This window comes from Mobula birostris, chromosome 13 (assembly GCF_030028105.1).
Source record: "Mobula birostris isolate sMobBir1 chromosome 13, sMobBir1.hap1, whole genome shotgun sequence".
NCBI lineage: Eukaryota > Metazoa > Chordata > Chondrichthyes > Myliobatiformes > Myliobatidae > Mobula > Mobula birostris.
The window spans coordinates 17,665,795-17,737,883 of record NC_092382.1 but is presented as its reverse complement, the minus strand read 5'-3'; the positions used below and the strand labels follow the sequence as shown (position 1 = coordinate 17,737,883).

The following is a 72,089-nucleotide window of genomic DNA, read 5'->3' as shown; positions in this document are numbered from 1 at the left end:
TGCAGCTCTAACTGTCTAATGTTTCAGTGTACTGATTTTGGGATGATACCTGTCGTATATATTACAACTGGGAGGATTGTTCATGTATCGCAGACTTCCATTTTCCTGTTTCAAGTCGGCATATTTCAGGTGTTTTTCACTGACTGATTCCTGTGTGTTGTAAATGTCGGAATGGCTGCACCAATCAGGTAAATTGTCTTTGCATGTTTATCCTGTGATATTATATCCGGGCGGGTATCATGTATCGCCCTATCTCTAATAATGGATCGGTCGTGATATAATTGTCAGACGTCGACTGAAAAACTGGATTAGGCGTATATTTATAGTAACCTGTCATGAGTTTACATCTTCAAGCGAGATCCTGGTGAATGATGCTTGCCACTAGATGGCGCCTGTGTAAGCGAACAGATTGAAGCAAATTGTTGCTGCATCCTGCAATGTGTTGGATAGTTTCAAACAGCATATTCTGCTTTACAGCCCGAGAGAGGCACAACACGGGAAAATACACTTCATCTTTAATTTGTTAGTTTTTTTTTAGTGTGCTTTTCTGTTATTTTTGTGTCAGCCACCTGGTCCTATATTGCCACAAGGAACCACTCAGTTTCTGGGAAGAGATCTCCACCTTTTATCCTGGCGTCGGACGCTTCAGTGCTCCGGGTTGAGACCCGTTGCGTTTGTCAGCTGGAATCTGTCGCCCTCCGAGAGAAACTATCCTACGCACGTTTAAATTTCTGGCGTTGAAAAGGGCGGTGGTGGATAAGCTGAGTGACTACCTCTACGGGGCCAAGTCTGAGGTGAGGACGGACAACAGCCTCTAACTTATATCCTGACCTCGGCGAAATTAGATGCCACAGTTCGTTGGCGGCGTTGTCTGCCTATGATTTCAGCCTGAAGTACCGGCCGGGAAGCAGGGACATTGATGCTGATGCTTTGTCCCGACGGGCGTATGGGGGACTGGTCGGGGACAAGGAGTGGGAGAGTGTTCCTGCCCCGGGGGTGGCAGTTACATATGTTCACATGAAATGTTTCGATTGGTGTCGTTCAGCACAGACAAGGTGGGACAAAAGGCATTTTCCTGTCTGTACTCTTCTATGTTCAGTGGTACTGACGAATTAAGTTAATACATATCTTCATCGTTGTTTATAATGAAGTTTTAAATATTCGAGCAGAAAAAATGAATTATGTTACATTCATGGAAATATATTAAAGTTCGCACATGGTGCGAAGTATTATCTCGTCAGGTGTGGGAATACAATCTCTTTGGAGTCGCGGTAGCGGAGACGCACCCGCAAAATTGGGTGAGACTAAGACCAGAGAATGCAGGCTCGGGATAGAGGAGCGTCCTTTTAGAAAGGAGATGAGGAGTGAATTCTTTAGGTAGAGAGTCTTTTAGTATATTTAAGGTTGAGGCTGATCGATTCCCGATTGATCCGGGCATGAACGGATACAGGGAGAAGGCAGAAGAATTGGGCTGAGAGGAAAACTTCGTCATCCACGATGAAATGGCGAAGCAACCCGATGCGCCAAGGAGCCTAATTCTGAAGCAGGCGGATGTAGGTGAAACATAAACAGCAGGTTAATAAACACGATATGTTACAATAAATGCTATAGTTGTAGTAAGACAAATTCTAATTCCTTGACCGGGAATCGAACCCGGGTGCCAGCAGAGAGAACGCCGAATCTTAACCACTAAACCACCAGGAAAACTGCTGAAACACTGCACACAAAGAATGACTAACGAATGAGCAAATATAAAATAACATATATACATAATAATAATAATAATCAATAAACAAGTGATAAAAATTAGTGGCAGAGAACGACAGCAGTGCAGAGACAATCAACCAACACGAGACATTCAGTCAGATAATATGAGACTGTTGGTTTAAATTTCTACTTGATTGTCGCCGGTAAAATGTTGAAGGACGGTTCCGTTTGTAGCCACCCGTCTCTGGTGCAATGCGAGAGTGCGGGGTTCATGTTGTGGACATCAGTCCCTGGTTCAGATTGAGTGTGTGGGCTTCTGTGTGTGTCACTCTCTGGTTCGGTGTGAGTGTGTGTGTTTCATTCTGTATCTGTCAGTCTCTGTTACAGTGTGAGAGTGCGGATTTCATTCTGTATCTGTCAGTCTCTGTTACAGTGTGAGAGTGTGGGTTTCATTCTGTATCTGTCAGTCTCTGTTACAGTGTGAGAGTGTGGGTTTCATTCTGTATCTGTCAGTCTCTGTTACAGTGTGAGAGTGCGGGTTTCATTCTGTATCTGTCAGTCTCTGTTACAGTGTGAGACTGTGGGTTTCATTCTGTATCTGTCAGTCTCTGTTACAGTGTGAGAGTGTGGGTTTCATTCTGTATCTGTCAGTCTCTATTACAGTGTGAGAGTGTGGGTTTCATTCTGTATCTGTCAGTCTCTGTTACAGTGTGAGAGTGTGGGTTTCATTCTGTATCTGTCAGTCTCTGCTACAGTGTGAGAGTGTGTGTTTCATTCTGTATCTGTCAGTCTCTGCTACAGTGTGAGAGTGTGTGTTTCATTCTGTATCTGTCAGTCTCTGTTACAGTGTGAGAGTGCGGATTTCATTCTGTATCTGTCAGTCTCTGTTACACTGTGAGAATGTGGGTTTCTGTCTGTATCTGTCAGTCTCTGTTACACTGTGAGATTTTTGGGGTCATTCCTTATCTGTCAGTCTCTGCTCGAGCATTACGTGTGTCGTCTCGGTCCTGTACCCTTGAGCCTCTGATTCAGTGTGAGTGGGTCTATATTCCTCCTCCTTTCTCTCTGTTGCTCTAATTCAGTAAATACTCCGAAAATAGATTCTGCATTCCCTGAGATACTTTTAGAACAAGAGTCTCCTGCAGTTGGTTTATGTTAAAATTGTGAGAGAGACAGTGCACCGATGAATGATGACGGTTGTATGGAGCAGTACATCCTGTGTAATAGAGTCATATGCCAAACAGACCATTCGGCCCGTCATCATTCTGCATGCGATTCGTTCCTAAGCCAAATAGAGCCAATCGAACAGCACCTGATCCGTAAATTTCTACGCTTTGGCAAAACAGTCTCTGAAATGTTGAATGAAAATAAGGAAAATAAATATTTCAGTTAATTTAATTAAGTAAGAGCATAATTAAATTGATGAATTTATCAAAATAAAACGCACAGAGGCAGCGAGTTTCATGTTCGAGCCCCATTTCTCTCAACAGTTCTGAATTGTGTCCTTCACCGTGTATTCCGCACTCTTTGCTGATTCTGTCACCTATTCCTCAATGTGCACAAGCTCAGGAATTAACTGCAGTTATTTCCCACTCATAAATAATATAACATTTATTTCGATTTTCTTATGACAGCTTGGGACTGCTCTGCAATATGCCATGCATTTTTCATTGATAAAATTGTGACAGCCTTCTCCTGTGCAGCACAGAAAGAGTTTGTGAGCGGGAATGCGAGGGAAGCTCAAGTTTCACATTTGGGATCATCCAGAGCTACACACCGCAGCACGCGCTTGACCGAAGAATCCTGAGAGTGTGACGTCACTGATTACGTCACTGCACAGCTGGGAGTGTTCCCCTCGTCAGGGACAGGGTGTGCGGAAGTGTTACTCCTGTGCTACAGGATGCAGGGTGCTATATTACACCCATCAGTGCAGAAGAACGAGATCAATGGGGGTGAATGGACAGAAGATGATGAATGGACTCATATTACAATGTGAATACAATACCTGGACATGTTGGGATCGTGGAGATAGTGGAGTACAGGAACAAGTCCTTTGACTCATTACTTCTGCGCTCAACAAGATACCCAATGAGACTAAACTCTGTTGACTGTACATGATCCATCTCCATCCATTCACTGCATGCTCATGGGCTAAGCCAACAACTTTATAAACAGCAATGTATTACCGACTGCCACACTTGACAGATTTTCCAGGCACCCTCCATCATCTGTGAAAAAAAAAACTTGTCCCGCGCATCTCCTCTAAGCTACTCTCCTTTCACGTTATATACCGACCATCACGCACTTGATATTTCTATCTTGGCCACAACAATTCACCTTCTAGGCCTCTGATAACTCTATCACCTTCTGCCAGATCTCCCCTCAGCCTCTGTGCTCAGGAACGGGAGGTCGAGGGACCATCCAACAGTCCCCTCGTTGACCGACCAGAAGTGGAAAGAGTGAGCAGTTTCAATTTCATTGGTGTTAACCTCTTTCAAGATCTATCCCGGGCCCAAATATATTGATGCAATCTCAAAGAGAGCACGACTGCGGCCATAGTTCATTCAGAGTTTGAGGGGAACTGATATGTCACCGAAGGCTCTATCACAATGGGCGGCCATTGGGAGCAAGGGTGGACCCAAATGCAAGACACATCTTGTGAGGTTACTTAGATTTAGTTTATTGTTCGATATCAGGACAGCTAGGCAGGAGTAGGAGTAGCGAACTGGACAAGGACTGAGGACAATGACTAGGCCGGGACCAAGGGTCTGGGCTAGGACTCGGAATCGGCTCCCAGAACTAGATGAGACATGAAGAGGCTAGGGTATAGACTCCGGTCCCGAGAGTGGTCAAGGACCCAGTACCTGGGTCTTGCCTCGGGCTCGGACCCCAGAACCAGGCATGGGCATGATATGGGCTAGGGAGAGGAGGAACATAGGAACACAGAGCCTCGGTCTCGGGAGAGCAGGTACATAGAACCATGGACACATACACAGAATACAGAGTCGGGACCTCTCCTTGGGTACAGGACATAGGGCCAGGACTCGCACACAGAACAGAGCGCCGGGACCCCTCCTTGGGTACAGGACATAGGGCCGGGACTCATGACCCTCCGCGGGACAATGGCAAGACGGCTTGACTTACCCCACGGAGGCGAGGACAAGACAAGACAAGACCAACACGAATGGACACCAGACAGTACCTATCTATCTCCGGTGATGGAACTAGATCGAAGTGCAGGCGGGGGCTGCAGACGAGGGCTAGAGGCCAGAGAGGCAGAGAAGGGATTCAGACAGAGGGGTAGGACAAGAATCGCGGACCGCCGGGGCCAGGACGTGGACGTGGTGCTGGGACGCCGCCGGGGCCAGGACGTGGACGTGGTGCTGGGACGCCGCCGGGGCCAGGACGTGGACGTGGTGCTGGGACGCCGCCGGGGCCAGGACGTGGACGTGGTGCTGGGACGCCGCCGGGGCCAGGACGTGGACGTGGTGCTGGGACGCCGCCGGGGCCAGGACGTGGACGTGGTGCTGGGACGCCGCCGGGGCCAGGACGTGGACGTGGTGCTGGGACGCCGCCGGGGCCAGGACGTGGACGTGGTGCTGGGACGCCGCCGGGGCCAGGACGTGGACGTGGTGCTGGGACGCCGCCGGGGCCAGGACGTGGACGTGGTGCTGGGACGCCGCCGGGGCCAGGACGTGGACGTGGTGCTGGGACGCCGCCGGGGCCAGGACGTGGACGTGGTGCTGGGACGCCGCCGGGGCCAGGACGTGGACGTGGTGCTGGGACGCCGCCGGGGCCAGGACGTGGACGTGGTGCTGGGACGCCGCCGGGGCCAGGACGTGGACGTGGTGCTGGGACGCCGCCGGGGCCAGGACCTGGTGCTTGGAACCTCCGGGTAGTGCCGAGCTCTCGACTCGGCCCGGGAACAGTAGACAGCGGCTCGTGATTCTCCCCGGCGGGATAACTGACGGACCCACCTTGATGAGGAAACTTTGCAGGCTCGCTTCGGCGAGGTAACTGGACAGGATTGCTCCTGTGAGGAAAGGCGAATTACTGACACTCGCTTTGGGCCGAGACAAGCCTTGCTCCAGCCAGATGACATTGGCACGCCGTGACTTTACAGGCGCTCCCGCACCGAACGGCTGAAACCTGGAGCCTATTAACTACCGGTTCAGCTGAGCGTTAATTGTCTCTAATCACCAAAGTCGAGGGACACGGGAAAACAGGGAATTAACGGTCCGGATCATAACATAAACAAGTTAAATTAAAAGGAACCCCGATCCGGACCATGACAAACTTTCGCACATTTCGATCCGCGGAGAGCATTCTAACTGAAAACATCACCGCCCGCTATGGAGGGGCCACTGCACAGGATGAGAATAGTCTGCGGAAAGACGTGGACTCGGAAGGCTGTATCAGAGACACCAGACCCCCGAACCCGCAAGACACCTTCAAAAGACGATGCCTCAAAAAGCCGTATCCGTCAGTAAAGAGCTCACCCCACTCCCCCCACCCCTCTCCCTCGCCTGGAGTGCACAGGGTCCCGACGACACACCATCCCCTCCCTTGCCAGGAGAGCACAGGGGCGCGACGACATCCCCACCCCCTCCCTCACCTAGAGGGTACAGGGGCGCGACGACAAATCACCCCCTCCCTCGCCTAGCGAGTACAGGGGCCCGACGGCAACCCCATCCCCTCCCTTGCCAGGAGAGCACAGGGGCCCGGCGGCACATCACCCCCTCCCTCGCCTAGCGGGTACAGGGGCCCGACGGCACATCACCCCCTCCCTCGCCTAGCGGGTACAGGGGCCCGACGGCACATTCTCAGCGTTTCAGGAGCAGCTTCTTCCCATCGCAATCAGATTTTTGAATGGAGATCGATCAGTTGTTAAAATCTTCCTCTGTATTTTTCTCTTTCATCCTGCACTATAAACTTAAATTATTTCTGTACATACTGTAGTTTTTGCATCGGACAGCTTAACTCCTCCGTTAACTCCTCCTGCGAGTGAGGAGTGAGGGACATCGGACACTCAAAGCCCAGATGTCGAAGCAGGAAGATATTGGAGCAGAGCCAGGCACAGCTGGACTGTGGCTCCCAATTCTTTTCTTATCAAGTTAGGATGGACGTGGACGTCTCCGTCATGTAGCCGAGAATATTCCTGGGAATATTTCCACCGGTAAGAAACCTCAGACCCAGGTTTGACTGGAAAAGCTGTTATGACTCGTCCTGCAGCAGAGAAGCCGAAGAAGTGTACAAAGGTTGTTTTAAATCTCGTCAAGAAGAAAAGAACTTACAAAAGTTTCAAAAAACTTGGGTAATGACAGAGAGCTAGAAGATTATAAGGCTAGCAGAAAGGAGCTCAAGAAAGAAATTAGGAGAGCCAGAAGGGACCGTGAGAAGGCCCAGGGGGACAGGATTAAGGAAAACCCCAAGACATTCTAGAAGTATGTTAAGAGCAAGAGGTTAAGGAGTGAGAGAATAGGACCAATCAAGTGTGACAGTGGAAAAGAGTGCATGGAACCGGAGGAAATAGCAGAGGCACTTAATGGATATTTTGCTTCAGTATACACTGCAGAAAAATGATCTTGGCGATTATAGTGATAACTTACAGTGGACTGAATAGACTGAGCAGTAGGTATTAAGGAAGGGGATGTGCTGGAGCTTTTGGAAAGCATCAATTTGGATAAGTCACCAGTTCTTGTAGAAAGCCCACAGCAGCAATGTTCCCCAAATCACCCAACGCTAAATCGACGATTGCATTGTTGCTGCTTCCCGCACTCCTGCTGACCTCGTCGATTTATTCAACTTTGGCTCCAACTCCCACCCTGCCCTCAAATTCACTTTCGACACCTCTCTTCTCTTTCTTCATCTCTGACTCCATCTCCGGAGACAGTCTATCCACTGGTATATTTAACAAACCTACAGACTCACAGCAGTCCGGACGGTACCTCTTTCCACCCTGTCATTTGTACAGAATACCACCCCTTCTTTCAGCTCCTCCGTCCCCGCTGTATCTGCTCTCAGGTTGAGGCTTTTCATTCCAGAGCAACTGAGGTGTCCTCCTTCTTCAAAGAAGGGGGCTTCCTCTCCTCCAACATTAACGCTGCCTCACCCACATCTCTCCCATTTCACGCACATCTGCCCTTACACCACTCTCCCACCGCCCCATCACGGATAGAGTTCCTCTTGTCCTCACTTACCACACCACAAGCCGCATTCAGCACTTAATTGCACGTAACTTCTACCACTGCCGATGTGATCCCACTATCAAGAACATCTACCCATTCTCATATAGACCCCGACCGTTTCTGCTTTCTACAGGGATGACTCCCTATGTGACTCCCTTGACCCTCCCCACTGATCTTTCTCCTGGCGCTTATCATTGCACCTGGAACAAGCGCAGCATCTGCCCTTACACCTCCTCCCTCAGGGCCCCAAACAGTCCTTCTAGGTGTGGTGACACTTCACCTGCGAGTTTGTTGGGGTCATCTACTGTATCCGGCCGTTGAGAGCTCCTACATATCAGTGATACCCAGCGTGGATCGGAAGGCCTCTCCCCCTCGTCGAACACCTGCCACGAAAAGCGGTGGGCTCCCATTTCAATTCCACTTCCCATTCCCATTCTGACACGCAAGTCCGTGGCCTCCTCTACTGCCAAGGCGGCGACACACAGGTTCGAGCACTGACACCTTGTATTCCGTCAGGGTAGCCTCCAATATTATGGCATGAACATCGATTTCTCTAACATCTGGTCATTGCCCACCCCCACCCCGACAAACTCTGAATTCCGCATTCATGTCTCCGTTTCACAACTTCTCTTCTTACCTGATCATCCCCACCCTCTGGTGCTCTCCCCTACCCACCCCACGTCCCTTTTTTCCATGGACTTCTCTCTGCTCGATTCAGATTGTTCCTTCTCCAGACATTTATTTCTTTCACCAATCAACTTCCCAGCTCTTTATTTCACCCCTCCCTCTCTCCCGGTTACATCTATCAGCTGCCACCTTAACTATTTCCTCCCCTCCCACAGCTTTTTAATCTGACTTCTCCCCACCCTTTCCTGTACCGATGAAGGGTCTCAGCCCGAAATAAATGACTGTTTATACTTTTCCATAGATGCTGCCTGGCCTGCTTAGCTTCTCCAGCATTTTGTGTGCGTTGCTTTGGATGTCCAGCATCTGCAGACTCTCTGGTGTTTGGTATATCCGTTTGAATTTATTGAGCAGCGCCTCCACGGAGCGGACGAAAAGGCCGGCATAGCTCGGACCCATGCGAGTGCTCATGGCCACACATTTTGTTTGCAGGAAGTGGGAGGATCTAAAGGAGAAATTATTGAGAGTGAGGACACGCTCCGCCAGACGGAGGAAAGTGATGGTGGAATGGAAGTCGTTGGGTTTGGTGTCCAGATAGAAATGGGGGAGCTTTGGGAGCATCCTGGTGAGGGATAATGTGTATAGGGACTGGATCTGGGCCAGGGCACCTGAAAACATTGAACAGATCCAAAGCTTGTGAGCTGTCATGGATGCGTATAGGAAGGGAATGAACCATGGGGGATGAAACTGAGCCAAGTTATACAGATATGAATTCAGAGGGGCGGAACAAGCTGTAACAGGCATGTTTGAGGCTATTGGGTACGAGGTAGAAGCGGGAGACGCCAAGGGCGGGAACTGTGAGGGTGTTACAGTGGAAGTTGATCCCCAGAGCTAATAAGGTCAGTAATGGTATGGAGACAATGGCCTGGTGCTCCGTGTTGGGGTCCCGTTGGAGGAGTAAGTAAGAGACAGTGTCTGAGAGATGTCGCTGGGCTTCCGTAAGGTAGATCTGTCTGAAAGCAAATTAATCTGTCTGAATTTTAAAGCAATAATCAAGCACTGATTGCACCTGAAATTAGAAGTGAATTCCGGATTTTGCTACACGTCAAGTTATAAATATTCTCGTAGCGATAACTAAACGGAAATGACTGCTAACCTAATCTTTCTGCAACCTTGTTGTTGGAGAGAGCAACGTGAAGCAAAGTGGCAGAACATATTGAGGAAATTCGAGAGAATTTTGGTATTCAAGTAATTGGGAACGACTGGTTACTAATTCAATGTTTTTAAAGAGAGATGGCAATTCTGGATTGCACAGTATGTTTCCAGAAATTCCGAATTAGATGAACGGGCAATTTAAACGTTGGGACTCGATCATAATATGTTGCTCTAGTGATTGGGACGTTTGTGTGAAGTGATTTGGAATGGAATTGAATTGTCCGTTTAAGTGGGCATAGTTCCCTGTCAGCACGTCACATTTGTTTTGAGTTAATATTGCGTAGATAGACTTAAGGAAAAATAACTGAATTGAATTGGCTATATTTCTGACATCCTTCTTATAAAGAGGAGCAAAATTCTTCACGGTTTTATTTTTCCGTCTAAATGTGCAATGTGTAATTATGGTAATTTATAATAATTCGTGTGTAGTACTACTTATTAGACAATCTGTACTGCTCTTGCTTATTTTAATATAACGGCAGTCAATGTTTTACGAGAACAAGGACAGACGTCCGGATTTCCAGACGCGTCACGCTCTTTTCACGATAGCCTGATAACACATGCAGCGTGACAGAGAGTGACCAGAGTGATTGTGATCGAGTGAGAGAGAGGCATCGAGCTTTTGGAAATACTGTACAATGTGAACTTCGCGTCGCACACGAGCATACAGAAATATTTGAATAACTTGTCAAGGAAAATACAGTTCAGAAAAAAAGATTGGGGAATGACGTTTTTGATCCGAGATTTACAGTTTAAAATCAAAGAACAGGTTTTGAATACTTGAGAAACTGACGGGATGTGACGTGGAATCAAAACAAGTTCCAGTAGATCATGAAACTACAGCAGCAGAATTAGCCGTTCAGTGAATCGATTCAATTATATTGTGCGCTTCGACGTTTGCTGAAACTGGAAAGGTTCAGCTAGACAGAGAAAAGAGCAATAAATCTCCCGGTTACATGCTGGTATAGTAGGCAAACTGGAACATTAAATAAAGGGAAAACTCTGAACAAGATGGAAAGAGAACGGATGTCGAGATGGCAAACGCGACTGGGTCACTCCAAAGGTTTGGATAATGCACATTTCCAGACTAGATCTCTTTTTTTTTCAATACCGGATATTACAGCGATATAATGCGCAAGGTAAAACACATTTTTCAGAAAGGAAATATCCAAGCAATCTAATCTATATTAAAAAGTATTTTTTTTTCTGAAATGACGGAAAGGCGGAACTGCTGGGAACAGCAATGTTTTCCGGAAGTTCAACTTATATTTGTTGAAATGGGAAAATTATTTCACCCTTTCAACTGAGCGGTACAGACTTCTAAAATGTTTCCAAACTAAAATAGCAGGGTAGAGTAGAACAATTTTCAACTGCTCTCTGAATTTTGTCTGGGTCACTCCGTAAATAAATGTATTCGTGCAGCTGCTGAAATTCTGAATCACAGAACCCCAAAACTGTGCCTGAAAAAGCCGAATAGACATTTCCAGGTCCGTGTAGAGGCATCGCATGAGAATGAAGACCAGAGTGGTTGTCGCCCAGCAGAGAAGGAAACTCGCCGACAGGCTGAAGAGCAGAATGATGGATTGTCTCCGACTCTCCATCTCCGGATCTCGCTGTTTCCCGAAATTTCCCCGTCCCTTGAGCCGCCGCCGGACTCTGCTCGCCGCCAGTATCTGTCTGACGGTCAGAGCATTGAGGGTCAAAATGAGGAAGAAAGGAAGTAGCGGATTCAACAGACGGTCCACCCAATAAAATCCCTCAAACCCTTCGGTGAGAGGAAGTGCGGGTCTACCGAAACAGACCCAGTTACCGTTCAAAAAACCTGTTGTTTCCATATATAGGAAGTAAAATGGGATTTTTTTAAAAACAGAAACCAATAGATACTGCGCCAATCACCAAATCCGCAATTTTGGGGGTGCAGTATTTTGTTTTAAGTTTAGCAGAACAAATAGCCACACAGCGATCGAAAGTGAAGGCGACAGTGAACCAGACGGAGCAATCCACGGCCACGTGACACATGACGTAGTAGACAAGGCAGAACGGAGCGTTGTCCAGGACTCGGTAAAGTCTGTACGCTTCACCCATCCGGTAGAACAGGACTTCGATCATCACCACCATTAGATCCGCCGCAGCCATCGCCACCAGCTAGCGCGTAACACATTTGGAGAGACCGCATTTTCCTCGGCGGAGAATGATGATTGCAACAAGGTTAACTACAGTGAAACAAAAAAAAAACAGAAATAAGAATAAAGAAAATCAAGCGCATTTTGCATAGAAATACAGCCATGATTTGTTCACTTGAAATAACATCCATCGTTTATCCTTGCTGGACATTATCAGCGGAAGTAAAGAACACCTGTGTTTATGCGGTTTGTTTGAAAACCTGACCGCAGCATAAAGCGCTTTACAGTAAGTAGCACATGCTGCATTATCTCCTCACGATCACAGATGCAGCAGCGATGAGTAGAGTCCAGGAATGATAGAGCACAGAAACGCGCCCTTCGGCCCAATATCTCCATGCCGACCGACATGGCCATCTGAGCCGGTCCCGTTTGTTCGCTTTTGGATCACCTCTCTCTAAGGCTTTCACATTTGTCAGACTGTCCAGGAGTATTTTAAATATTATTAATGACCCTGTAAACACCGATTAAAATCACATCAGCAGTAGCTGAGAGCAGCGTGAGGTCTCTGCTTCTGCATAAGTAACCGGAAGGTACTTACCCGGGATACCGACAATTTTAATCACTGTGTAACAAATAGTCCTCTCATCAAGCATTGTTAATCCAGCCTGTTAGTATTTACAGTTCTGTTCGGAATGTTCCCGATTTCTAAATGTTATAAAAGTTGTAAATAGCCAGTAAACAAACTCAAACAGTTATATCAAAGCCCAAATAGCAGATTTCTTTTGCGCCTACTGGGTAAAACTCTTCACCGATCACACGTTGCTGAGAGTCCACCGCGTCTGAATGTTTCCGTCCTAAATGTAGCTGAAGCACAGAATGACATTCTTTTATAAAATAATCGGTTACAAAATGATGAAAACAACTCGTACATGGACTGGTGCTAATTACTGCTAATTAGCAATTATTTCTCTACTGCCAATGGGGAAATAACACGCCTTATTTCATTGAACTGGACGCAACACCAGTCTTAAAGCCTCAAGAGACGGTCGATGCTGGGATTGCAACACCAAGTACGATGTTGTCAAACTAGTCCGGCAATGACAGGACATTATCTGAGCATCGCTGGTGGCGACAGTAGTCTGTAATCCTGTTGTTGAATCCACCTCATCAGCGCTGATTCCACTCCAACATTGCGAGTGGAGTCTCTGTCTTGTTATTTCTCTGTGATGGCGCACCTTTAATATCATTCACTTACTCTGCTCCGGTGATTTATTTCTGGAGATTATACATTAACATTATTTTTTTTTCTGGCGCAAACCCTCAGTGTTTGCACGGTTACCGAGTCAGTAGCAAACACAGATGTTGGGAAGTATGCAGAGCGAAATCCAAACCAATGACCCCAGCATTACAGACGTTATCGGCTGCTGTATCAAAGACAGAGAAAAATAGAAAGCATTGTATCAACACCAGTTTAAATGCAAATAAGTAACAGTAACGACATTACAGTCACCAGAGGATTTTCGAAGTTGGAATTCAGAAAGAAATTGATTCAGGGGAAAATTGCGTATTAAGCTGTTAAAGTTACGTATGTCAGTGTGTACCTCTTATATATCCATAAGACCATAAGACCATAAGACAAAGGAGCAGAAGTCGGCCATTCGGCCCATCGAGTCTGCTCCGCTATTTTATCATGAGCTGATCCATTCTCCCATGTAGTCCCACTCCCCTGCCTTCTCACCATAACCTTTGATGCCCTGGCTACTCAGTTACCTATCAATCTCTGCCTTAAATACACCCAATGACTTGGCCTCCACTGCTGCCCGTGACAATAAATTCCATAGATTCACCACCCTCTGGCTAAAAAGAAAAATCTTCGCATTTCTGTTCTGAATGGGTGCCCTTCAATCCTTAAGTCATGCCCTTTCGTACTAGACTCCCCCATCATAGGAAACAACTTTGCCACATCCACTCTGTCCATGCCTTTCAATATTCCAAATGTTTCTATGAGGTCTCCCCTCATTCTTCTAAACTCCAAGGAATACAGTCCAAGAGCGGACAAACGTTCCTCATATGTTAACCCTCTCATTCCCGGAATCATTCTAGTGAATCTTCTCTGTACCCTCTCCGACGTCAGCACATGCATTCTTAAATAAGGAGACCAAAACTGCCCACAGTACTCCAAGTGAGGTCTCACCAGCACCTTATAGAGCCTCAACATCTCATCCCTGCTCCTGTACTCTATTCTTCTAGAAATGAATGCCAACATTGCATTCGACTTCTTCACTACTGACTCAACCTGGAGGTTAACCTTAAGGGTATCCTGTACGAGGACTCCCAAGTCCCATTGCATCTCAGAACTTTGAATTCTTTCTCCATTTAAATAATAGTCTGCCGGTTTATTCCTTCTGTCAAAGTGCATAACCATACACTTTCCAACATTGTACTTCATTTGCCACTTCTTTGTCCATTCTTCCAATCTATCCAAGTCTCTCTACAGACTCTCCGTTTCCTCAGCACTATCGGCCCCTCCACCTATTTTCGTATCGTCAGCAAACTTAGCCACAAAGCCATTTATTCCATAATCCAAATCGTTGATGTACAACGTAAAAAGAAGCGGCCCCAACACGGACCCCTGTGGAACACCACTGGTAACCATCGGCCAACCAGAATAGGATCCCTTTATTCCCACTCTCTGTTTCCTGCCAATCTGCCAACGCTCTATCCACGTATGTAACTTTCCCGTAATTCCATGGGCTCTTATCTTGTTAAGTAGCCTCATGTGTGGCACCTTGTCAAAGGCCTTCTGAAAATATCTTATAACGAATACGTATAACATTTCCTACTCGTGCTGTGGAGTTTGAAACGGTAAAGTGACGGACAAAGCCGATGTTGAATCCACCTGAGGGACATTTAGATACTGAAACACTGTTTTGTTCAATTAGCTGTAGGAATACAATAGGCTGCTAAGGCTACCATTCACTGTCCTGTGGGTCAAGAGCACAACCATCAACACGTTTCTCCCTGGTGAGAATACCGGCATAATTTAACAAAATACTTTCTGCCATCTATAGATTCCATTCCGATTCTTCTCATGGTTGAACCTAAAAATGCCCGTATCCTGGGCATTCCCTTCGCAGTGCCCTGCAGAAATAAATGCAGGGCCGACAAATAGGGCCACACCATCCCATAAAGACAGAGTAGGTAGGCTTTGGTTCCTGAGGCTTCAGCGAGCAGAGACTGACGAAGAGCTTCACTCCAAGTGAGGTAAGACCGGGTAAGTTCCTTTAATAAATGTAATTACCTTAGGAGTGGGTAATGCAGGCAGCAGTTAGGGCAGTTGAGTGCTCCGTTTACAGGATGTGGGAAGTCAGGGCGAGCACAATCGTCCCTGATTGCTGCACCTACGAAAGGCGCATCCAGCTGCAGCTCCTCACAAACCGAGTTAGGGAACTGGAGCTGGAGCTGGATGAACTTCGGATTATTCCGGAGGCAGAGGCAGAAATAGAGAGGAGCTACAGGGAGATAGTCACCCCTAAGAGTCAGGAGACAGGTAGCTGGGTGACTGTCAGGAGAGGGAAGGGGATTAGACAGAATGAGTACAGCACCCCTGTGACCGTTCCCACCAATAATAAGTATATCATTTTGGAGACTGTTGACGGGGACGACCTACCAGGGACAAGTTGCAGTGGTCGCGTCTCTGGCACCGAGATGGGACCCTCAACTCAGAAGGGAAGGAGGAAAAAGAGGAGAGCAGTAGTGATAGGGGATTCGATAGTTAGCGGGACAGATAAGAGGTTCTGTGGAAGAGATCGAGAATCCCGGATGGTCTGTCGCCTCCCTGGTGCCAAGGTCCGTGATATCTCCGATCGAGTTCTCGGTATTCTCAAGTGGGAGGGTGAGCAGCCGGATGTCGTGGTCCATGTAGGGACCAACGACGTGGGTAGAAAGAGTGAGGAGGTCCTGAAAGGTTAATTTAGGGAGTTAGGTGACAAGTTAAAGAACAGGACGTCCAGGATAGCAATCTCAGGATTGCCACCAGTGCCACGTGCAGGCGGGTTTATAAATAGTAAGATAGCACAGATCAACACGTGGCTGAAGACATGGTGCAGGACGGAGGGCTTCAGATTTACAGATAATTGGGCAGTTTTCCAGGGAAGGTGGGACCTGTTCTGGCGGGACGGTCTACATCTGAACTGGAGGGGGACAAATATTCTTGCAGGTAGGTTTGCTAGAGTGGCTCCGGTGGATTTAAGTTAGATACGAGTGGGCAGGGGAACCAGAGTGTACGAACAGATGTAGGGGAGAAGGAAGAAAAAGTAAATAGTAAAGTTGTTTGCACAGTTAGTGATAAACAGAGAGTATGACGTGGAAAATTTCTTAAATGCATTTATTTTAATGCTAGGAACATTATAAGAAAGGTGACCGAGCTTAAAGCGTGGATTGATACCTGGAAGTATCATGTGGTAGCTATTAGTGAAACATGGTTACAGGAGGGGTGTGATTGGCAACTAAATATTCCTGGATTTAATTGCTTCAGGTGTGATAGAATCCGAGGGACAAGATGGGGAGGTGTTGCATTGCTTGTCAGAGAAAATACTACAGCGGAGCTCTGGCAGGATAGATTAGAGGGCTCGCCTAGGGAGGCTATTTGGGTGGAATTGAGGAATGGGAAAGGTGGTGTAACACTTATGGGGTGTATGGGACCACTTATGGGACCACCAAATGGGGAGCGAGAATTGGAGGAGTAAGTTTGTATGGAGATAGCAGATATTTATAGTAAGCACAAGGTTGTGATTGTGGGAGATTTTAACATTCCACATATAGACTGGGAAGCCCATACCGTAAAAGGGCTGGATGGTTTGGAGTTTGTAAAATGTGTGCAAGATAGTTTTTTGCAGCGATACATAGAGGTACCAACGAGAGAAGGGGCAATTTTGGATCTCCTGTTAGGGAATGAGATAGGTCAGGTGACGGATGTTTGCGTTGGGGAGCACTTCGGGTCCAGTAATCACAATGCTATTTGTTTCAATATAATTATGGAGGAGGATAGGTCTGGACCCAGGGTTGGGATTTTTGATTGGAGAAAAGCTAACTTTGAGGAGATACGAAAAGATTTAGAGGGAGTGTATAGGGATAATTTGTTTTATGGGAAGAATGTAATATGGAAATGGAGGTCATTTAAAGATGCAATTTTGAGAGTGCAGATTCTTTATGCTCCTGTTAAGTTGAAAGGAAAGGTTAAAAGTTTGAAAGGGCCATGGTTTTCAAGGGATATTGAAACCGGGTTCGCAAAAAGAGAGACATCTACAATATATATAGGCAACATGGAGTAAATTAGGTGCTCGAGGAATATAAACAATTTAAAAATAAACTTAAGAAATAAATTAGAAAAGCTAAAAGAAGATATGATATTCCCTAGGAACTTTAGGGAAGTTAGTGTGGAAATAGCAGGGGCTCTGACAAAAATATTTCAAATGTCATTAGCAACGGGGATAGTGCCGGAGGATTGGCGTATTGCTCATGTTGTTCCATTGTTTAAAAAGGGTTCTAAGAGTAAACGTAGCGATTATCGGCCTGTGAGTTTGACGTCAGTGGTGGGTAAATTGATGGAAAGTATTCTTAGAGATGGTATATACAATTATCTGGATAGAGAGGATCTGATTAGGAACAGTCAACACGGATTTGTGCGTGGAAGGTCACGTTTGACAAACCTTACAGAATTTTTTGAAGAGGTTACTAGGAATGTTGACGAGGGTAAAGTGGTGGATGTTGTCTAAATGGACTTCAGAAAGGCCTTTGACAAGGTCCCACACGGAATGTTGGTTAGAAAGGTTCAATCGTTAGGTATTCATATTGAAGTAGTGAAATGGATTTCGTGTGGCTGGATGGGAGACGCCAGAGAGTGGTGGTGGATAACTGTTTGTCAGATTGTAGGCTGGTGACCAGTGATGTGCCTCAGGGATCTGTTCTGGGTCCAATGTTATTTGTCATATATATTAATGATCTGGATGATGGGGTGGTAAATTGGATGAGCAAGTATACTGATGACACTAAGATAGGTGGAGTTGCGGATATTGAAATAGGTTTTCAATGCTTGCAGGGAGATTTAGGTCAGTTAGAAGAGTGGGTTGAAAATGGCAGACGGAGTTTAATGCTGATAGATGTGAGGTGCTACACTTTGGTAGGACTAATCAAAATAGGAAATACATGGTAAATACGAAGAATTCTGCAGATGCTGGAAATTCAAGCAACACACGTCAAAGTTGCTGGTGAAGCAGCAGGCCACGGAGCATCTCTAGGAAGAGGTACAGTCGACGTTTCGGGCCGAGACTCTTCGTCAGGACTAACTGAAGGAAGAGCTAGTAAGAGATTTGAAAGTGGGAGGGGGAGGGGAGATCCAAAATGATAGGAGAAGACAGGAGGGGGAGGGATGGAGCCAAGAGCTGGACAGGTGATTGGCAAAAGGGATATGAGAGGATCATGGGACAGGAGACCCAGGGAGAAGAATAGGGGGAGGGTGGGAAAAACCCAGAGGATGTGCAAGAGGTATAGTCGGAGGGACAGAGGGAGAAAAAGGAGATACATGGTAAATGGTAGGGTATTGAAGAATGCAGTAGAACAGAGAGATCTAGGAATAATGGTGCATCGTTCCCTGAAGTTGGAATCTCATGTGGATAGGGGGGTGACGAAAGCTTTTGGTATGCTGGCCTTTATTAATCAGAACATTGAGTACAGGAGTTGGGATGTAATGATGAAATTGTACAGGGCGTTGTTGAGGCCAAATTTGTAGTATTGTGTACGGTTTTGGTCACCGAATCATAGGCAAGATGTCAACAAAATAGAGAGAGTATAGAGAAGGTTTTCTAGAATGTTACCTAATGTTACAGAATGTAAAGGTTTTCATCATCAAAGTTACAGAGAAAGGTTGAACAAGTTGGGTCTTTATTCTTTGGGACGTAGAAGGTTGAGGGCGGACTTGATAGAGGTATTTAAAATTATGAGGGGGATAGATAGAATTGACGTGGATAGGCTTTTTCCATTGAGAATGGGGGAGATTCAAACAAGAGGACATGAGTTGAGAGTTAAAGGGCAAAAGTTTCGGGGTAACACGAGGGGAACTTCTTTACTCAGAGAGTAGTATCTGTGTGGAACGAGCTTCCAGCGGAAGTGGTTGAGGCAGGTTCGACGTTGTCGTTCAAAGTTAAATTGGATAGATATATCGACAGGAAAGGATTGGAGGGTTATGGGCTGAGTGCAGGTAGGTGGGACCAGGTGAGAGTAAGAGTTCGGCATGGACTAGAAGGGCCGAGATGGCCAGTTTCCGTGCTGTAATGCTTATATGGTTATATGTATGGTTACATGGTTATAAATCCATATTAAAAACCATTATTAGCAGACACACACACAAACACATACACACAGACATACACACACTCACACACACACACACACACACACACACACACACACACACACACACACAAACATACACACACACACAGACACACACACAAACACACACACACACACACACACACACACTCACAGACACACACACACACACACACACATGCACACAAACACACACACACACACATACACACACACACACACACAAACACACACACACACACACACACACACACACACACACAGACACACACACACACACACACACACACACACAAACATACACACACACACAGACACACACACACACACACATGCACACAAACACACACACACAAACACACACACAAACACACACAAACACACACACACACACACACACACACACACACACACACGCACACACACACGCGCGCAGGCAAATGAACGTCAGTACATTTATAAATTCCTTGTCGATCTCCCAGTTCATGCCTTTCTCTTCCCAGTCAGAACGCGTTGAACACGGTGTTTCACGGTGGAGTCAGCATATCGATGAACGGATTGATGAAACAGAAGCGACATTTAAACAGCTGCAAGGCCATGTTGACTCTGATGACTGTGCATGACCCATCCCCTTTCATTCATTGTATACTCATGTGCTTTGATTCAATATTAACCGTTATGGGAAGGTAGAGGTTATATCTCAAAAGACGGCAAACCAGTAACATCAGCTCCAATGTTGAAGTAAATATTTGAGGAGGGAAGTGGAAACACTTATGGATTAAACAAAAAGGTGAAGGCTCAGTTACGGATTCTCCCGGAAGGGAGCAGGAAGGCTCGTGAGTGAGCCAAACTAGAATCAGGCTGGGTGGTGAAAGGCAATCCAGGAATCCAGATGTAGAGGTAGGGAACAGAGAAACCAGCAAACTGTGTGCGTACAGACTCAGTCATGACAGAGCAACAGGATCAGGAGTTGGCAAAGGTACAAAGAGGAGAGCAATCTGAGGAGATTGGGAAATATCGAGGGATACAGGCACGGAATTGGATTGTAATTAATAATGGTAAATTTGTGGTGCCAGAATGGGAAAGAAACCAGGTGATATATTGGCACCATCACATTGGTGGGCATCCAGGATCAGATAGAACTATGGAACAGCTGAAGAATCTGTGTTGGTGGCCGAAGTTGCGAGGAGATGTACAACATTATCGTAAAGATTGTTTGATTCGTGCCCAGTAATAACCCAGGTAAATCGGCTGGAGAAGCAGTTTTAAGGCCCGCCGAGTAGAAGGACCATGTGTTAATTTGTAGGTTTATTTTGTTGGATCTTCACCTCCATCCCCTGGAGGACTGAAATATATCCTCGAGGTAGTGGATGCGTTCACCAAGTGGATCGATGCTTTCTCAACTAGACAATGAAAACCGCTGGCGTTACAGCCAGGATTTTGTCCGAGAGAGTCGTTACCCCATGGGGATTGCCAAGGACTCTAGAATCAGATCATAGTCCCCGCTACACCGCACAGGTGACACAAAATCTAATGAAACTGTTTGGGTAAAACAGAGGTTCTATATCCCCAATCGACCACAACACTGCGATTGTTGAACGGATGAACTGGACTTTAAAGACAATGTTTTCTAAAATGACTAAACGGCTCATGGGTCACTGTCTTACCCTCTGTTCTTATGATAGTCCTCAGCACAGAAGCATCCTCTCCTGCATTTACACGTTTTAAGTTGACGATCAGGAGAATAAGTAAAAGGGTTAGTTTTCCTGCTTGGCTAGATTTATCACAGACCGAGTACGATAGCATTGGAAAGGACAAATTCAAGCAGCAATTAATTGACTCTATTAAGGAGGCCCATTATAATGCCCCCCATAATACGTGATGGAAGAAACGGCAGAGCGAAGCTTGTTTTGAGGTGCGAACAACACCGCGGGCTTTGGAAATAGGACAGAAGGTTATGATATCACTACATCAGCCGAGCCCCTTCACACCTTCGCGATTTGTCTGGACAGAGCCGGTCCATCAGTATATCCAATCCAGACTTCTCCGTATAATTTGGGTTGATATCATATTAACCAAATCAAACCCCTTGGAGATAGTCAATATCCTCTCGTAGCTGAGTTCCAGAAAACATGTTGTCAATGGGATGTTGTGGACCGAGATGAGATGATCCTCTTAGATTTATGTTTCAGGCAATCGACGGTGATGGGGATGAAGGGGCAGTTGTCCCCTCAGTGAGTTGCACAACCACTTCCAGTTTGTACCCGGAGGATAATGATAGTTCACATCTTTGCACTCGCCCAAGACAAGGCGGAGACAATGAAAGAGAGAAACAGATGGGAGAACGTGTTTATTATGTGGTCTTCTGCAAATAAACTGGGGGATAATTGGTCTGTTATAAATGGATTTTAATAAGGCCTTATTTGGGCCTTATTAGGACCATTCATAACGTCAGAAGGTTTGGTATCCAGGGAAAGCTGGCTGGTTGATTCAGAACTGACGCTCACAGAAGGCAGAGGATAGTTGTGGATGGAGCGTTTTCTCTCTGGATGTCGGTGACCAGTGGAGTCCTGCAGGGATCTGTTCTGAGACCCCCGGCTTTCTGTGTATCTATGAATGATTTGGATGAGGAGGTGGGCGGGTGGCTTATTTTATTTGCAATGATGTGGAGGGAGGTTGGTGGAATTATGAAGAGTATAGAGTTTGTCACAGATTACAACAGGACAGTGACAGGACGCAGGGCAGCGCTGAGAAGTTACAGATGGAGTTCAACCCGGAACGTTTGAAGTGATTCACTTTGGAAGGATGAATTTGAAGGCAGAGGTGATACTTTCTCGAGACGCCGAGGGCCACACAATAGTACGAGTTCCACAATGGAAACAGAGTGATGAGACTCTCTGCAATAAGGGGAGGGCCGCTCATCGGTACGCATTCGGTACAATGGGCACGGAGCGGCGCACTGCAAGAGCAGAAGGAAGGGTGATTGACAGGTGAGCTTGACCACATCCGCTGTTCTGCACTTTCTTATAGTGACGCTCGAAAGGTAATATACCTGACAGTAAATCAGGAGAAAAAAAAAAGAAAACTTAATGGTAAATAGTAGAACAGCCTGGGAACCTGCGGATTGTTCAGAGATTGTACTTGCTATATTTGTTCAAACAGAGAATGGATAGAGAAACAGTGGTAGAATTGTGGCAGGTTTGAGAATATCTTTAAAGTTAAATAGACTGCATCGCACGTCACGGGTGTGGCAGGGTCAAGTCATTGACTGGCAGAGATCAGGTTCCTGCCGACGGCCCATGTGTGCGCTGGAAAACATTGCTCTTCAAACTGTCCACAGCCCTCGCTAACTTCCCGAAGACACGCTCCCTTTTTGATCGCAGGTCTCTGGAATATCGCTGCGGATCTTTTAAATTGTTTCGAGGAGTATAAGTGCAGTGTATTTTATTGTAACACATATCAGCTGTCACTGTGATTTCCATCATTCAAACCGCAGAAATGACTGGAACGACCGAAAGAAAAGAATGAGGGAATGTTTCCCTGTAATAAAGGTGCTTTCTCCATTTCACCTGCCAGAATAAACACCTTCCCTCAATTTCAGAAGCGAATGTGCTTTGTCAAATGTTACAAAATAAATGACTTCAAGATAAATGCCTACCTTAAAAGGAACACAGATGTAAAAATACCCTATGTAAATAGCTGAAGTCAGGTCTCATGGAAAATAACTTTGTAAACTCGCATTATATTTTGTTTTGAAGTAAAGAGTTTGCAATATCCCTTAAAGAATCAAATTCATGACAGGGGGACAGTGAGTAAAAATAGTTTAACGTAAGTGTTTGTGCAGTTGGTTGTCACTAGTGTCCCTGACGCTAATTGACTCAGTGGAATTGCTCTCATCTCAATAAAAGTCTGCTAAACCGATGCCCAGTCCATCTGAGCAGCTGAAACGTTCCGTACAACTGAACGCTGCTTCTGACGGAATATGGGATATCCGGCGATTTACTACATCGCAGCCACTTACTATCCCACACTTGTCGCGGTTGGTGTCCCCGGTAAGATGCCGGAGCTGGTTACTTTATGTACGGTGCCGTCGTCTTGCTGTTACTCTGCTGTGGTATCCGCACTGTTACTGAGCACAGATGCGACCGTCGGCTGAAACGTGTTTCCGGAATGGAGGGTTCAGGCATTTGATTGTTTTATTTGCATTTTTCGTATTTTGATCGCAGTGTTTTCCTCTTTTGTCAATTAAATTCGTGCCGATATTGTCACTGTTTCACAATCTCACCTCGCTAGGCTTTCTGAAGTGATGCTGGTCTCCGGTTTTCTAGGTCCGAGTCTCTATCAGTGCAGACACTTCCTCCTTATAACAAATGGCAGCTTTTTTAAATGACGGTCCAATCTATGTTCGACACGTAGGTCTGTTCTTCTGTAAATTTTACTGTAATTTTCAGTAAATGAGAAGTCGTGCTTCATATCTCCTTGACTCCACTTTGACACCGCTGCAAACAATCCTTTCAGCTATTTCAGCTCTAATAATGGAAGTGGTGTTGTTTACAGGAGCGATCGACTGCTCACCCTTACCTGAGTCGTGGAACTCGGATGCCTCGCTCTAAACTGTGGGAAGGTCGCCAATCCACCGACACTCACATCCGTCATTGTCCTCCAGCCGGCGTGTAGCGACCGAGCCCGTACACACTGGATTCCCGCTTTCTACTTCCAAACAGACCATACCCTGCGTCGCATCGGTAGAATGGGGGCATTCAGGGAACTGACCATATTTCTATTTTGTTTCCAAATTTCTTGCAGTTAACTTAACGGCGATTGTGATCCTTTCTCGGGGAAAATGCGGTCTCTCCAAATGCATCACCCGTTACCTGGTTGGAATGGCCACAGCGGATCTGATGGTGGTTATCGTTGTTGCTTTAGTGGAACAGACCAACAATATCTACATTTATTCCAGATCCCTGCTCTTTACTCCTGTATGCGCTCTGACAATTACATTTCGGTCTGTAACAACGGACTGTTCTGTTTGGTTTACGGTCAGTTTTACCTTCGATCGCTTCATCGCAATATGTTGCCGAAAGCTGCGGGAACGATACTGCACCGAGAGAACAGCAACGGTGGTTATCGTGACCGTGGTTATAGTGAGCTGCGGGAGATGTGTCCCGATTTACTTTGGCATTGAACCTTACGTCATCATTGACAACACGCCGTGGCGGTGCACCGGCTCATATGAATACGCTACTTCACCCGTGTGGAGAGCATACGAACTACTAGACAGTATTTTAAAACCATTGCTACCAATCGGCTTAATCCTGGTGTTCAACGGGTTAACCGTAAGACATATCGTTGCTGCAATTAGAGTCCGCAGAAGGCTTCGACACAGCAGCGACAATCAGAAAGATGCCGAGGTGGGAAAACGCAGAAAGTCAATTATTTTGCTGTTTTCCATATCAGCTAATTTCATATTATTTTGGATGCCCTATGTAGCCCATTCCCTGAAATGGCAACTGCAAAACTATTTTTACGAGGACAGATATTTGAGTTCCCCGGTATACATCCTACAGCAATTTGGGTTAATGTTGCTAATTCTCAGCGTGTGCACTAATACTTGTATCTATACACTGACACAGAGGAAATTCAGAGAAGAGCTGAGGAATGGAATGGTGTATGTGTTTACATTAAATGGCCATCTGTGTAGATAACGCCCGCCTCCAATGGCAATTCAGCGGAGTTTTCAAATAAAGCCGTTTTCCAATGAACAGGGTTGGCAAATATGTCCTAAACTCAATTAATCATATACCTGCTCATCCGGAAATTGTAGAATTCACGGAAGATTGCTGACTTCATGCAGTTCAGGTAGGGAGCAACAGAAACGTTCAATGCTGCTGCCGTGTTTGTTACAATAGTTGGAGTATGTTGCAAACTATCACAGACACTCGACTGTCACAAGGGCAGGGATGGCTGCAGGACTTTCCGTGTTTTAGATGTTGAAAAATGGGCAGGGTCGGGTAACAGAGTGCAAAGGGGGCGCGATGGCAGATCAGGGATAGTAAGGCAGATGCAGAAAGGGAGGACAAAGTGCAGCGTTCGTTTGTTAATAGACTGTGAGATGAACACAGAAACATGAAGGGCGCGATCTCCCTATTTGGAGTATTCTATACAGCCGCTCACCAGATTAACAAAAAGAACTGCAAGGGGAACAGCGAGGAACCGATTGGAAGGGAAAGATCGACACGTGTCATGCTATTGGCACGGGTAAATGAAACTTCCACAATATTCTTTGGCACCTCCCCAGGGTAAAAGGTTTCGGTATGGCATAATTTCTCAGTTGTGTCCAGGAAGGATTCACGTCACTATAAGAAGACACTCGGACTAGCGAACAGTCCAAACCGGATCTAATAATAGAAAAGGAAACGGATCAGGTGACAGATCTCTCCGCGGGTCAGCATGTCAGAGCGATAGGGCAGAACTCCCCGACATTTACCTTGCACGGGGATAGGACCAGGAGCATGGAATGTATTTAATTGGGGCTCTGCGAATTATGGGGCTACCTGACAGGAACTTGTGAAGGTAAATTGGGAAATGGTGTACTCCGGGAAATGCGCAGCAGATATATGGTGATTGTTGAAGGAACAATGACATGAGGTTCAGTATAGGCTTGTCTCTTTATGGCAGGGAAAGGATAATAGCGTAATGTAACCCTGGGAGACAAGAAGATTGGAACGATTCAAGAGGAAGAAAGAAAGATACTTAAGATTTAGGAAGAAAGGATCACATAGGGCTATGGCGAGTCACAGTGCAGACAAGAAAGAATTTAACAGTGGACTTAGAAGAGGTAGAAGGGGGGTTGAGAAGGCCTTGGCGAGTTGCACTGTGAAGAGCAGGAGGAGACTGGAGAGAGTGGGGGCAGATCAGAGGAAAACTTGTGTCTGGAGTCCAAGGAGGCAGTGAATCTCCTCACCGAATACATTGATGAATGTGAACACAGCGAAAAAAAGCAGATATGCTCGAACATGCCGACGCTGAAAAAGAGGATGCGCTGGAAACTTGGAAAACATTATGACGGATAATTTCCCCGATATAGCAAAGGATATAGTCCAGGCAATTTTGGACGGCGAGCGAAGTTACTGCTGAGCTTTTGGACAGGATATTTGTGTCTTCGCTGGCCACAGAGGTAAAACTAGACGATTTCAGGTTGGAAAAAGTTATTCATTTGTTGACGTAAGATAACAGCTATACTTCTTGAAATTATAGATCAGGGAGTCTTACATCAGTAGTGGGTAAACTACTGGAGAGGATTATTGAAGAGGAAATTAATGAGAATTTGGAGAAACGTAGTCTGGCTACGGAGAGACAACATGGCATGTTGTCCTTTCTGAGCCAGACAGAATTATTTGAAAAAGTGAAATTAAAACAAACAGAAGAATCAGAACAGTCGATGTGGGTGCATTAATTTTGGTCAGGCGTTTGATCAGTTCCCCATAGTGGACTCATTCAGAAAGTCAGGAGGCATGGGACACAGGGAAACCTGGCTGCTTGGTTCGCAATTGGCTTACTCACAGGAGGCAGATGATTAGAGTGAATTCTGACCGGAAGGCAGCGGGCAGCCGTGTTCCACAAGGAGGATCGAAATTTCGGTACAGTTTACAACTATACTTGAAATCTGCAGTTACGGTGCTCCGAGAAATAGGGCTGAGGGGAATAACCGATTTAATCTGATCACCCAGCAGCAGCTGGATAATTTATAGAATTATATTATGAAGACTCGCAGTCCTCTTTTATTGTCATTTAGTAATGCATGCATTAAGAAATGATACAATATTTCCTCTGGTGTGATATCACAAAACACCGGACAGACCAAGACGGAAAAAACGAACAAAACCACATCATTATAACGTGTAGTTACAACAGTGCAACAAGACCATAACTTGATGAGGAACAGTCCGCATCTCACGCAGACGGGAGAAGGAACAAAAACTCCCCCTGCCATGCCCGACCACAGTCAACTCTGAGTCTTCAGAAAACTTTGAGCTCCGATCAGCCCTCCGACACCGAGTACCGAGCACCACCTCTGTCCGAACGATTCGACCTCAATCATCTTTATTAGAGGTGTACAAGATAATGAGAGGCATTGACCGTGTGGATATTCAGAGGCTTTTTCCCAGGACTGAAATGGCTAGCACGAGAGGGCACAGTTTTAAGGTGCTTGGAAGCAGGTACAGAGGAGATGTCAGGGGTAAGACTTTTACACAAAGAGTGGTGAGTGCGTGGAATGGGCTGCCGGTGGCGATGGTGGAGCCGGCAACGATAGGGTCTTTGAATGGTCTCCTGGATGACTATATGCAGCAGTAGAAAAATAGAGGGCTATGTGTAAAACCCAGGTAGTTCGAATGTAGGGACATGTTCAGCACAGCTTTGTGGGCCGAAGGGCCTGTATTGTGCTGTATGTTTTCTATGTTTCTATGACCGCACCTTTCCGAGATTTAACAACTTTTCCATTTATTTGTGCTTCTCAAAAATGTGTACAGTACAATTAAACCTCCCCCGGAAGTTCAAAATGAGCAATCCAGGCTGCCTTATATTTCCACACAACTAAAGGGGAGAATCGGTTAATTACCCTTTAATTTAAATTTTGCACTCTTATTTAATTTAATACACACACACACACACACACACACACACACACACACACACACACATATATACATGTATTAATTTACCTTTTTCGTCTATGATGAATTACATTGTACTGCTGCCGGAAAGATAACACGTTCCAGGACATTGCCAGTGATATTAAACCAGATTCTGACATTGTCAGGGGAGACCCTCCCACCGGTCACGTGATCACACATTACCGCAGATGTGCAGCAGTTGCGGTTGTTACGGGCCTGCGGTTTCGCACTGTGGACTGTTACTTTAAGAGCGCCTGAGTGAGGCGGGACTATGACGTCAATCACAAGCTTTCGCAGTTTGTGCAGATTAAAATAGACAGACAGAGAGATAGATAGAGAGAGAGAGAGAGAGAGAGAAAGAGAGAGAGAGAGAGCACAGCTACTCTCGCAGTCTGAGTAAGAGTTGGAACTAAGAACTGCCGGGGCAGGTTTGCTCCAGATGTGTGTGTCTCACACTTCGTATTATCCACCGGAGTGGATTCAGGAATGATCTGTGGGACCACTCGAAGTTAACCCTTGCCTGGGTATATGATGTGGTAACCACTTGAAGACGACATTCCTGTGACAGGTCACTTTTATGAGATATTTGAGTGGACTTTGGATCGATTCAATGGATAAGATCTTCGACGACGGCTCTTTCGTTTATCTGTGAAATTCGACGTGATCGCCTTCTCTCTACGGTTGTCTGGGATTACAGATATCTCTCTCTCTCACATCATTCACATCGTGGACAACTGAACTTGCATATTTCACCCTCGTAAGACTCTAGCTTTGTTTCCAAGTTTGTTACCTCGGAAGCCACACACATATATATACCTACATAACACTGTTAACTTTTCTTTATCCTTCTTAAGTTAAGATATTATAAGTAGTTACTAATAAAGATAGTGGTTTTAACATCTAAACCAGACTCCATTTGTAATCTATTGCTGCTGGTTCGTAACACCGGTTTGTTTCCCAAGTCCCACCCTCCGCTCTGCTTTACTGAGCCGAGGGAGGGATCGCTGACTGCGGGGTGAAGACATCAAGTTCACATCGGTGCGTATCGAGGCCGGTCCCAAGCGGGGAGGCCTGATGTTGGGCAGTCAGTCCCGTTAACTTCTCCGAATTGGCGGCCTCGCCCCGCTTCCTGGAGCAGAATCTGCCGGCGTCGGTCCGGGTTGTGGGACCTTCACAGCGAACCATCTGAAATGAGCCTCTGCTCAGTCCCTGTTGTCTAGTTCTGACGGGCGGGGGAGGAATGAGGCGGTGATGCCGGGACTATACCCATCTTTCATCTTTCATCTTTCGTCCGTTCAGACAAGGCGGTGGCGTCCAGATCAGTCACCTCCTCCCACTGTGGATGGGCATTTGTTTTTCAGCCCATTTCACAGTTATGACCTGCTGAAGTGCAGCCATTGTTTCCCGATGTATGACCCTATTTACGGGAGATTTGGACCTCTTGCATTCATCTGTGCTGCTCAAAAAATTTTACACTCCCACACACACACATACACACACACACACACACACACACACACACACACACATGTCCTTATTGTGGTACACAGTTTTTCTCTGTTATTATATATTACTTAGTATTGCTGCCGTAAAGACAACACATTTTTATGACACATACCGGTGATATTGAACCTGATTCTAATATTGACATGAGAGACTCACCAATCCCGTTTACCGCGGAGCTGCAGCATCTGCAGGTTTGTGTCCGCTCCCCCACCACCGCTCTCCGCCCACCACAGCGCTGGAGACGCGGAGCTCATACTGCGCATGCTCAGTCTCGATAGTCGGTGGTTTCCTTTCCGTTCAGCGTTGATGCGGATCGTCGGCGGGGAGCCGGGGGAAGATTTACTGTCGGCGGGGGAAGCTCCCATCGGTGAGTATTGAGGCCGGTCCCGAGCGGGGAAGTCTGACGATGGGCAGAGAGTCCCGTTAACTCACACGGACAGGCGGTTTCGGTCCGGGTTGCTGGCCAAAACTTGCCGGGGTCGATCCTGGTTGTGGGACCTTCACACCGAGCCGCCGGAGATGAGCCTCCGCTCAGCCCCTGTTGCTCTAGTCCTGGGAGCGGGATGAGGCGGGATGCTGGAACTACTCCCATCTGTGGAGTTGTACCCGGGGATCTTTATGTCCATCACCCGGCCTGGTAGCGGATCCAAACTTCACCTGCGGCGATGCCTGGGGTCGACAATTGTTTTACATAGTTCCAGTACACGGGAAGCGGCCATTCGGCCTGTCGTGCTTTTGCAGACAGAGAAGATTAATGGCAGTAACTCCACGTTCGAGGCATTTCCCCACGTGTATGAGCAGTTTTATCTTTTCCCCGTTGAGACCAGCAGTGACATCCAGATCTGTGACGGCATCTCTTTCTGTCTGGGCATTTTGTTCTTGATTCCATTCCCCTGTTACGACCTGCCGATATTTCCGGGTATATGACCATATTAATGTGAGAATTAAGCGTATTCCATTTATGTGTGTGTGTGTGTATATATATATTATCTGAATGGGGGCTGATTAGGAAAAGGGGAGGTGCAACGAGACCTGGGTGTCATTATACACCAGTCATTGAAAGTGGGCATGCAGGTACAGCAGGCGGTGAAAAAGGCGAATGGTATGCTGGCATTTATAGCGAGAGAATTTGAGTACAGGAGCAGGGAGGTACTACTGCAGTTGTACAAGGCCTTGGTGAGACCACACCTGGAGTATTGCGTGCAGTTTTGGTTCCCTTAATCTGAGGAAAGGTTTCCTTGTCATAGAGAGAGTACAAAGAAGGTTCACCAGATTGATTCCTGGTATGGCAGGACTTTCATATGATGAAAGACTGGTTCGCCTAGTCTTATAGTCGTTGGAAGTTAGAAGATTGAGGGGGTATCTTATTGAAAGGTATAAAATCCTACAGGGATTAGACAGGCGAGATGCAGGAAGATTGTTCCCGATGTTGGGGAAGTCTAGAACGAGGGGACACAGTTTGAGGATAAAGGGGAAGCCTTTTAGGACCGAGATTAGGAAAAACTTCTTCAAACAGAGAGTGGTGAATCTGTGGAATTCTCTGCCACAGGAAACAGTTGAGGCCAGTTCATTGGCTATATTTAAGGGGGAGTTAGATATGGCCCTTGTGGCTAAAGGGATCAGGGGGTATGGAGGGAAGGTTTCTGAGTTGGATGATCAGCCATGATCGTACTGAATGGCGGTGCAGGCTCGAAGGGCCGAATGGCCTACTCCTGCACTTATTTTCTATGTTTCTATATTTCTATGTGGGTTCCTCAATAGTGTGTACACTTTAGTGAAAACTCTCTACAGATGTTCCAGAGGAAAAACTCGTTCTCTCTGATGTTTCCACACAATTAAAGTGGGGAATCGTTTATTATTGTCATGTACCGAGGTATAGTGAAAACCTGTCTTGTGAACCATCCATAGTAATCAATACATTACAACAGAACATTGAGGTGATGGAAGGTAAAATAATAACTGAATGTAACAAATCATTATGGTTACAGAGAAAGTGCGGTGCAGGTAGACATATGGTCCAAGGTCACATGGAGTTAGATAGTGAGGTCGACAGTCCATCTTATTAAGCTGTGTCCTATCATACTGGGAACATTCAATTTGATATCACAGCAAAATGGAGGCCATCCTTCAGCCCAGTGGTATGTTTCTGTTTTCTTTTAATCTTCCACCGGATGGGTGGGGAGAGGTGAGAATGTCCAGGTTTGTGGAGAACTTTGATTATGTTTCCTGTTTTGCTGAGGCAACGGGGAATATAGAGACAGTTCATGGGGGGTGGGGGCGGCCTGTTTCTATGTTGTGCTCAGCTGTGTCCACAGTTCTCTGATGTTTCAACTTCTCATGGGCAGAGCAGCAGCCGTACGAAGGCGGGAAGTATCCAGATCGGATACTTTCCGTGACTCATTGATAAAGTTTGGTCAGGGGCAAACGGTATATGCCAAATTTCTTATTGTTTGTTCTAGCTGTGTCATTTTAGGATACCTCACTGATCAGTATCAGCAAACTTTCTTCTGACCTATGTCATCGTTGTAAAGTGCTCTCTTTCACCTTTTACTTCATTTAATTTTCCAGGATTCGTTGTTGTTTTATTATTTTTTTATTTTTTTCTGTGTTTTTGTTGTTGTTTTTTTTTCCTTTGTTAATAAGAACTACCAGAGGTCTAATTGAATACAGCACGAGGCAGGGTAAAAGCAGGCATTACAATTTTAGTTTCTCCGTTAAAAAGTGGCCTAGTGTTGATCCTTGACACTATGAAACTCATAACATCTTATATTAAGTTTGTTATTTCGTTTCTCAGTTATTTTTGGTGAGCCACTTCCTCCGTTTCCAGGGCAACGGCCTGTCAGAGCTGCAGCAAGTGTTGCACATTTTGCCGCTCTGTGGTCACCGCCTCTCAGCGTAGAGACAGTGGCCCCAGGAGCAAATGTAACAGAATGACAGTGGGAGGATAGGATGCTGTGAGCATTGACTGTATAGGATATATTACACCAGGGTCAGAATGAACTCAGAACTAGCAAATTGGAGGGGTCAGAGTGGCATTTACACAAATGGTTTAAACATTTTAGTCTGTCCCAAATATTTTGCAAACAGCTACTATCTGTGCATTGAAAATGAACAAAAAATGCTGTTACCGGAAATGTAAAGTAATACAAGAGAGAATGCTGGAAACGCTCAGCAGATCGGCAGCATCTTAGACAGTCCCAGTTCTGAAAGGGTCAATCCACACCATTTCTCCTTTGAGGAATGTAGCTGGATGTACTGAGACCCCAGCATTTTCTGTTTTATAATTTTACATTTTGTTTCTGCTACCCTGAGGGAAACATGGCAGCCAATCGTGTTGGGCAGGATCCCTCACGGCAATAAGATGGTGATCAAATGTGCTCAGTTTAGCTTCTGGAGATATGCTGAAGTGTAGCGGTATCCTCTCTCAAGCTACAGCCTGGTTCACCAGCCTGAGCCCCGACCCCGGCAGAGGGTCTTCAGGTTCCAGTTCCAGCTCAGTTTGTAAATCAAAAGTGGCAGCAGCACCACGGCAAATCGCCGGCATCGAAGCGTCTGTGACTGGGTCATACTATCAGGATGGATTCTCTCAGAACATGGAACTGGCAGTGTATGGATTTCAATCCAGGTTGGCAATTCTACAGCTGGGATTGGAATTTCCTCAGTCTGCAGTGAAGCTGCAGCCTCGGGTGGTTGGACATTGGTTTTGGGGAAATCACCGACTACACCATCCAGCGGGACATCATATCTGTCAAGTATTCTGGAGATGTTAGAGGAGGTAAATATGTAGATAGATGAAGTTGAGCCGTGATTTTGTCTAAATGGACTTTGGTAAAGCCTCAAACAAGATCCCGCACGGCAGCTGATCTGGAAGCTTCGGTCACATGGGATTCACGGGGAGCTAGCGAGGTTGATTCACACTGGGATCAATGACAGGAAGAAGATAATAATACAGTTCCTCTTGTCCTTATCTACCTCCCCTTCAGCCTCTGCAACTTCCACAATATACAGTGAGGTCTTACAACTAAACATATCTTTACCTTCCTCGCTCCCACCCCACCCTCCTCTTTCAACAGGGATCATCCCTCCTCAATTCCCTTGTTCAATCATCCCTCCTCACTAATTTCCCTCCAGTCACTTATCCCTACAAATGGCCTTGGTTCTACACCTACCCGTACACCTTCTCCCTCGCCTTCATGCATAGCCCAAAACAGTCCTTCCAGACGAGGCAACACCTCACCTGCGAATCTGTTGGGGTCGTCTATTGTGTCCCGTGCTCCCGATGGAGCCTGATTTACATTGGTGAGACCCACCGTAAATTGGGAGACCGTTTTGTTGAGCGTCTCTGTATCATCTGCAAGAAGGGGGACTTCGCAGTGGCCAAACATTTTAATTATGATTCCATTCTGACGTCTCGATTTATGGTCTCCTTTCGTGCTGGGATGAGAACACCCCCAGAGTGAAGGGGCAACACCATATATTCCATCTGGGCAGTCTCCAACCCGATTACATGAGTATTGAATTCTCCTTCCAGTAAACACGTCCAACGCCTCACACTCCTCTATGCCCTTCTCTGAACTTTCATTTCTGCTCACCAGCCTATTGCTTTCCCCTGAGTCCCCTCCTTCCCTTTCTCCTATTGACACTGTCCGATTCTCTCTTCTCCAGCCGTTAACTTGTTCTACACTTGACTTCACTGGCACCGTCCAGCTCGCCTCTTTCTCCTCCCTAAAGTTTTATTCAGGTATCTTGTCCATCCCTCCTCAGTAATGAAGGAGACTTTTTGCCAAAAATGTTGACTGTTTACACTTTTCCACAGACACTGCCTGATGTGCTGAGTTCCTGCAGTATTTTGTGTGTGTAGCTTTGAATTTCCAGAATTTGCAGGTTCTCTCGTGTTTAAGTGAGGTATGGACAACATTTTTTTTCAAAAGTGTTGCTCCCTCGGAATTTTTTTGTTGATGATAGACTGCTTGGAGATGAACACAAATATAAGTTCAGACTACTTGTATCACATAGGAATTTGGAGAAACAACAAATGAACTTTTATTGAATATAATGTGTTTAATTGCATGATTTTGCTGATGCTTTGGAATAGCTCAACTAAGTTTAAATTATTTTGTTAATGATTTTCATTTGTACTCAGTGTCTGAGCCTGCTCGCTTTAGTGTGCAACAATAATTCGCCAGCATTGATGAATTCCAGTTGCCCCGGTGTCTTCTCTCCATGACCGCTATCTCCTGGTGAAACCTTTCACCTGCTCATCACTAACAGCAGCGAGATTTACAGGGAAGAAGTCTAAACGGGAATGCAGAAAATGTATCTTTACTGACATGTTGTATTTCATGGTTTTATATGTTTGAAGCATGATTTCAACCAGCTGCATGTAGGTTGGTGCTCTGTAGATGCCGAGAACAAAATTCAACAACTTTCTTGAATGCCTTCCATGTGATTTTCTCCGGTCCCACTAGAAATTCTTCAAGTTGCCTGTCATTGATGACCTGTTTGACTTGTGGACCAACAAAAGTGCTTTCCTTAATCTTGGCATCAGTTATTCCGGGAAACATCTGTCTCAAATATCAAAATCTTTCATAGAAATGTTTGTGCCTGGTGATAGAAAATTCCATCCTTACAATCCTGAACCCTATAATATTTATAAAAGCCTGTCCTTCCGTGCAGCAGCCGCGACGCCTAAGCATGCCTGGACAAGATAGGAAACTTGCCAACTTACATTGTAGGCAACATTTTAATTGACTTAAATTATGAATTGAAATAATAAGCATAAGTGATTTCAAAAAAATGGAGCGTGGTAGGGAAACTTCATGTTGGTTTTCATGATCAGTAGCCCAAAATTCAGAAGATACACCTGAAGGTTGAGGAAGCAAAGCCGTTGTTGTCCAGAGTGATTACCGTAATAATTATTTGGGCTTTGTTGAGATTATATCTGGAATATGCTCCCCATACTAACATGGGTTCTGTAGACCAAAGAACAAACCGCCAGAGGAACTCAATGGGTCGGGCAGCATCTGTGGAGGGAAATCAATTTTCAATATTTTGGGCTGAGACCCTCCCTCTGGACTGAGAGTGGACGGGAAATAGTCAGAGAAAAGAGGTGAGGGGTGGAGATGGGGCAAGACCTGAGGAGTGAGAGGTGGATCCAGCTGAGGAGGGAGGTGGGAAGGTGGAACTAGTGACAGGGGTGCGAAGTAAGTGTTTGGGCCAACATGGGGCTGCAGAAATGGAATTTAAATCCATGGAGGGTTATCGAAGAAGTTAGAGAGTGTTTGTTTTAGAGATTCAGCAGAATGAGTATTGGAGGACGATGAAGTCTCAGTGATCGTCTTCGCATAAAACAGAGGCCGGCAGATGTGTGGAGACCGAAGGGATCGAGGAACTGTGGATCGGACAAAAACTCTTGGCTGAGATGGGAGAACAACCGACATCTTGTTGATGGTTTGAGGGGCTGAATGGCCACCTCCTACTGTTTCTCACTTGATATTTCAGTGTTCCTGTCCAGCGAGGCTCCGGAGGAATGTGAATAGAAATTAGTGCTTACAAGCATAGAAGTGATTTCCATGAAACCTGCACAACTCCTGTTCGGGTGGGAATTGTGTATCGGACCGGGATGGGAATCGAAACCGTAACTCGGAGAACCGGGAGGTGGAGCGATGGGGATGGGGAAGACAAAGAGGGAAAATTTTAAAATGTAGCTGGTGTAAAAAATGAAATAACGTGTAAAACGCAGCGGTGGGTCGGGCTGCGTGTGAGGGGCGAGGAACAGAGTCACCGGTTCAGATGGGAGACCCTCCACCCGTCACGTGATCCCGTTTCTCGCTCCCATTTCAAGCGCAGATCTGCAGCATCTGCGGGGTTTTATTATCGAGGTCCCGCCTCCGCCTCAGCCCCCCGCTGCCGAGGCTCCGCCCCCGCTCTCACAGTCCCCGGATGGGCGGTGCTGTTCTTACCGTTCTCTGTTGAAGCGGATCGTTGGCTGGGAGCCGGTGAACCGATTGCTGTCTGCGGGACAAATTAATCAAGTTCTCATCGGTCAGTGTTGAGGCCGGTCACTAGGTGTGAACGCGACCGACAATTTCCCATCGGTGAGTACTGATGTCGATCCCGGTGGGGTGGGGTGGGGTGGGGGGGGTGCTGATGTTGGGCAGAGCGTCCCGTTAACTTCCTCGAACTGGCGGCCTCGTCCCACTTCCTGGACACAACCTGCCGGGGTCAGTCCGGCTTATGGGACCGTCACACCGAACCGCCTGAGATGAGCCGCCGCTCAGCCCCGGTTGTTCTGGTCCCAGGAGCGGGATGAGGTGGTGAAGCCGAGACTGAACAAATCCATTAAGATGTAGCTGGGGACCTTTACCTCCATCACCCGGCCCGGTCTCGGATCCAAACTTCACCTGGATCGGTGCCTGGGGTCTTTAATTGTTTTACATATGTCCAGCACACTGGAATCGGCCGTTCGGCCTGGTGTGTTCTTGCAGACGCGAGGGTTCAACAGAGTAATCACACCCTCGGGACACTGATCCACGTGTATGAGTAGTTTCATTTATCCCCCGTTCAGACAGGACAGTGAGATCCAGATCTCTAACGTAGGACAGTGAGATCCAGATCTCTAACGTCCTCTCGGGGTACTGGGAAGTTTATTTCCATCTTCTTTCCATTGCAACGACTTGCCGAAATGCAGCCAGTGTTTCCCGATATATGAGCCTATTAATGCGGGAATTAAGTGTTGTTTCATTTATCTGAGTTTCTCGGAATTGTGTACACTCCCTCCAGAAATTCCAAAGGAGCAACCCAGGCCGTCTAATATTTCCACACGATTAAAATGGGGAATCTTTATTTTGTTTTACATGTACAGAGGTAGAGTGAAAATCGTGTCTTCGGTATCATCCACACAGATCAATACATTACAGCAGTACATTGAGGCAAAACAATACCTGAGTGTAACAACTCATTCTGGTTACAGAGGAAGTGCAGTGCAGGTAGATATGTGGTGCAAGGTCAGATCGATTTAGACTGTGAGGTCAGGAGTCCACTCAACACGCTGGGAACATTCAGTTCGCTTATCACAGCAGAACGGACACCATCCCTGAGCCTGGTGGTATGTTTCTGTTTTATTTTATCTTCGCCCCTGTGGAAGGGTGAGAAGTGAGAATGTTCAGGTTGTGGGGATCTTTCATTATGTTGGCTGCTTTACTGAGGCAGCGGGAAGTGTAGACTGAGTCCATGGAGGGGAGTTTGGTTTCTATGGTGTGCTCAGCTGTGTCCACAGTTCTCCGCTACTTCATTCAGTTAAAGAAATAGCAGTAGACAGTAGTTGTATTAAGCTGTGCGGTATCGGGATGGGATACTTTCTCCGGAGCACTGATGAAGCGTGTAGGGTGGAAAACGACATATACCGAACTTCTTAGTCAAGTCAAGTTTATTGTCATTTCGACCATAAGCTACTGGGACAGTACACAGTAAAAAGAAAATAACGTTCCTCCAGGGCTATTGTTTGCTCTGGCTTTGTTATATTGGAATCTGTTATCTAGTAGTGTGTACTATTATTTCAGTGTCTGTGTATTACTGGACGACCATCGGAGAGTGCACTTGATTCCTTCTCCCACCGGGTTCCATCTGCTCATTCCCTGCCCATCTGGTTCAACCTCTATCCAGTCTGAATCCCACCAACTCAATGATATATATCAACCCACTGTTCAATCTCTGTCCAGTCTGTATCCCACCACATCAATGATATCTATCAACCATTTTGTTCAATCTCTGTCCAGCCTGTGTCCCAATGCCACAATGATATATTTCAGCAAACTCTCTTCTAAATTTTGTCTTCATTGCGAAGATTTGTTTTACAAGTTTTCCAGGATTGGGTTTTTGATAGCTGGAGCTACCAGAGGTTTAATTGAACACAGCAGGTGGCAGGGTAAAAGCAGCCATTTCAATTTTAGTTTCACCGTTACAAAATGGCTGCAGTGTTAATCTTTGTCAAAATGAAACTCACAGCATCTGATGTTGAGTTTGTTATTTCCTTTTTCGGTTATTTTCGGTGAGCCACTTCCTCTGTTTCCAGGGTAACAGCCCGTCAGAGCTGCAGCAAGTGCTGCACTTTCTATCGCTCTGTGGTCACCGCTTCTCAACGTAGAGACAGTGGCCTCAGGAGCAAATGTAACAGTGACTGTGGGAGGAAAGGATGCTGTGAGCATTGACTGTATGGAATGTATTGCACCAGGGTCAGAATGAACTGAGAACTAACAAATGGTTTGGGGTGGGGTGGCATTTACTGTTTAGGGTGTTGTTGATATTTTACAATCAGTTACTATCTGTGCATTAAAACGAGGAGGGAGAGAATACTACAGTTGCAGGAAATTCAAAGTAAGGAGGAGAAAATACTGGAAACGCTCAGCAGATCGGCAGCACCTTGGACAGTCTCAGTTCTGAAACTGGGTCTTCCACCATTTGTCCTTTCAGAGATGTAGTCTGATGAACTGAGTTCCCAGCATTTTCTACTTTATAATTTTACATTTTGTTCCTGCTACACTGCAGGAAACATGGCAGCCAGCTGTACTGGGCGAGATCCCACGCAGCAAGAAGATTGAACTGGGATTAGCTGAGACACTGCCGCATATTACCGGCAGCAAAGAGCCCTGGGAGAGTTGGTGCTTGAGATACAATCTTGGGATGGGGGCTCCAGGAATATGGAACTGGTAGTGTTTGGGCTTCGGTCTACGTTGGTGCTTTTGCAGATGTGGCTGGATGTTCCTCCTTCCGCAGTGAAGCAGACGTCTCCAGGGGCTGGATATTGGTAGCGTGAGTCTGTCAGTGTGAGATGTGGAAACACCCAATGTGATATGTGGAAAAGATGTGTGAGGCTCTGGGTGTGGGCTGTGACCCTCTGAGGTTGGATCCTGGAATACCACACGTTTTCACCCAGATAAAATGAATCAGGGGATCAGGTTGTCCGGGTTTATGAGATGTTGAGCGAATATTTCTGTTCTGTGCTCAGATGATTGGTTCTGAGGTTCTGGAGTTCTGAAGCAAAGCAGAGAATGAGTTCCCATTCCATCCCTCGCAGGGAGAGGCTGTGATTAATACGCTGTTTCGTGTTTGCCCCAGTAGAAATAGACCGGGGTTTCAGAATTCAATTCACTTTTGGAAATTCCCCCTCACTGTCAACTGTCTATCTGCCAGTGGGAGTCAAAGGGAAACTCAAGATGCTGAAGATAGAACAGAACGTGGAACAGTACATCACAGGAACAGGCACATCGGCCACAATGGTGTGCCAAACCAGATAAAAAATAAATCAACCCCCCCCAAAAAAAAATAATGACGCCTACGTACACAACGTCCATATCCTCTCAATCTTCCTCACACCCATGTGCCTACCTAAACATCTCTTAATAGCCTCCAATGTGTTGGCTTCCACCACCATAACAGACAATGCATTCCAGGCATCCACACCTCTCTGAGTAGAACAACTTACCCTAACATTTCCTTTGCAACTACTCCCTCACACCTTCATTGCATGTCCTCTGGTATTAGACATTTCTAAACAGTGAAACAATACTCCCCGTCTACTCTATCTATGTCTTTCATAATTTTATAAACCTCCATCCGATCTTCCCTCAGTCCCTACCACTCCATGGAGAACAACCCAAGATTTTCCACTAAAAACTGGATGATGTTTGAATCCATTCTGATGAAAGGTTAGGAAACCGAATTGCTAACTTTTTTCCTCTCCTCACAGCTGTTCCTTACCTGCTGAGCATTTCTAGTGATTCCAGTTTATCTGTATTACATTCACCCTGGAACATTTTGTGAGAGTTGACAGAAGAGTAAAGAAGGCACAGCTTTTCCTAGTACATTATCCTGGTACCAATTGTCCTGTTTTCCCCGGAAATGTATTCAGTACAGCTGTTGATAACAAGGTTCACAAGAATAATCTGAAGAATAAGCATTATGCATGTGGAGCATTTGATGGACCTGGGCCTGTGTTTAGTGGGGTTCAGAGGGATGGTGGTTGGGGTTTGGTGTGGGGGGGGTGGAAGTTAGGGCGGGGGTGATTATTTACACCAACTGAATAACAGCAAGTCTGGATGCAGTGGGAATGGAGAGGGTGTCTTGATTAGACGGAGAGTCTGGGATCTGAGAGTGCTGCCTCAGAATAAAGAAGCTTCACTTTAAAACTGAGGTGAGAGCAATTACTTCAGCCAAATGTTGGTTCATCTGTGGAATTTGATGCCACAGAGGGTGGTGGAGGCTGTCGTTAGGTATATTTATGTTCTGGATTGCTAAATGGGTTGAGTATTATAGCAGGGAAGCAACAATACAGTGTTGGAAAAATAATGCTTCATGATTGATTATGGAGCAGACTAGAATGACTGTATTACCTAATTCTACTATGTATTATGACTTGTATCTTATACCATGACTGAATGATGACTTATCAAAAAGAAGAGAAAATCTGCAGTTTCTGGAAATCCGAGCAATGGATGGCATGTTATCACCATTACACAGACCTGACTGTTACAAGGGCAGGATTGGTGTTTGATGCTCCAGGTTTTAGTTGTTTCATAATACATATGGGCGGGGGGTGGTGAATGGGGGGGAATTCTCTGTACTAATTAGGGATGGTATCACAGCGACATACACAGAGGACATCAATGTGGGTGAAAGTCAGAAACGGGAAGGGGGCTATCATTCTGGGAGTATTCTATAGGCCTCCCCCAAAGCCACAGGGATAATGAGAGCAGATAACTTGGCAGCGTTGGGAAAGGTGCAAAAGCAACAAGGTTGTTATCACTGTTGATCTCAACTTTCCTGATGTTGATTCCACCTCCTTGTTCCAAAATGTGTCAATGAGGCAGAATGTGTTGTGTGTCCAGGAAGGATTCTTGACACAGTATGTGGATGGGCTCACTGGAGGAGTTGCCGTACTGTATCTCGTATGAGGCAATGATGCTGGTCAGGTGACTGATGTCACAATGGGTGGCCCTTTTGAGATAGTAACCACAACACCCCAACTTTTATCATGGTCATGGACAAGGATAGTAGCAGACCCTACGAGACAGTATTTAATTAGTGGATGGATAGTTACAATGGTATTTGGAACAACTTTGGAGTGTAAATTGGGAAAACATTTTCAACGGGAAACACACAATGGAAATGTGAAGGTTGTTTCAAGAACACTTATATGCAGTTCGGGGTAGATTTGTTCCACCCACAGTGAAACAATGTTTATATAAACAAACTGTGATCACAAGAGATGAGAACATTTAAGCAAGAGGGAAAAGGAAGCATTATTTAGGTTTAGGAAGCAACATCCAAGCAAGGCTCCAGAGAATTATAACGTAGCCTGGAAGGAGGTTAAGAAGTGACTTAGAGGTCGAAGGAACTTGAGAAGTCCTTGAGAAGCAGGACGAAGGAAAGCCAAAGGTGTTCTGCATGTGGGAAAAGAAGAGGAGGATGAATAGACTGAGCGTAGGACTACACAGGAGCAAGGGAGGAAATGTGCCTGGAGGATGCGGTGATAGGCGAGGTGCTTAATGAATGCTTTGCTTCAGAGTTACCAATGAGATAGACAGTGATTGTGACGATAGCAGTTGGGATGTGTAGATGGAGTGAAGAGGCCAGGAGTGAAATGGGCCTGACACAGGAAATTGGGACCATCTCTGTGGGCACTGTGGTCAGCATTGTCTCATTGGGCTGAAGGGTCTGTGTCTGTGCTCTGTTGCTCTGTGACTCTATCAGTAAGATTCGCCAGATATCACTGGACAGACATACAGACATGGTGTGGGAGTTGATGTTAACAGGGAATGTTTGTTCCCTAAGCAAACTGCTGCTCTGATACACAGGGTGGTGATACGGTCACATTTTGCAAAGAATCGTACTCTCTCTGACTCACTGTCTGCTTGTTGTATGTAATTCAGGGCATCACCAACAGCTGGAGCTGTCCTGCACCGCGACCAAAGTGTGAACAAGACGACGACAATCGACAATCGTCAGTCAGAATCAGAATGGCTACAGGTATGTTCACTGGGCTCTTTATAATTAAACTTCTGCCCTGTAGCTGCACATCGAAGGTTCAATCGTTAGGCATTAATATCGAAATAGTAAAATGGATTCAGCAGTGGCTAGATGGGAGACGCCAGAGAGTAGTGGTGGATAACTGTGTGTCAGATTGGAGGACGGTATGTAGCGGTGTGTCTCAGGGATCTGTAGTGGATCAAGTGTTGTTTGTCATATATATTAATGATCTGGATGATGGGGTGGTAAATTGGATTAGTAAGTATGCAGATGATACTAAGATAGGTGGAGTTGTGGATCATGAAGAAGGTTTTCAAAGCTTGCAGAGAGGTTTAGACCACTTAGAAGAGTGGGCTGAAAGATGGCAGATGGAGTTTAATGCTGATAAATGTGAGGTGCTACATTTTGGTGGGACTAATCAAAATAGGACATACATGGTAAATGGTAGGGCATTGAAGAATGCAGTAGAACAGAGGGATCTAGGAATAATGGTGCATAGTTCCCTGAAGGTGGAATCTCATGTGGATAGGGTGGTGAAGAAAGCTTTTGGTATGCTGGCCTTTATTAATCACAGCATTGAGTATAGGAGTTGGGATGTAATGTTGAAATTGTATAAGGCATTGGTAAGGCCAATTTTGGAGTATTGTGCACAGTTCTGGTCACCGAATTATAGGAAAGATGTTAATAAAAGTTCAGAGAGTATAGAGGAGATTTACTAAAATGTCGCCTGGGTTTCATCTCCTAAGTTACAGAGAAAGGTTGAACAAGTTAGGTCTTTAGTCTTTGGAGCGTAGAAGATTGAGGGGGGACTTGATGGAGGTGTTTACAATTATGAGGGGGATTTATAGAGTTGATGTGGATAGGCTTTTTCCATTGAGAGTGGGGGAGATTCAAACAAGAGGACATGAGTTGAGAGTGAAAGAGCAGAAGTTTAGGGGTAACATGAGGGGGAACTTCTTTACTCAGAGTGTGGTAGCTGTGTGGAACGAGCTTCCAGCAGAAGTGGTTGAGGCAGGTTTAGTGTTGTCGTTTAAAATAAATTGGATAGATATATGGACAGGAAAGGAATGGAGGGTTATGGGCTGAGTGCAGGTTGATGGGACTAGGTGAGAGTAAGAGTTCGGCATGGACTAGAAGGGCCGAGATGGCCTGTTTCCATGCTGTAATTGTTATATGGTTAATAGTTTAGATGAAGAAACTTACACAGGTGCTAACAGGGCAGAGAAAAGTGTCATTGATCCCACTGGTAAAGCAGCTTTGTGTAATCGATCAGTCCAACAGTCCCAGTGCAGGGACCTGACACCAGTAATGGTCGAGTGACTTCGTTCACCAGGCAAAGCTCCACCTGAGTGAAAGGAGCCGGAGACCCTGAATCAGCAGGTTGAGAGTGAAACACAAACAGGAATGTGACGGCGGTGTTGTTTGTTACGTAAAAGTCCAGGCTCAGGGCTTGTTGCACATCGGCCTGTTTAGAGGTGAAAGACATCTCCAACTTTTATTTATAAAATTCAGATGAGGGAAATTTTCCAAACTCTGAGGGAAAGTAGATGAGGGAAATTTTCCAAACTCTGTTTTCTGTAACCGAGCCGAGAACATTGCCAGCCTTGGAAATGGCTGAGGATCAGGAGACACTTCATTTTAGATAAACTTGTGGTCTGGTTTGGTGTATCACTGTCTGGTATGGAGGGGCTACTGCACAGGACCGAAAGAAGCTGCAGGAAGTTGTAAATCTGGTCAGCTCCATCTTGGGTATGAATCTACAAAGTACCCAGGACATCTTCAGGGAGCAGTGTCTTAGAAAGGCAGCGTCCATTATGCAGGACCTTCAGCACCCAGGGCATGCCATTTTCTCACCGTTACCATCAGAAAGCAGGTACAGAAGCTTGAAGGCACACACTCAGCGATTCAGGAACAGCTTCTTCCCCTCTACCATCCGATTCCTAAATGGACATTAAATCTCTGGACACTACCTTAGATTTTTTTAATATACAGTCTTTCTGTTTTTGCAAGTTTTTAAAAAATCTATTTAATATTCATAATTGGTTTACTTGTTTATTTTTTTTATTCAGTATTATTTTTTTCTCTGCTAGATTATCTATTGCATTGAGCTGCTGCTGCTAAGTTAACAAATTTCACATCACATGCCGGTCATAATAAACCTGATTCTGATTTTGTTTTAATATCCCAATCCATGTCTGGTCTGTGGCCAAATGGTGAAAGTGAGTTCTCAATATTTCCCTCTTGAGATGATCTGCTACCTGAATTTAAATTCCCAGTGCCTCTGATGGGAGACCCGGTATAACCAGTGACCAACTGTCTCTGTCTCCGGTGGGCATTGTGATTGTGCTCAACTCTGTGATTCCAGGTGGAATAAAACAGAGATTACAGCCTGGAAATGAATCCTTTTATTTGTGTTTACAGCCTCCTCTGACTGCATGCAATTTATACTCATCACCCGCCACGTGAAAAAATGCCCCTTCAGTCCCTTTTAAATTTCTGCCCTCGAGTCTCAGACTCCCCTAACCTGGGAAACATATTATGACTATCCACCCTCTCTGCACCCCTGATTACTTTATGTATGTGTGTAAGGTCACCCTTCAAGCTCCCCTGATCCAGGGCAAACTGTCCCAGCCGAAACATATAACACAAAAACCAAGCAGCTCCATTCAGTAACGTACTTGTCAATCTCCTCGACAGTCTTTCCAGCTGAATCACATCCATCCTATAGATCAGCAACCGCAAATGAACGCAAAGCTCTCTCGGTGAGACTTTAAGTTTAGCTACGAGAACTGCACGCCAAGACGCTCCCTTTGCCAATGACTTGTATAGTTGTTACATGACAATCATCCTCCAGGTGACGGGATGGGACCCAGGGGACCAGGCATCAAGGCAATGGTCAGTCTGTGACCCAGGGGACAAGACAATGTAAGACAAAGCAAACGGAGAACGTGTGATCTAGAGGATCGGACCATGAGTAATCCAGTGGATTGTTTGTGAGTGACACAGGTGACTGGACAGTTTGTGACCCAGGGAGATTTATGTTTACGAAAGATAATCCCAGTGATAATTCCCCGTATCACCTGATGCTGTTCCATTAATAACCGCTGGTTATCAGTGTGTTCAACTAATGCGTAGTCGGTGATCAGTATTACTGTGTCTATCCAGTTTTTTCCTGGGAGTGGATGTGTCCAGACACCGGCTTATTGTGATGGTCACCTAGCAGGAAGTGTGGTTCACATTGACCAGCACAGTCCCACTCCAAATCTGGTCAGCCGGAGTCTCGGCTCCATTGCAGACACTCATTGTGAATCCTTGTTCGAGTATAAATCACTCTAAACCTGCTATTGCTCATTTACTTCAGGTGGGAAATTAAATCGGGTACGGAAAGTACTCAAGAGGTTTTTACCAGGCAACTCATTGAGGGAAGATGATCGGGACACGGGAAGCAAGGTACCAAAGCAGGGTCAGATTCAGAGCAATGTCCCAATGGAATGCGGTCCGGCCGCAGCGGAAGTGGAGCAAATTCAGCCCAGAGACAGTGACGTCAGAGACACTGAGCAGAACCCTGGAACCAGTACAAGTGAGGCGACTGTCTGTCAGCCCAGAGACAGTGACGTCAGAGACACTGATCAGAACCCTGGAACTGGTACAAGTGAGGCGACTGTCTGTCAGCCCAGAGACAGTGACGTCAGAGACACTGATCAGGACCCTGGAACCAGTACAAGTGAGACGACTGTCTGTCAGCCCAGAGACAGTGACGTCAGAGACACTGATCAGAACCCTGGAACCGGTACAAGTGAGGCGACTGTCTGTCAGCCCAGAGACAGTGACGTCAGAGACACTGATCAGGACCCTGGAACCAGTACAAGTGAGACGACTGTCTGTCAGCCCAGAGACAGTGACGTCAGAGACACTGATCAGAACCCTGGAACTGGTACAAGTGAGGCGACTGTCTGTCAGCCCAGAGACAGTGACGTCAGAGACACTGAGCAGGACCATGGAACCAGCACAAGTGAGGCGACTGTCTGTCAGCTCAGAAGCTCATTAAACACGGAATTGTCAAGTCCCCAACAGGGAGTGGGTGAGTGAAATATGAGGGTAATGTTTTCGCAGAATGTGGCAGGGAGGAGGGTAAATGTGATTCCTTGTTGGAGGGTTGGTCAGAGAGGGGAAATGTGTGGATGTGGTACATGTGGTGTAGGGGGGCACCCGTTACCGCACTACAGGAAATGTACTACCTGTTCTGATGATATCCAGGATGTGTATCAGAGGAAACGCAGCTATCCGGATAAGAGAGTATTTCCAGGATAACAGTTGTGGGAAATGTATTCGCCAGGATGGAGAGAGTATCTCTGGGAAGCGACTATCATTGGCAGTCCCAACATTTATTGCCAATCTTAAACCGCGATGGGTGAGTGGGTGGGACGGTGGGAGAAACAGGTTTCTAGTAAATGTGGTCCTTCTGGTAACGTCATGTCTAGCGCATTGATGGTTCGGTTTTAGTCCAGTGTCAGAGATTAGGATAAAATCCATGTTTCCAGATGAAGGCAGGTGAACACTGAGGTTGTTGACATGACTGGTTTGTTGGGTTGGGTGAGAGCGGTGGAGACAGGTGATATTTGAGTTTGTGACTACATTCACTTTTTATATTTGCAGAGCCAGAGTTTACAATCTCTGACCTCCTGGCAGAGGGGGAGAAATATCGACTGTACCAGCTGACAAAGTTCTACAGAGACAGACTTAAACAAGCGATTGAAGAAAAGGTTGAGAGACTCGGTTGGATGTTGACAAAGGAGGGACATTTCAGTAGAGAAGAAAATGAGGTGAGTGTATTTAGTCTATTGTCACCGAACTGCTGGTATCAGAGGGAATATTGATTAATATTCATCTCCTGCACGTTCTAGGAGTTCTACGTGGCAATGGAGATGTTGATCTCTGATGGTCTCCAGCAGATCTGGTTTCAGCTGTTAAGGTGGGGAGCACTGGGAACTACAGGTTCAGCGTCACCTTTTCCTCTCACACCTGCTGTATTTATCAGTGTGATATACGAGCAGTGGCTGCATATCTGGGCTGTTGAACAGACATTCAGTCTAAAACTAATTTCACGTCTTATCGGGACCGTCAGTCAAATTCACCTCAGCTCATTAATCCAGGATGAATATTGTCAGATTGTCAACTGGGACAACTGGCTTCACTGCGGTACTTGAGGGAGGGAAACCTGCTAACCACAGCTGGTCTGGTCTCCATCTGAGTTCCCTAACAGAGTAGCTGACTTGTCATATTCATAGAAAAGTACAGTACAGAAACAGGCCCTTTGGCCCATCTATTCCATGCCAGACTACTGAAGCTGCCTATTCCCACTGACCTGCACTGGGCCATGGCGCTCTATACCCTTACCATTCATGTATCTATCCAGACTTCTCTTCACCGCTTGTACCACTCGCACTTCTCGCTCGTTCCACACTCTCACCACCCCCTGAGTGAAGAGTTTCCCCTCATTTACCCTATCTATACACCTTATATTTTTGTGTACCTCTGTCAAACCACCCTTCAATCTTCTGCGTTCCAAGGCATAAAGTCCTAACCTGTTCAGTCTTTCCTTATACCTCAGGTCCTCCAGTTCCAGCAACATACTTCACAACCTGCTTCACCTCTGTCCTCGAAGTAGGTAATCGGATCTGCACACAGTACTGAAAACTAGGCCTGACCAACGTTTTATACACGTTGAACACCATATTTCACGTCCTGTACTCAATATTTTCATTTATGAAGGCTCGTGTGACAAATACTTTCTGTCCAATCTATCAACCTTTGCTGCCACTTTTAATGATTATGGACCTGTTCTCTCAGATCACTTCGCTCTACCGCACTCCTCAGTGCCCTACCGGTCACTGTATAAGACTGACCCTGCTTGGTCCTTCCAAAGTGCAACATGTCGCACTTGTCTGTATTAAATTGCATCCGCCATTTTCAGCCCATTTCTCAGCTGGTTTAGACACCACTGCAAGGTTTGGTAGTCTTCCTCACTCTCCACTCTTGGTGTCATCTGCAAATTCGCTGATCCAGTTAACCACATTTTCACCCAGATCATTGATATAGATGACAAACAACATCGGATCCAGCACCGATCCCTGTGGCACAGCACATATTACAAACTCCCAGTCAGAGATTCAACAGTCTCTAACCACTCTCTGCCTTCTTCCAAAAAGCCATTGTCTAATCCAAATTACCAGTTTACCTTGAGTGCTGAGCAACTGCACTTTCTTGACCACCCTCCCTTGCGGTGCCTTGTCAAATGTCGTGCTAAAGTCCATTCAGACAACACCCACTTCCTTCCATTCATCAACTTTCCCGGTAACTTCCTGGTTCAACATTCAGATTGGTTAGACAGGAACTACCACGCACAAAGCTGATATCGCATGACACCAAAAATCAATAGGTTGTCCTGAAAGGACATATATATCACAAGAACCTTTTGGTAAGCACTTTACATTATTAGCCAGCACCCCTTCATATTTCATATTCTCTCTACTTACGGCTTTTCGTTGCTTTCTGCTGGTTAGTAAAAGCCTCCCAGTCCTTCTGTTTTCCATTATGTTTTGCTATACTCTATACCCTCTCCTTTGCTTTTGTGCTGCATTGACTTCCTCGTCAGCCACGGTTGATCATCCTGCCTTTGGAATAATTCTTCATATTTGGGATTATCTACCTCTACCTGTGCCTTCTGAATCACTCCCAGAATCTTCATCTATTCCTAGTCATAGTCATAGTCATAGTCATACTTTATTCCTGCTTGGTTGTTGCCTCTTCCAATTTATTTTTGCCCAGCTCCTCTCTCATTTCTCTGTAATTCATTTATTCCAGTGTAAACTGATACATCTGACTTTTACCTTCTCCCTCTCAAACTTCAGTGTCAGTTCTGCTATTTTATGATCGCTGCCTCTTAGGGGTTTATTTACCTTAAGCTTCCCAATCAAATCTGGTGCAATACACAACACTGAATCCAGATTTGCCTTTCCTATAGTGGACTCAACCATAGGCTTCTCTCAAAAACCATCTCATAGGCATTCTATAAATTCCCTCACTTGGGATTCAACACCGACCTGATTTTCCAAAGCTACCTGCATATTGAAATTCCCCATGACTATTTTAACATTGAAATCTTTACATGCCTCTCCTCTCTCCCACTGGAATTTGTATCCCACATCCTGGTTACTGTTCCATCAGGGTCATTTTCTTTCCTACACAGTATCTTAACAACTACACCGTCCAATCTGCTATCACTTCTTTAGAAGCACATTTCATTTTTTATGACAACAGAGTCAACCCAACCCTTTCACCCACCTGCCTCTCCTTTCGATTAAATATTTATCCTTGGATGTGAGCACACAAATATGATCTTTCAGCCACGATTCAGTGATGCCCACCATCCATTTTTTGCTCCCTCGCTCTCCCTCTCTTCCGTTCTTGTTGTCACATCTTTTTGATGTAATGTTACACATTGATGGATAAGTAAATTAATCACGTTGAATATACTGCAGGGTGACAGTAAATCCTTATTCTTTCACAATATTGATTTAGAAGTTCCCTCAGCTAGAGTTTCTTTGTTAACGACTGAACCCAGGGAGGATCAGGCAGCAGCCCAGTGACTGCATCATTTCTGAAGCTACTGGGACCATGAACAGATATTAACCTGCACATTCTCCATGTTCGTCTGTCTGCTCCGTGGTAAATTTATTACTTTCCTTTTCTAGAAAGTCACTGAACTGACAGAGAAGGGAAACCGGACTGAGAGTTCCAGACTCTTCCTCAGTTTGGTGATGGAGAAAGGCTCCCGGGCCCGGAGGGCGATGTGGGAATCCTTTGTGACATGGAGGACTGAGTTACCGAAGTTGGACAGAATACTGAGGGAAATACAGGAACTCGGTACGTTAAAACCACACACTGAACACAAAGGCACATTGAAATAAACATTTTAGTTATTTTAATTATTTTAGTTCTGTTTCCATGGATTTTTTTAATATTTAAACAGGTCCTGCTCCACAGGAATACATGAACATCGCCCAAGGGTTATCTGAATTACCCACCCAACTGATAGGTGAGTGATGAAATGCTCAGTTCAAACCACACCTCAAGTGTTAGTCTGTGACTTGGCAAAACCTGGGAATCAAAATTCACCATTAGCCATTCGCTGATCTCTGGATTGAAGTAACAATTCAAAGTATCTCTCTTTGCAGCCTGAATATTCTACATTTTATTTTTCTATTAATCCATCTGTTGGTTCTGCTGAAGCCTTCACTCCAGGTCCTAACGCTCTGGGAATGCCCACACACCCCAGGCAGGCTCCTGATACACTGTATGACCCAGTCCAGGTGAGTTTTCTATCTTCAGACCTTCCATCTTCCAAGCCCCTTTTCCTTTGTAATAGCACCACACACAATTCTGTTCACTGGTGTTCATTACTTTTTGTAATTCCGCTAGTGACTTCTATAGAGTTTGTCTGGTATTTCCTTTTCACCCGTTACTGCAGCTACAACATCATTTTTCAGCGGTCCAATATCGAACCTCTCCTGTTTTTTTACTCTTTATATATCTGGGAAAGTTTAAAAAAATATTTTGGTATTCTTTCTTATATTATTGACCATATGCTTGCATTTGCTGTACCTTCATGTATATCTAGGAACATATATAACATAGTTGCCTTCGACATGACTCAGATAGTAAATTCCAGGTACCAGAACTCAATGAAAAAAAAACACTCTCAATTGCTGTAAATTTACCACATCTCATCTTAACCAAATACCCTCTGATATTAGACACCAGTCTTATGTAAAAAAATAACAAACAAAATACAGGCTGTCGACCCAAATCTTATCTCTCAAACTTGTACACCTCTGTCAGAACTCTATTCTAACTCCAGAGTAAACAAACCAAGTTTATCAAACCTCCACTTGTAGCACATGCCACCGAATCCAGGCAACACCCTGATGAACCTGTTCTGTACCCTCTCTAATCCTTCCAAGAGCTGGACAATCAGAAGTGAATACAATACTCCAGATGCACCCTAAAATCATAAGACTTAGGAGCAGAATTAAGCCAATCGGCTCAGTGATTTTGCTCCCCAGATCCTCTCAACCCCATTATCCCGCCTTCTGTAAATGTTGATGCTCTTCCTAATCAGGAACATATCGATCTGCATTTTAAATATATCCAATGGCGTGTCTTCCTCAGCAGTCCATGACAATAATTTCACAGATTCACCACCCGCCAGCGAAGGCATTTCTCCCAGTGTGCGTCCCCGCCAGCCAGGACAATTCCCCACAGTTCCCAAGCATATTAATTTTCTGTATGAGCCTCCCATGTGGGACCTTGTCAAATATTCTACCGACATACAAGTAGACCTGTGACTAGTGGTGTGCCACAGGGATCAGTGCTGGGTCCATTGTTATTTGTCATCTATATCAATGATGTGGATGATAATGTCGTAAACTGGATCAGCAAATTTGCTGATGATACAAATATTGGAGGTGTAGTGGACAGTGAGGAAGGTTTTCAAAGCTTGCAGAGGGACTTGGACCAGTTGGGAAAATGGGTTGAAAAATGGCAGATGGAGTTTAATACAGACAAGTGTGAGGTATTGCACTTTGGAAGGACAAACTGAGATAGAACATGCAGGGTAAATGGTAAGGCACTGAGGAGTGCAGTAGAACAGAGGGATCTGGGAATACAGATACAAAATTCTCTAAAAGTGGTGTCACAGGTAGATAGGGTCGTAAAGAGAGCTTTTGGTACATTGGCCTTTATTAATCAAAGTATTGAATATAAGAGCTGGAATGTTATGATGAGATTGTATAAGGCATTGGTGAGGCCGAATCTGGAGTATTGTGTTCAGTTTTGGTCACCAAATTACAGGAAGGATATTAATAAGGTTGAAAGGGTGCAGAGAAGGTTTACAAGGATGTTGCCGGGACTTGAGAAACTCAGCTACAGAGAAAGGTTGAATAGCTTAGGACTTTACGTAGAAAAATGAGGGGAGATTTGATAGAGGTATATAAAATTATGTTGGGTATAGATAGAGTGAATGCAAGCAGGCTTTTTCCACTGAGACAAGGGGAGAAAAAAAAACAGAGGACATGGGTTAAGGGTGAGGGGGGAAAAGTTTAAAGGGAACATGGGGGGTGCGGGCTTCTTCACACAGAGAGTGGTGGGAGTGTGGAATGAGCTGCCAGACGAGGTGGTAAATGTGGGTTCTTTTTTAACATTTAAGAATAAATTGGACAGATTGAAGACAAGTACGACATGTTGCACTTTGGAAGGACCAAGCAGGGTCGGTCTTATACAGTTACCGGGAGGGCACTGAGGAGGGTGGTAGAGTGAAGTGATCTGGGAATACAGGTCCATAATCATTAAAAGTTTTGGATGGGGTTTGCATCTTGACAACTTGATTGAGTTCCTCCAGGATGTGACAAAGGTGATGGATGAAGTTACACATGGATGTTGTCTAGAAACCATAGAAACCATAAAAAAAACTACAGCACAGAAACAGGTGTTTTGGCCCTTCTTGGCCCTGCTGAACCCCAAACCACCTCAAACATTCTCTCTTTCATACTGCCATGGGGCGGAAGATATAAAGACTGAAGGTGTGTACCACCAGCCTCAGGGACAGCTTCAATACTGCATTTATAAGACTACTGAATGGTCACCTACTATGTTATTATTGGCTCTTAATAATATTAAGACAATTATATAATTGTAGCATCGTGCATCCGGTAACTAATAACAACTCACTTAGATAACCACAATATACTCACAGGGCAGCAGAAAAAATACCGTTCGGTTATGAACAACAGATAACAGATTATGCAATTCTATTTCAAAACCTGTGGAAAGCAGAAATCTTTCAGTGTAATATTGGCTATCAAAAAACATTTGATTCTCTCCCTCACATGGTTAAGAGAAGTTCCAAATAGATATAAAATTCATCCAATACTTGTGAAATTTCTACAACATCTGATGAATCATTGGCATAAAATAATCGTCCTATTAACAACCACAAAGGGACAACCACCATTATCAAAATTGAGGGATTTTCCAGAGCGACTCACTAAGGCCAGTATGGTTTTGTTTGGCTTTAAACCTGCTTATAATTTACTAAAATGGACAAAAATCAGGTATCAAATCAGGTAAAAAGTACGAATTATACCTTTGCACAGCTATACATTGGTGATTTGAAATTATTTGCTCTTGCATCAGCAAAACTAAAACAAATAATTCAGATAAAAAAAAAAACAATTTCCAAAGATACAAGCATGAACTTTAGACTAGAAAAGTACAGAACATGAAACATAAAGAAAGGTGCAATAGAGCCAGTAGAATATCAAACAGAGCATCAGGGGACAATGCAACAGAATATCAAACATATATTTAGGATATCAATAACAAAGAAAATAGATAATAGTGTGATAAAGGAAAACCTTCCAACAAAATTTACTTTAAGACCAAAGAAAATCTGAATTTATTGCAAGTCTGAAGAAAATCTGAATTTACATCAAGGATCAAGAAAATCTGCTAAACAGAGCTGAACAGTAAAAATATAACAAAGGTAGTATACACTCACTATGCCCATATTGACGTATAATTTTGGTATAATATCCTGGTCTGAAACAGATCTGGAAAATATGCCAAGAAAAATAAGAACTTAAATGACAGTTTCTAGAAAACGCCATGTGTACTGGATCACACTTAGATTGATATGAATGAGGACAGTATGAGTATGGTGAATAACAGAACTAAAAAAATGAGACAACAGCCAGATAAAAATTCTCAGAATCAGGGTTAATATCACAGACACATGTCGTGAAAATTGTTTTTCTGTGCCAGCAGCACAATTACAGTAAAGTGTGCTCGGTGAGTGTGTGTTTATGTATGCACTTGTAGAAATAGAGTTGTATCAGCGTGAATTAATCAGTCTGATGTCCTGGTGGAAGAAGTTGTCGCGGAGCCTGTTGGTCCTGGCTTTTATGCTGCGGTACCGTTTCCCGGATAGTAGCAGCTGGAACAGTTTGTGGTTGGTGAGATTTAGGTCCGGAATGATCCTTCGGGCCCTTTTTACCCCGTCTCTGAAATGTCCGGAATAGTGGGAAGTTCACATCTACAGATGCACTGGGCTGTCCGCACCGCTCTCTGCAGAGCCCTGCGATTGAGAGAAGCACAGATCCCATACCAGGTAGTGATGCAGCCAGTCAGGGTGCTCTCAACTGTGCCCCTGTAGAAAATGGTTAGCATTTGGGGGCCCATCCCAAACTTCCTCTACCATCTGAGGTGAAAGAGAGGCTGTTGTGCCTTTTTCACCACGCAGCCGGTGTGTACAGACCATGTGAGATCCTCAGTGACGTGAATGCCAAGGAACTTAAAGCTGTTCACCCTCTCAGCCCCAGATCCATTGATGTCAATAGGGGTTAGCCTGTCTCCATTCCTCTTGTTCTTGTGACATTGCGACCAGCTCCTTTGTTTTTTGCGACATTGAGGGAGAAGTTGTTTTCCTGACACCACTGTGTCAGAGTGATGACTACTTCTATGTAGGCTACCTCGTTATTATTTGAGATTTGGCCAATCAATACAGTATCGTCAGCAAATTTAATTAGCAGATTGGAGCTGTGGGTGGCGACACAGTCATGTGTATACAGAGAGTAAAGGAGGGAGCTTAGGACACAGCCCTGAGGGGCACCTATATCGAGTGTCAGAGGGGCAGAGGTGAGGGAGCCCACTCTTACCACCTGCTGGCGATCTGACAGGAACTCCACGATCCAGCTGCACAAGGCAGGGTCGAGGTCGAGGTCTTTGAGCTTCTTGTTAAGCCTGGAGGGAATGATGGTATTGAATACTGAACTATAGTCCAAGAACAGCATTCTCACATAAGCATCACTCTTCTCCAGATGTTCAGAGGCGCTGGCTGTCCACTCTATCTATTCCTCTTAATATCTTGTACACTTCTATCATGTCTCCTCTCATCCTCCTTCTCTCCAAAGAGTAAAGCCCTAGCTTCCTTAATCTCTAATCATAATGCATAATCTCTAAACCAGGCAGCATCCTGGTAAATCTCCTCTGTACCCTTTCCAATGCTTCCACATCCTTCCTATAGTGAGGCGACCAGAACTGGATACAGTACTCCAAGTGTAGCCTAACCAGAGTTTTATAGAGCTGCATCATTACATCGCTACTCTTAAACTCTATCCCTCGACTTATGAAAGCCAACACCCCATAAACTTTCTTAACTACCCTATCTACCTGTGAGGCAACTTTCAGGGATCTGTGGACATGTAACCCCAGATCCCTCTGCTCCTCCACACTACCAAGTATCCTGCCATTTACTTTGTATTCTGCCTTGGAGTTTGTCCTTCCAAAGTGTACCACCTCACACTTCTCCGGGTTGAACTCCATCTGCCACTTCTCAGCCCACTTCTGCATCCCATCAATGTCTCTCTGCAATCTTTGACAATCCTCTACGCTATCTACAACACCACCAACCTTTGTGTCATCTGCAAACTTGTCAACCCACCCTTCTACCCCCACATCCAGGTCGTTAATAAAAATCAGGAAAATTAGAGGTCCCAGAGCAGATCCTTGTGGGGCACCACTAATCACAACCCTCCAATCTGAATGCACTCCCTCCACCACCACCCTCTGCCTTCTGCAGGCAATCCAATTCTGAATCCACCTGGCCAAACTTCCCTGGATCCCATGCCTTCAGACTTTCTGAATAAGCCTACTGTGTGGAACCTTGTCAAATGCCTTACTAAAATCCATGTAGATCATATCCACTGCACTACCCTCAACTATGTGCCTGGTCACCTCCTCAAAGAACTCTATCAGGCTTGTTAGACATGATCTGCCCTTCACAAAGCCATGCTGACTGTCCCTGATCAGACCATGATTCTCTAAATGCCCATAAATACTATCTCTAAGAATCTTTTCCAACAGCTTTCCCACCACAGACGTAAGGCTCATTGGTCTATAATTACCCGGACTATCCCTACTACCTTTTTTGAACAAAGGGACAACATTCGCCTCCCTCCAGTCCTCTGGTACCATTCCCGTGGACAACGAGGACATAAAGATCCTAGCCAGAGGCTCAGCAATCTCTTCCCCCACCTAATGGAGAAGCCTGCGGAATATTCTGTCTAGCCCAAGGGACTTATCCATCCTAATGTATTTAAACAACTCCAACTCCTCCTCTCCCTTAATATCAACATGCTCTAGAACATCAACCTAACTCATATTGTCCACACCATCATCAAGTTCTCTCTCATTGGTGAAAACTGCAGAGAAGTATTCATTGAGCACCTCACTCACTTCCACAGCTTCCAGGCACATCTTCCCACCTTTATCTAAATGGACCTACCTTCACTCCTGTCATCCTTTTGTTCTTCACATAAGTGAAGAATACCCCAGAAGAGATCCCAATGATCCAAACCCCCTGCTCCCTGCACCAACTCCTCAGCCACGCATTCAACTGCCATCTCCTCCAATTCTTACCATCACTGTCACGTAGCACTGGCAGCAATCCTGAGAACGCCACCCTTGAGGTCCTGCTCTTTAGCCTTCTGCCTAGTTCCCGAAACTCACACTTCAGGACCTCATCCCTCTTCCTGCCTATGTCGTTGGTGCCAACATGTACCATGACTTCTGGTTGCTTGCCCTCTCATACCAGGATATCGTGCACCCGGTCAGAGACATCCCGGACCCTGGCACCCGGGAGACAACAAACCATGCGGGTGTCCTTCTCACGTCCACAAAATCTCCTGTCTGCTCCCCTGACTATAGAGTCTCCAATGACGACAGCTCTCCTCTTCTCCGTCCCACCCTTCTGCACCACAGGGTCAGACTCAGTGCCAGAGGCCCTGCCACCGTGGCTCACACCCGGTCGGTTGTCCCCGCCAACAGTATCCAGAATGGTGAACATATTATTGAGGGAAATGGCCACAGGGGTGCTCTGCACTACCTGTCTGCTCACCTTCACTTTCCCCCCTCTGACCGTCACCCAACGACCTGCTTCCGACAGCCTAGGTGTGACTACCTCCCTGTAGCTCTCATCTATGACTGCCTCATTCTCCCTTATGAGTCGAAGGTCATCCAGCTGCTCTAGATTCCTTCCAGATCGCCAAGATCTTGACACACTGTGAGACCGCACAGACCCCTGATAGTGTCCTGAGACACTCTGAGACCCACGCACCCTGACAACATCCTGTCACGCTGTGAGACCGGACACAAACCTGAGAGGGTCCTGACACACTGTGAGACCCGACACACCACGGGCAGGGTCCGGACACACTGTAAGACTCCACACAACCTGGACTCGGTCCTCACACACTGTGAGACCCCACACACTCCCAAAAGGGTCCAGACACATTGTGATACCTCAAACACCCCTGGATGGCTCCTGACACACTGTGAGACCCCACACACCCCTGACAGGGTCCTGACACACTGTGAGACCCCACACACCCCTGCCAGGGAACTGGCACACTGTGAGACCCCACACACCCCTGGCCGGCTCCTCACACACTGTATGAGACCCCACACACCCCTGACAGGGTCCTGACACACTGTGAGACCCAACACACCCCTGACAGGGTCCTGACGAACTGTGAGACCCTACACCTCTCTGACAGGGTGCTGACACACAGTGAGATCCCACACACACCTGACAGGGTCCTGACACATTGTGGTACCTCAAACACTACTGAGAGGGTCCTGACACACTGTGAGACACCACACATCCCTGAGGGAGACCTGGCACACTGTGAGACCGCACACACACCTGGCCAGCTCCTGACACACTGAGACCCCACACACCCCTGACAGGGTCCTGACACACTGTAAGACCCTTCACCCCTCTGACAGGGTGCTGACACACAGCGAGATCCCACACACTCCTGACATGGTCCTGACACACTGTGAGACGCAACATACCCCGGACAGGGTCCTATAGAAAATAGACAAGAGACAATAGGTGCAGGTGTAGGCCATTCGACCCTTCGAGCCTGAACCGCCATTCACTGTGATCATGACTGATCATCCTCAATCAGTATCCAGTTCCTGCCTTATCCCCATAACCTTTGATTCCACTATCTTTAAGAGCTCTATCCATCTCTTTCTAAAAAACATCCAGAGACTTGGCCTCCACTGCCTTCTGGGGCAGAGCATTCAATATATCCACCACTCTCTGAGTGAAAAAGTTTTTCCTCAACTCCGTTCTAAATGGCCTACCCCTTATTCTTAAACTGTGGCCTTTGGTTCTGGACTCACCCATCAGCGGGAACAGGCTTCCTGCCTCCAGCATGTCCAATCCCTTAATAATCTTATATGTTTCAATAAGATCCCCTCTCAGGCTTCTAAATTCCAGAGTATACAAGCCCAGTCACTCCAATCTTTCGACATATGACAGTCCCGCCATCCCGGGAATTAACCTTGTGAACCTACGCTGCACTCCCTCAATAGCAAGAATGTCCTTCCTCAAATTTGGAGACAAAAATTGCACACAGTACTCCAGGTGTGGTCTCACCAGGGCCCTGTACAACTGCAGAAGGACCTTTTTGCTCTTGTACTCAATTCCCCTTGTTATGAAGGCCAGCATGCCATTAGCTTTCTTCACTGCCTGCTGTACTTGCATGCTTAATTTCACACTGATGACACTCTGTGAGACCCCACACACCCCTTACAGGACCCTGATACACTGTGAGACCCCACACACCCCTTACAGGACCCTGACACACTGTGAGACCCCACACACCCCTGACAGGGACCTGACACACTGTGAGACCCCACACACCCCTGACAGGGCCCTGACACACTGTGAGACCCCACACACCCCTGACAGGGCCCTGACACACTGTGAGACCCCACACACCCCTGACAGGGCCCTGACACACTGTGAGACCCCACACACCCCTGACAGGGTCCTGACACACTGTGAGACCCCACACACCCCTGACAGGGTCCTGACACACTGTGAGACCCCACACACCCCTGCCAGGATCCTGACACACTGTGAGACCCCACACACCCCTGACAGGGTCCTGACACACTGTGAGACCCCACACACCCCTGACAGGGTCCTGACACACTGTGAGACCCCACACACCCCTGACAGGGTCCTAACACACTGTGAGACCCCACACACCCCTGACAGGGTCCAAGCACTCTGTGAGATCCCCACACCCTTGAAAGGATCTTGACACACGGTGAGACCTGACATACCCCTGACAGTGTCGTGACACACTGTGAGACCCCAAACACACCTGACAGGTTCCTGACAACCTGTGAGACCCCACACACCCGTGACAGGGTCAGGACAAGCTGTGACGCCCCACACACACCTGACAGGACACTGACACACTGTGAAACTCCACACACACCTGACAGGACACTGACACACCGTGAAACTCCACACACACCTGACAGGACACTGACACACTGTGAAACTCCACACACACCTGACAGGACACTGACACACCGTGAAACTCCACACACACCTGACAGGATACTGACACACTGTGAGACCCCAGACACCCGTGACAGGACACTGACACACTGTGAGACCCCACACACCCCTGACAGGGTCAGGACAAGCTGTGACGCCCCACACACACCTGACAGGACACTGACACACTGTGAGACTCCACACACACCTGACAGGGTCCTGACACACACTGCAATCCCACATACCCCTGGCAGGGTCCTGACGTACTATGAGACCCCATACACCCCTGACAGGGTCCTGAGACACTGTGAGACCCCACACACCCCAAAAGGTTCCTGACACATTGTGAGACCCCACACACCCAGGATAGGGTCATGACACATTGTGAGACAGCACACATGCCTGACAGGGTTAAGAAACACTGTGGGACCCCACACACCCCAGAGGGTCCTGACACATTGTGGATGCCACACACACCTGACAGGGTCCTGACGCACTGTGAGATGCCACACATCCCTGACAGGGACATGACGCACTGTGAGACCCCACACATTCCTGGCACGGTCCTGACACATTGTGAGACCACACACACAACTGACAGATAGGTTCCTGACACACTGTGAGACCCCACAGTCCCCTGACAGGGCTCAGAAACGATGTGAGACCCCACACACCCCAGAAGGGTCCTGACACTCTGTGAGACCCCACACACCCCTGACAGGGACATGACGCACTGTGAGACCCCACACAACCCAGGCAGGGTCCTGACACACTGAGATCCCACATACCCCTGACAGGGCCCCGACACATTGTCAGACCCCACACACCTCTGACGGGGACCTGACACACTGTGAGATTCCACGCACCCCTCACAGTGTCCGGACACACTGTGGGACCCCACACACTCCTGACATGGTCCTGACACACTGTGAGACCCAAAGGCCCCAAAAGGGTCCTGACACATTATGAGACGGCACACACGCCTGACAAGGTTCAGAAACACTGTGGGACCCCACTCACCCCAGAGGGGTCCTGACACACTGTGAGACGCCACACACCCCAAAAGGGTCCTGACACACTGTGAGACCCCACAGGCCCCAAAAAGGTCCTGACACACTGTGAGACCGCACACACCCCTGACAGGGTTCAGAAACGCTGTGAGGCCCCACACACCCCAGAAGGGACATGACGCACTGTCAGACGCCACACACCCCTGACAGGGACATGACGCACTGTGAGACGCCACATAACCCTGACAGGGTCCTGACACACATTGTGATCCCACACACATCAGTGTCCAGACAACCAGTGAGACCCCACACACCCCGGCACAGCTCCTGACACACTGTGAGACCCCTCCCACCCCTGACAGGCTCCTGAAAACTGTGAGACCCCACACAACCCTGACACAGTCCTGACACACTGTGAGACCCCACACAACCCTGACAGGATCGTGACACACCACGCGACACCACACACACATGAAAGGGTCCTGATACACTGTGAGACCCCACACACCCCTGGCACGGTCCTGACACACTGTGAGACCCCACGCACCCTTGACAGGGCCCTGACACATTGTCAGACCCCACACACCTCTGACGGGGACCTGACACACTGTGAGACCCTACACACCCCTGACAGGGCCCTGACACACAGCGAGACCCTACACACCCTGACAGGGTCCTGACACACTGTGAGACCCCACATACCCCGGACAGGGTCCTATAGAAAATAGACAAGAGACATTAGGTGCAGGAGTAGGCCATTCGACCCTTTGAGCCTGAACCGCCATTCACTGTGATCATGACTGATCATCCACAATCAGTATCCAGTTCCTGCCTTATCCCCATAACCTTTGATTCCACTATCTTTAAGAGCTCTATCCATCTCTTTCTAAAAAACATCCAGAGACTTTGCCTCCACAGCCTTCCGGTGCAGAGCATTCAATATATCCACCACTCTCTGGGTGAAAAAGTTTTATTCAATTCCATTCTAAATGGCCTGTTCCTTATTCTTAAACTGTGGCCTCTGGTTCTGGACTCACCCATCAGCAGGAACATGTTTCCTGCCTCCAGCATGTCCAATCCCTTAATAATTATAGATGTTTCAATTAGATCCCCTCTCAGGCTTCTAAATTCCAGAGTATACAGGCCCAGTCGCTCCAATCTTTCGACATATGACAGTCCCGCCATCCCGGGAATTAACCTTGTGAACCTACGCTGCACTCCCTCAATAGCAAGAATGTTCTTACTCAAATTTGGAGACCAAAACTGCACACAGTACTCCAGGTGTGGTCTCACCAGGGCCCTGTACAACTGCAGAAGGACCTCTTTGCTCTAATACTCAATTCCCCTTGTTATGAAGGCCAGCATGCCATTAGCTTTCTTCACTGCCTGCTGTACTTGCATGCTTACTTTCACACTGATGACACTCTGTGAGACCCCACACACCCCTTACAGGACCCTGACACACTGTGAGACCCCACACACCCCTGACAGGGACCTGACACAGTGTGAGACCCCACACACCCCTGACAGGGTCCTGACATACTGTGAGACCCCACACACCCCTGACAGGACCCTGACACACTGTGAGACCCCACACATCCCTGCCAGGGTCCTGACATACTGTGAGACCCCACACACCCCTGACATAGTCCTGACATACTGTGAGACCCCACACACCCCTAAGAGGACCCTGACACACTGTGAGACCCCACACACCCCTGACAGGGACCTGACACAGTGTGAGACCCCACACACCCCTGACAGGGTCCTGACATACTGTGAGACCCCACACACCCCTGACAGGGACCTGACATACTGTGAGACGCCGCACACACCTGACAGAGTTGGGACACACTGTGAGACCCCACACACCCTGGATAGGGTCCTGTCACACTGTGAGACCCCACACAGCCCAAACGGGTCCTGACACACTGTGAGACTGCACACACCCCTCACAGGTTCCTGACACACTGTGAGACCCCACACACCCCTGACAGGGTCCTGACACACTGTGAGACCCCACACACCCCTGACAGGGTCCTGACACACTGTGAGACCCCACACACCCCTGACAGGGACCTGACACACAGTGAGACACCACACACCCCGGCAGCGACCTGACGCACTATGAAACGCCACACACCCCTGACAGGGTCCAGACACACATTGCGATCCCACATACATCTGAGAGGGTTCTGACACACTGTGAGACCCCCCGCAACAGTGTCCTGACCCACTGTGAGACCACCCACACCCACAACCAGATCCTGACATACTGTGAAACCCCACGAACCACGCACAGTATCCAGACACACAGTGAAACCCCACACAACCCTGCCAGGGGCCTGTCACAGTTTGAGACCCCACACACCACTGACAGGGCCCTGACACCCTGTGAGACCCCACACACTCCTGGCAGGGACCTGGCAAACTGTGAGACACCACACACCCCTGACAAATTCCTGACACACTGTGAGACCACACACACACCTGACAGCAACCTGACACATTGTGAGACGCCACACACACGTGAGAGGGTCCTGACACAGATTGAGATCCCACACACATCTGAGAGGCTCCTGACACAGTGAGACCACCCCTGACAGTTATCTGACACACTGTGAGACCCCACACATCCCTGACAGGGTCCTGACAAACTGTGAAACCTCAGACACTCCCGACAGGGTCCTGACACACTGTGAGACCTCAAACAACCCTGTCAGGGTCCTGACACACTGTCAGACCACACACACCCCTGACAGCGAGCTGACACACTGTGAGACGCCACACACAACTGATAGGGACCTGACACACATTGAGATCCCACGCACACCTGAGAGGGTCCTGACACACTGTGAGACCCCCCCTGACAGTGTCCAGACACACTCTGAGACCCCACGCACACCTGGCAGGGTCCAGACAAACTGTGAGACCCCACACAACCCAGGCAGGGTCCTGACGCACTGTGAGACCCCACACACCCCTGACAGCGACCTGACATACTGTGAGACCCCACGCACCCGAGAGGGTCCTGACACACGGAGAGACCCCACACACCCCAAAAGGATCCTGACGCACCGTGAGATTCCTCCCACCCCCGGAAAAGGGTCCTGACACACTGTGAGACCCCCAAACAAGTCACAGGGTCCTGACACACTGTGAAACACCACAAACCCGTGACAGCGTCCAGACAGACGGTGAGACCCCACACACCCCTGACAGTGTCCTGACGCACGGTGAGACACTGACACACTGTGGGTCCTGACACACTGTGATACCTCAAACAACCCTGAGAGGGTTCTGACACACTGTGACACACCACACCCCTGACATGGTTCTGACACACTGTGAGACCACACACACCCCTGACAGGGTGCTGACACACTGTGAGACCCCACACACCACTGACAGTGTCCTGACGCACGGTGAGACACTGACACACTGTGGGTCCTGACACACTGTGATACCTCAAACAACCCTGAGAGGGTTCTGACACACTGTGACACACCACACCCCCCGACATGGTTCTGACACACTGTGAGACCCCACACACACCTGACAGGGTGCTGACACACTGTGAGACCCCACACACATCTGAGAGGGTTCTGGCACACTGTGAGACCCCACAAACCACTCACAGTGTTCAGACACACTGTGAAACACCACACAACCCTGGCAGGGTCCTGACACACTGTGAGACCCCACACCCCTCTGACAAGGACCTGACACACTGTGAGACACTGCACACACCTGGCAGTGACCTGACACACTGTGCGACCCCACACACCCCTGACAGGATCCTGACACACTGTGAGACCCCACACACCCCTGGCAGGGTCCTGACACACTGTGAGACACTGCACACCCCTGACAGGATCCTGACACACTGTAAGACCCCACACACCCCTGGCAGGGTCCTGACACACTGTGAGACACTGCACACACCTGGCAGTGACCTGACACACTGTGCGACCCCACACACCCCTGACAGGGTCCTGACACACTGTGCGACCCCACACACCCCTGACAGGATCCTGACACACTGTGAGACACTGCACACACCTGGCAGTGACCTGACACACTGTGAGACACTGCACACCCCTGACAGGATCCTGACACACTGTGAGACCCCACACACCCCTGGCAGGGTCCTGACACACTGTGAGACCCCACACACCCCTGACAGGGTCCTGACATACTGTGAAACCCCACACACCCCTGGCACTGTCCAGTCAAACTGTAAGACCCCACACCCCCATGACAGGGTCCTGTCACACTGTGAGACCGCACACACCCCTGACAGGCTCAGGAAACGCTGTGAGATGCCACACACGCCTGAGAGGGCCCTGACACACTGTGAGACCTCACACAACCCGACAGGGTCCTGACACACTGTGAGACTTCACACACCACTGACAGGGACCTGACACACTTTAAGACCACACACACAACTGACAGACAGGGTCCTGACACACTATGAGACCCCACACACCCCTAACAGGGTCCTAACACTCTGTGAGACCCCACACACTATTGACACGTTCCTGACACACTGAGACCACACACACCCCTGACAGGGACCTGACGCACTGTGAGACTCCACACTCACCTGACAGGGTCCTGACAGACTGTGAGACCACACACACCCTGGATAGCGTCCTGACAGACTGTGAGATGCCACACACCCCTGACAGGGTCCTGACACACATTGCGATCCCACACACATCTGAGAGGGTTCTGACACAGTATGAGACCCCACAAACCACTCTCAGTGTCCTGACACACTGTGAAACCCCACATAACCCTGACAGGGTCCTGGCACACTGTGAGTCCTAACACACCCCCGAGAGGGTGATGACACACTGTGAGTCCTAACACACCCCTAACAAGATCCTGATGCACTGTGAGACACCACACACCCCTGACAGGGTCCGGACACACTGTGAGACGCCACACGCATGACAGGGTCCGGACACACATTGAAATCCCACACACATCTGAGACGGTCATGATACACTGTGAGACCGCCCCACCCTCCCCGACAGTGTCCAGACAAACTGTGAGACCTCACACACCCCTGGCAGGGTCCAGACACACTGTAAGACCCCACACACCCCTGAGAGGGTCCTGACACACGGTGAGATCCCACACACCCCTGACAGGGTTCAGAAGCACTGTGAGACCCCACACACCCCAAAAGGATCCTGACACACTGTGAGATTCCCCCCCCACCCCCAGAAAAGGTTCCCAACACACTGTGAGACCCCCAAACAAATCACTGGGTCCTGACACACAGTGAAACCCCACAAACCCGTGACAGCGTCCTGACAGACTGTGAGAACCCACACACCCCTGGTATGGTTCAAACACGCTGTGAGACCCCACACACAACTGACAGACAGTGTCCTGTCATACTGTGAGACCCCACACACTCCTGACAGGGACCTGACACACTGTGAGACCCCATACACACCTGAAAGGGCTCCTGACGCACTGTGAGACCCGACACACCCCAAAATGGTCCTGACACACTGTGAGATCCAACACACCCCTGACAGTGACCTGACGCACTGTGAGACGCCACACAGCCCTGACAGGGTCCTGACACACATTGCGATCCCATACACACCTGAGAGGGTTCTGACTCACTGTTAGATCCCCCACAACAGCATCCTGACACACTGTGAGACCCCCCACAACCACCACAAGATCCTGACACACTGTGAAACCGCACAAACCACTCACAGTGCCCTGACACACAGTGAAACCCCACACACCCCTGACAGGGACCTGACACACTGTGAGACCCCACACACCCGTGACAGGGTTCAGAAACACTGTGAGACCCCACACACCCCAGAGGGGTCCTGACACACTGTGAGACCACACACCCCTGACAGGGGCCTGACACACTCCGAGACCCCACACAACCCTGGCAGGGTCCTGACACACTCTGAGACCCCCCACCCCCGGAAAAGGGTCCTGACACACTGTGAAACCTCGCAAACCAGTAACAGGGTCCTGACACACTGCAAAACCCCAGAATCCCGTGACAGCGTCCTGACAGACTGTGAGACCCCACACACCCCTGACAGGGTCCTGACACACTGTGAGACCGCACACACCCCTGACAGTGTCCCGACGCATGGTGAAACACTGACACACTGTGGGTCCTGACACACTATGATTCCTCAAACAACCCTGAGAGGGTCCTGACACACTGTGAGACCCCCCACACCCCTGACAGACTCTTGACACACTGTACAACCCCACACACCCCTAACAGTGTCCTGACACACTGTAAGACCCCACACACCCCTGAGAGGGACCTGACACACTGTGAGACCCCACAGGCCCCAAAAGGTTCCTGACACACTGTGAGACCCCAATTAATGCAATAGCTTTGAGCTAACTCTTGTGTATTTAAATACTGAGTTCTGAGTTGAGGCATGTAACAGTTTGTTCACTGTCTGTTCCCATGGAAGATGTTCAACAGAAACACAAGGAGACTCTGCGGACACAAACTGAAACCCTGAGAGTGAACACGATCCTGATGAGGGAGAAGGTGAAGGTTTTCCAGCTGGTTGATCGATACACTGAGCTCACGGTCATTTCTACTGTTCGAGATCGGAGACTGGTGGAACATGAGCTGCTGGCAAGAGGCAGAGACCACGAGGAGTGGACAGAAAAACATCTCCGCAGAGAGCTGGAAAAAATCCTGACTGATCAGCTGTTCCAGAGCAGCTTTTCCTGGAGTAAATCCAAATCTGGGAGTTCAGCAGCAGTGGCCGGAGTCCCGGGGATCGGGAAAACAACACTGGTACAAAAGATTGTTTATGACTGGGCGACGGGGAAAATATTCCAACAATTCCAGTTTGTCTTCAGTTTCAAATTCCGGGATTTAAACTCCATTAACTGCAGAATAAACCTGAAGGAACTGATTCTGGATCAGTATCCTTACTTTGGGAATATCCTGAGAGAGGTCTGGAAGAACCCAGAGGGATTGCTGTTTATATTTGATGGTTTGGATGAATTCAATGACAAAATTGATTTTGCTGACAGTCAGAGAGACACAGAACCTCGGTCCACATGCACAGATCCTGAATTCAAGTGCAAAGTGTCTGACATTGTGTACAGTTTAATCCAGCACAAGCTGCTCCCAGGGTGTTCAGTGCTGGTGACAACCCGCCCCACCGCCTTACATTTACTGGAAAAGGCGAAGATCAGTGTCTGGGCTGAAATCCTGGGATTTGTTGGTGAGGAACGGAAGGAATATTTCGTCAGGCATTTTGAAGATCAGTCGGTGGCAGCAGCTGTTTTCAAACACGTGAAGGAGAACGAGATCCTGTACACCATGAGCTACAACCCCTCCTACTGCTGGATCCTCGCTCTGGCACTGGGCCCCTTCTTCACACAAAGAGTCAGGGACCCACAGCGAGTTCCCAAGACCATCACCCAACTGTATTCCTACTATATTTACAACATCCTGAAAAACCACGGCCGTGAGATTGAGAACCCCCGTGATGTGTTACTCAGGGTTGGTCAGATGGCCTTCAGAGGAGTGTCCGAGAAGAAGATTGTGTTTACAGATGGAGATTTGATCAAATACAGTCTGCAGCCTTCCCAGTTCCTGTCCGGGTTCCTGATGGAGCTTTTGGAGAGAGAGGATTCTGCCCGGAGCGTGGTGTACACATTCCCACATCTCACCATCCAAGAGTTTGTAGCTGCAGTCGCACAATTCCTAAATCCACATCCCGGGGATATTCTGAGATTCCTCACTGAAGCCCACAACACGACAGACGGTCGATTTGAGGTATTTCTCCGTTTTGTTGCTGGTCTCTCCAACCCAATGACAGCTCGGGGCCTGGAGGAGTTTCTGGGTCCATTTCCTCATCAAACAACCTGCCGGGTGATTGACTGGGTGAAGGAGGAGGTTAAACGCCAGAGTGGAAACACGAAGAGTGAAGCTGGTAAAAGGAGCCTCCTGAACACATTGCACTACCTGTTTGAGTCTCAGAATCGTGGACTGGCTCAGGCCGCACTGGGATCAGTGGAAACACTTTCATTCAGTGGAATGACACTGACCCCGATTGACTGCGCGGTCCTGTCTCATGTCATCGGACTCTGTGATACAATAAAACACCTCAACCTGGAGCGCTGCCACATTCAGTGTGAAGGAATCCAGCGGCTGGGACCCGGGCTGTACAAGTGCCGGGAGTTGGGGTAACTTGATTTATCTCTCACTCTGAAATGTGAAACTGTCCAGTTGTGTTGTTTCAATGTAAAGGGATTTGGGTAAAAGTGTGATAAATACGATTGTGAAGAATTGTGACAAATGCCATCACCCTTCGTCCTGTGGGATCTCTCTTCCCCATCCCCGTTCCTCCTTCATCCCTGCCCCTCCCGACCCTCTCAGGTCAGGAACACGTTTCTGACCATCGGGGAATGAAACAGGATATGTGGAGTTTACAGGGTCACATCGACAGACTAAATTACTGACATTCGGTGAATACCCTGGAGCTGGGCAGTGAGGGACATTGACAGTGATGGGAACTCTGATCAGTGATTTACTGAAGGGTTTAATGTTTCCTGAAATATCCGAGTGAGAGAAATTCCCTCAGACCCTCGGGTTGAATCACTTTGTTCATCAATTTGTCTGTTTGTGTTTAGACTCGGGCGGAATGACCTGGGAGATTCAGGAGTGAAACTGGTGTCTGCGGCTCTGAGGAACCCGGAGTGTAAAATACAGAAACTGTGGTAAGTACCGGACTGTGGGAGATTGTGTTTACAGTCACTGGGTGTCTGACACTGAACATTAATGTGATCAATAATTGTGTTACTGATAAACACTGGGGATTTGTACCGTCTCCAGTCTCTCTGTGTCCTTCACCCTCACTCTCTCTCATCTCCAGGCTGGAAAGTGTCGGTCTCACAGATTCTGGTGCCGAGGATCTCGTCTCCGCTCTCAGTACAAACCCATCACTGACGGAGCTGGACCTGGGTTACAACTCGCTGACAGACCGATCTATCCCCGCTCTCCGCCGCCTCATACTGACCCTCCCGAGTCTGGAGTGGATCTGGTGAGTGTTTGTGTTAATGTTCAATGTGATAAAATATCAGCGGATCCGCGGGTTTTCTGGTGATATTTGTCTGTGAGTGTTGTTCCCTGTTACTGACACTGTTGTGTGATCTGTTTATTTCATCTTTATTCTCCCATCTGTTTCAGGCTGTGGTACAATCGGTTCAGTGGGACCGGGAAGAAGGAACTGAGATCTCTGCAGGAACCCAGACCCGGACTGACCGTGACCGTGTGAACATCTGAATGTGTGAACATCCCCGCCCGCGGGATGCCGACAGTTTGGCCGATTCCCCGCCCTCCCCTTTAACCCCCCCGCCACCTTCCCCTTACCTTTAATGTCCGCGCGCCAGGTTTAATTCCCAACCGTTCTAACGGAGCTAGTTCCGTGCTCGCGCTTTGCGTCGATCTTTGCGGCGCTGCTTCCGCCGGATGTGCGGGTTTGAGACCCCCCCCCCCACGTGAGACCCGGGTAATTACACAGACAGGAAGAGCCCGGGGGCCGGGGCTCAGTCTGGGACACCGGTGTCCCGGGGTGGGATTATCCCGGGAGAGAATCCTTTTGCTCCCTTTGCTGAGGACGGTGCATTCGGCAGTCTGGCTGATATAATGATATTAAATTGACAAATACCTCGGAAGTGACCCTGGATCTGTAGCGATCCCGGACACAGCCCTGAAGTGTGATTTAATAATCATCGGTTCCCCGATGCAGAGTGACGGTGAGAAACGGGACTGATTATTCAACCGGTCACCCGTTGTCGCCGGTCAGTTAGTTCTGTGTGACTGTGATTGAGTCGGGAGCAGCTTATTTATTCCCGCACGTCAGCAGCTCACACATTTAACTCCATGCTCCGTCAGACCATCCCTCTGCACATGTATCCTCCTTATCACTCTTTCCACCTCACCTTTCTCTACTTCACACTTCGCATTCCGGAACCGTGTAGTCCCCACCTGTCCTTTATACTTCATCTCGCTATCCTCTCTCACATTCTGGATCCCTGCCCCCTGCAGATTTAGTTTAACCCCCCCCCAAGCAGCCCTAGCAAACTTTCCTGCAAGAATGTTAGTACCCCTCCAGTTCAGGTGTAAACCGTCCCGTCGGAACAGATCCCACCTTCCCTGGAACAAAGCCCAATTATCTAAAACCCTGAAGCCCTCCCTCCTGCACTATCCTCTCAGCCACTATTGATCTGTATATTCCTTCTGTCCCTCGCCTCACTCACACGTGCCCCACCTCCCCCTCGTACCCCATCCCTTATTTATTATTTATTATCATTATTATTTTTCCCCATTTTTTTCTCTCCCTTTATTCTCCCTCTGTGCCTCTCACTATAGTGGGTTTCACTTCCCCCTTTCTTTCTCCCTAGGCCTCCTGTCGCATGACCCTCCCCCTCCTCCATCTCTGTATACCTTTTGCCAATCACCTGTCCAGCTCTTGGCCCCATCCCTCCCCCTCCTGTCGTCTCCTGTCATTTCAGATCTCCCCTTTCCCCTCCCACTTTCAAATCTCTGACTATCTCTTCTTTCAGTTAGTCCTGATGAAGCATCTTGGCCCGAAACGTCGACTGTACCTCTTCCTAGAGATGCTGCCTGGCCTGCTGTGTTCACCAGCATTTTTGTGTGTGTTCCTTGGTTAATGTGGCCGCCAGGGATGGAGTGAGACACTGACTTACAATGGCCACTGTCGCACACAGAATCTATGGCGAAGGAACATACGGTGCCCGTGGATACAATCCCGGGATCGAGTGTGTTATTGATTGTAATAACAGTATTTTAATTTGTGTTTTATATCGTCTTGGGTATTGCATGTATGTTTGAATTCTAATAATTTTCTCATTGAATAAACTAATGAATATATCTCAGATATTCACACATACACATATACATGTGGATTTTGGGGAGAGGGGTGAGGGGTTTGGGAGGAAGAGGAGTGATGGGACGAGGAGTGGACTGATGAGACGGTGACCGTGGCGAAGTCACTGACTCAGTAGGGGACGAAAAGGGGCAAAAGTTCCTGTCACAAACTGGTGGTTTGAGACGGGGTGAAGAGGAGTGAAACGACAGG

At 47.2% G+C, this 72,089-nt stretch overlaps 1 protein-coding gene across 1 annotated transcript; it reads left to right on the top strand.

Moving 5' to 3' along the window:
• The first annotated feature begins 36,382 nt into the window (after positions 1 to 36,382).
• On the top strand, positions 36,383 to 71,859 carry LOC140208466 (NACHT, LRR and PYD domains-containing protein 3-like). Its single transcript, XM_072277145.1, has 10 exons — positions 36,383 to 36,527; positions 42,360 to 42,456; positions 45,818 to 46,537; positions 47,113 to 47,279; positions 50,211 to 50,382; positions 50,489 to 50,554; positions 67,434 to 69,171; positions 69,619 to 69,705; positions 69,861 to 70,028; positions 70,175 to 71,859. Exons 2-10 carry the CDS (start codon positions 42,447 to 42,449, stop codon positions 70,260 to 70,262), a joined length of 3,216 nt encoding a protein of 1,071 aa, XP_072133246.1. The 5' UTR covers positions 36,383 to 36,527; positions 42,360 to 42,446; the 3' UTR covers positions 70,263 to 71,859.
• Positions 71,860 to 72,089: the final 230 nt, after the last annotated feature.

Coding starts and splice junctions, on each gene's coding strand:
- LOC140208466 (XM_072277145.1), top strand. Junction 46,538..47,112: donor AAGTCCCCAACAGGGAGTGG/GTGAGTGAAATA, acceptor TTATATTTGCAG/AGCCAGAGTTTACAATCTCT. Junction 50,555..67,433: donor ATTACCCACCCAACTGATAG/GTGAGTGATGAA, acceptor TTCCCATGGAAG/ATGTTCAACAGAAACACAAG.